General features: G+C 44.7%; 2 protein-coding genes across 3 annotated transcripts in view; both read left to right on the top strand.

Moving 5' to 3' along the window:
- The window catches only part of TNIP3 (TNFAIP3 interacting protein 3), a 27,912-nt gene extending 5,438 nt beyond the window's left edge, over positions 1 to 22,474 (top strand). The window contains 10 exon segments of the mRNA XM_063158025.1: positions 2,212 to 2,298; positions 3,741 to 3,830; positions 4,388 to 4,453; positions 5,335 to 5,466; positions 7,556 to 7,684; positions 9,882 to 9,998; positions 12,380 to 12,505; positions 13,914 to 14,075; positions 16,593 to 16,653; positions 21,519 to 22,474. Of these exon segments, the coding sequence (XP_063014095.1) occupies positions 2,212 to 2,298; positions 3,741 to 3,830; positions 4,388 to 4,453; positions 5,335 to 5,466; positions 7,556 to 7,684; positions 9,882 to 9,998; positions 12,380 to 12,505; positions 13,914 to 14,075; positions 16,593 to 16,653; positions 21,519 to 21,550 (1,002 nt within the window). The 3' untranslated portion in view covers positions 21,551 to 22,474.
- Positions 22,475 to 36,012: 13,538 nt separating this feature from the next.
- NDNF (neuron derived neurotrophic factor) lies at positions 36,013 to 58,022 on the top strand. 2 transcript variants are annotated; one of them, XM_063157045.1, is made up of 4 exons: positions 36,013 to 36,297; positions 53,837 to 54,031; positions 54,967 to 55,091; positions 55,964 to 58,022. In XM_063157045.1, exons 1-4 carry the CDS (start codon positions 36,281 to 36,283, stop codon positions 57,352 to 57,354), a joined length of 1,728 nt encoding a protein of 575 aa, XP_063013115.1. In that variant the 5' UTR covers positions 36,013 to 36,280; the 3' UTR covers positions 57,355 to 58,022. The 2 variants fall into 2 exon arrangements, with proteins under 2 accessions (XP_063013115.1, XP_063013116.1); XM_063157046.1 differs by lacking the exon at positions 36,013 to 36,297 and adding an exon at positions 37,726 to 37,915.
- Positions 58,023 to 70,730: the final 12,708 nt, after the last annotated feature.

Genomic DNA, 70,730 nt, shown 5'->3' with positions numbered 1-70,730 from the left:
TCTCCTTCTCTTTCTTTTTGGTGCTGTTAACTGTTTTCACAGAGACAGGCAATAATTTTACTTCAGCCTCCCAGTTTTTGCTGGAAGAATACCATCACCTCTGAAGAGCTTGAGTTTTTCTTCCCTACTTATTGCCATTTCTTCTATTCATACAGATCTCAGGCATACTCTTCTCTCTCCAATCTGTTTTTACATGGCAAACAGTTATACCTATGAATGCTGAGCTGGATGAGACAGGCACTGAAAAGTACTTGAGTCTTAGTTCTGCTCTGTCCAGTTTTATGTAAAATCATTAATTTTATTGTGATTATGATGTAAATCATCTGCATTATTGCAGTCATGAAGGAATCACTAACAAGAACGTAGTGTTCTAATGTCCAGATAGCTTTCCAGGAAACTACTCAGCTCTCCAGGAAACTGTTGTAACCTAAGTTACAGAATCAACCAAGGTCTCGGCCTCATCCTCTCTTCAAAGTAATTTGAGCATCAATATCTTTCAAGTGGGAGCTGTGATTGATGAGTGGGGCTGAGCCCTGGGTTTGCCCCTCTGTCCCCACTGTGGGGATGCTCGGCACCTCACTCACCACATCCCAGCGTGCTCGTGTGAGGAAACCAGAAACTGAGGCTGCCTCCCCTTGCAGGCCAGACCATAAAATGCAGCTGTTCAGCCTGAGCTTTCTCCAAAAGTGAACTTGCTGCTGGAGAGGGGATGAGACTGGTGAGAGTGGGAGCTTGGGGTAGGGACAGCATCATCATCCTCAAGAGCAGATGTGCAGTGTGGAACGTTTGGGATTTTAATTTTATTAAGCAGATGCCCAGTGTTGGTGCTGTTCTGCACCAGTTAATAGTCTTCAGTGCTGTACCTGATATGCTCAATGTCTAGTTTTGATATAGGTACAGATGAAATTCTTCCAATTTCTTCACTAAAATAACCTTTGGTTTTGAATTTTTCTCTTCATTCACCACAAGTTTTCTGTCTGCTCCATAAACCAGGAGAAAAATGGAAAGAACTTCAGGGTAACAGGACATATTTCATATGCAAATATTATAAAATAGTAGCTTTCTTCCAAATTGGAGTTTGTATCTTGCAAAAGAGGAGTTGCTTAGTCACACATTGTGAACCAGAGATCTGGAATATGGCCGCAAAATTTCAGCATGTCACAGGATTGCTTTACTTTCTCTAAATCTGTTTTTGGAAATTGAAAGAAGGATTTCTATTATTTTATGTCAAATTTCACAGGCAAACTTTCATTTCATTCCTTCAAAAGGAAATGAGCAACCTCTGCTGCTACTGCAGAAGCCTTAGACCCCGAGATCTTTCCACAATAGAAGCAGAATTTTTCTTTTATGCTTCCCTTTGAAATCCATTATTATTCATAAATCCAAGACTGAAGACGAGAACATTTTGCACTTTTCTGTTTCATTCTGACTTTGATAGCAAGTCTGTGGAAGCCTTTTCTTTGTTAATCTTTTCTGTGAGTTTAACTTGGTAGGGCTAACATCTTCCTCCAAGTGGGAACCTGAGGCACAGGTTTGGGGTGTTGGCTACCTTTGAGTACCCAAGTCTTGAGTGTCTTTAAGCTGGATCCGTGCTCAGGTAAAGCAAGTGGCTGAAGTGCAAATAAAACATCTGTCATTCTTCATCTGTGTGCAGCTTTTCTTTGGGGAAACAAATCAATTTTCCGGTGTTGGTTTTCCCCTAAACATCTTGGGGTTTTTGTGTGGGGGTGCTTTTCCCTGTAGCTGTTAACAGACTTTGCTATTGCTCCTTTGGAAGCATGACTCACTCGTTTTTCTTTTCTGATAGTTCACTCTTAGTGTCAATAATTGCTGTAATTACTGAAGTCCTTTTTTATAACTGGAAACAGGGATAGAAAAGCCTGTCCTCTTATTTACTGAAAAAGCAAATACCCTTCCTTCCCTTAGATGCAACTTCCTCTCTGGGGGGAACTGGCCAGGCAATTGTGATTTCCATGCACACAAAGCTGAGAGCTGCCTTGCCTGGCACATTAGTCATAGGCATTGTGCTTCATCCATTCTGGGAAGCCCCAGCCAGGAAGGAGGAAAAGGTTAAAATCAGAATTCCACCACTACTTTCTGGACCGTGGCTGCTCCCACAGGCAGCCCTCCTGGATCTTCTGGGTCTGAAAGAAATTCTCTTGCTCTTTTAGCCAGCATAAAATCTGTTTCATTGCTCTTCTTCCTCCCAAGAGCCGCAGTGAAGGAAGCACTCCAGGCCAGCTTGGATGCACCTGGGCAGGTGGGAGTCACATGGAAGCTCCAGCAGAACCATTGCAGGTAAGTTGCTGTGCTGGCTGTTCTCTGAAGTGTTTTCTGACTAACAGGAGCAGGTCACTTTGTAGGTTGACAATTATGGTCTAATCTTTGTGCTCTACTAGATTTTTCTGGGTTATTTAAACTGTGTAAGAGTGGATGGAAATGTTAGAATTATTTTTGCAAATAGCATTCTTAGAAGAAGCCCTTTCCTAATGGGTTTTTTTGCCCTCTAGAAGTTGCACAAAGAGTGCAAAGTGGTTCATTTGAGTGACCCCATAACTTCTGTGAGCAGTATTTGGGCTAGTTGGTGCCTAGTGTATGTTTAGTTGTTAGATTTGTGAGTTGTCCTATTCACTTTATTGCTATTCTTAAACATGCTCTTCAATATATGCCTAAGGCCCAGATGCTGAGAGCAATTCAGCATGGGAATAACTCCATTAGCTGCCAGGTATTTCTTCAGATACTCTAAATTAAACATGTCAGTGAGCTACAGGGAGAGGGATTAAGTGTTTTCTGGCTTGGAAGTCAAGGTCTCCACATCAAGAGTTCAGCAGGACTGGCCATGGGGCAAATATGTGGTTGGGATTTTTGCCTTTGAAAAGACACAGCAACTCTGTCCTTTGATCTTCATTGGTATTCAGCATTAAATTCTGTATCTACAGAAAATTTATTCCAGACCTCAGAAGTGCTCACACCATTATTCTTGTTTTTCATACAGTGGTTGAGAATTTAGGGAGGGAAACAAAAATCCCGGAGCATGTATCTGACCAAAGCAGGTTCTGTTTTTATGAGGTTGTCTCTTTTTTTCCAGTACAGCTCTCTCTCTCTCTCGCTAATAGATCACATGTTTGTTTTCATGATAATCCATAGAAACTTCTTGGAAATTATGATACAGAACACTGCCATTATAAAAATGAGGGTCTAACTTCTGCTGTCCTGCATGGGTGAAACTCCACACTTTAAAAAAATGGAACAATTGCAGACTGATCTACTAAATTTCTCCAAATGGCCTATTTGTTTTCTGTGTTGCTTGCAAGCACTTACCAGGGGCAATCCTACTAATTATTCTAGTTCTTGTAAACGAGGGGAATTACTTACATCCTCTCCAAGTCATGCTCAACTTTTGTGGCTTGTACTACTTGTTTGTATCACCATCTGCAAGATAATTAAAATCCTCTTCTGTATTCTGTGTCTCAGATGATACAAATAGATACAATTTCAGTTATTTCAGTGGTTATTTGCATAATGCTTTAATTAAAACATAGCCTGAGTGGGTTTAAAGCAGATGTATGCTCCAGGATCAGCTGCCAGCAGGTGTGAAGGAATTTAGATACAAATTTGGTCGAAGAAAATGTTTGTATCAGTTCCTTATGTGCACCTGTCAGGGTGGATGGGAACCTTACATGAGAATCTTGAAGAGAACAGGCCAGAAGCATTAATTTTTGAACACTGCTTTTCTCCAGTCAAGGCACACGTTACTGAGCAAAAAGAAGCCTTTATCATCCAATTCTCCAGAGCAACAGATCCTCACACTGGAAAGACAGAGACGAGAGGTAATCCTAAATATTCCCTAAAGCACATGGTGACTGATTGTACCATGCCTATGGATCTGGAAGGGCAGAGGTTTATTTAGTACAAAGGGCAAATTTTATTAATGACCCCTATTGCTAAAGGCCAAGGAACAACAAGCAGGGTTTGCACTCAGTAGGAGTCTTCCATTCATTTGTTTGAAGTCAAAGACCTTTTAATGGGAAATATGGTCATGGAACCTGTAGAAAACTATCAGGAAAGCCCTTGGCCATTTAGGATTTGAAGCTTGGGATTTGTGCAGTGTTGCAAATGATCCACCTGCAGCTTGTTGTGTATTTGCATGTTTCCTGAGTGCTGCTTCCTGAATGTTCGTGTGCTTTAACCGAAATACCAAAGCACTGGCAGATGGGCTGCAAGGCTTGCCAAACCTTCAACTTGCTTCTTCTGAAATAAATGAACTGTCCAGATGATGAGGAGGTTGGGAACACTGACTGACAGAGGATTAGAATGCCAGTCTGTTTTTGATTTACTGAAAATGTTGAAATAAGTGTTATTTACTGTGCCTTCCTGGTAATTACAGCTTTTGGAGGTGAACAAGCAATGGGATCATCAATTTAGAAGTATGAAACAGCTTTATGAAAAGCAGGTAACAATGCTGACAACTTCTGTTGCAATGTGTGCCGCCTGCTGACAGTTAAGTCTGTGTTTAAATACCAGCCAACCATAGCCATGGTAAATATCTTACTTTGTCTTGAGCTCACAAACTGAAGAAGCTTCATCGCATAAAAGCGAAGCCAAAGTGTGTCAGTCTTCAGTAGGACAAACAAACCAGAGAAGCAAAATGTCCCTAAAATTGTAGGGTCAGTGTGCACATGACAGCAGAGATCTTCACGCCCTCCACACTGTAGTGAAAATTGCACATAACTGAGAGCACGATTAACTGAAAATCAGCCTGGTGTGCTCAGCCCCTGATCCACATCATCACACTTGTGCTGGTTCTTGTCCCATCTCTTGTGAAATCTGGATAAATTCTCCATGAAAGTTGCCCTCTGTAAGCAGAGACTCTCAAAATGAATTGTAAAGAAATATTTTCATTTCTGTTTTTTTTCCATCCAAGCTCCAATTGACATAGCTGTTATTCCTTGCTTATGGCTGTGTGGTGTCATTGCTGCAGACATTATCATCAGCTGCCTAGTGAAGTTCAGTGCTTACAATTTTATCTGGTATTCCAGAACCCAAGTTGGTTCATTGACTGACACTTCTCATCTACTGTTTCCTGCTATGAACAGGAAGTTTATGGAGTGAATTCATGTGCTTATCAGGAAAGTTTTCTCTCTAATATTTTCCAGAAAGCTTTGCTGAGATCTGAATAATTCCTTTCCTTTTTCCCCCAAAGAGAAGAGCAATCCAAATGGCTCTTCCTCATTTAATCTGGAACTGTTTTATGCCTCTGGCTCAACACCCTGAACATGCTGTGCCTTCCAGAGTGCCCAGTGAGCCCAGCATGGTGTGTCACTTGCTTTTCAGCTGGCAGAGATGAAGGCAAGGCTGGACGTGTCGGAGAGGAGAGTAAGCGAGCTGGAGCAGGAGAGGCACTGGCAGCATCTGGAGGAGGAGAGGTGGCAAGTGCTGGGCAGGGAGAGGCTGCTGCAGGAAAAGGTAGGAGGGTGCCCTGTGGCACCCCTTGTGTGCTCTGTGCTGAGCTCTCTTGCCTTTGGTCTTTGTCCCCTTGTATGGGTTGTGCACAGCCCAGAGGTGAGACTGTGGCTCCTCAATATCCTACCCAAGGCTGCTGAGCTGCCTCATCACAGAACTCTTTGTAGAGGAAGAGTCATTTCCATATGAGTGGCAGACAGCACAACATTTGTGTGTGTGGGGGGAGTCAAGGGCAGGTTGATTTCTACTGCACAGATTTCCCTCCTCACAGTTCAGTTCAGGGTGAATTTCTGTGTGAAGGAAAATGCTGCAGGTATTTCAAATGGAAGAGGAACAGCAGTGCAGATGTTACATAAAGTGCTTGGCAAGAAATACTCAAGGTGTAAATGCAGCTCCAGCCCCCAGGTTTTGGTATCGAGTACGGGCTCTCATACATGTGCAGCTGTCTCAGCTCCCTGCAAATATCACTGACACTGGCAGTGCAGTTATCAGGGCTGGAAGTGTCTGGGCTGATCAGCTGCTCCAGAGCGGTGTTCACCTCACCCTCAGAGTGCTTGGGCTGCTCTCTCAGGACTCCTTGTGGGCTTTTGCTTCTCAATTTAGATCCCTGAGCTGCATTCCCACCTCAGTAATACCACCAGCCTGAATGATGAGCACCTACATAAAACTTTGTGCTCCATTTTATAGAAACCCCACAGAGAGGTGCTTCCTGTGCTCATTCTGCTTCATGGTGTCATGTACTCCATGACCTCTGGTGAGAGTTGCTGGATGGTGACTGTGGCTCAAGTTGGGCTTCTCTATTCACATGGTGACCTGAAACAAGTGGCAGTTGCATCACTTCCAGGCTCAGATGAGATGTGAGTTAGCTGCTGCAGGAAAAGAAATGCAACCCCCTTAGCTTACATCTGCAAAGGCAGAACATCCATCTTACTTGCTTATCAATTAGTCCCAGCTAAACACACACTTGATTCCAAATCCACAGAACAATTTACATGTTTTAAGACAAACTCTGTTATGTGCTTGCTGAATCACTGCCTGTATTTGCTCTGAGTGTTGATTCAGTGTGAGGCAGTCCATATTTTTGTTCATGTTACTGCCTGACTTTTAATGGAAAAGAGCTACCATTTTATAAAAATAAGGATCAGTAGTACACTCTCTGAGATTTTTTACTGCATACATGAATAATGAACTAAATGACAATATAGTCCATTTTTTTTTGTGGGGACAGGTTAACCAGCATTGAACTTTGGTCTTAAATCTGTAATTTCTTGAAAGTTTCACATTCAGCCAGTAAGTGCTTGTCAGCTTGAGCTAGCTGCTGGATGAGTTCCTATACTTATTGCAGAGACACCCTGCTAATCTTGCCTGGTTTTTGGAGAAAATGAAATGTCCTTGCTAACTTAGAGCACAGCAGAGTCAAACTTCCTCATATGTAAGCAAGTTACTCAGGGATGTTTTTCACTGGCTCAGTTAGCACACAGTGATGAACTTCTGATGAGCCCAAACTGTGACTGACTGCACAGAGATGAGCCTTTTACACAGGAAAAAAACCCCATTCCTGTGGTGTGCTGTGCCTGTGATTGTTGGATCTCACATTTTTATTCACATAAAGCAGCTGCAGAAAATATTTGAAATACTTTTTGTTTTTTCTGTTTTCATCTTCAGATTTGTATGGCACTGGGAATGGCTGGGCCCCCACCAGCATTTAGCCATGGTCTTATTCTCTCGGTAGAGAGAATAATTCTCTCATTTTCTCATAAGAGAAATGCAGGTCTGGGGTAACTGTGGGTGTGCTTTTGATCTGCTTGGCCTGCCAGCATTCCCATGCCTTCGTGCAACTGCCGAGAGCAGGGATTTATTCTGGTATGTTTTCTCTGCCTCATCATATGGTGAGTGGTCAAAACAATTTCTACAGACTTTATCATATCAGGGTGTACTAATGATCTGCCTTCCTGCTGCCTCCCTTCCCAACTGTGTTTGGGACAACAAAAATGCAGCACATCTGTCAGACAGAAGATTATTTGGAAAATTGCTCTTGAAAAATGCTTCCATCTGCATTTCTGCAGCATCTCTCTGTATTTTTGCATCCCAGAAAGATACAGAGGTCCTTAGTGAAGCTCTCAATGAAATGAAGGAAGAGAACAGGCTCCTGAAGCAAAAGAATGCATCAATGACCAGGAGGAAGGAATACTATGAGAGTGAAATAAGTCGTCTCAACAAGGTAGGAGCAGGAGTGAGCTCTTGATTCCTCTAATTGTGGCATCTCTCTTGTCCCTGACCTACCAGATAGCAGCTTTTCAGTTCTGGGTGAACAACCTGGTGGCAAACACATGATCACCATTTGGGAGCTGGGGAATGAGCAAGAACTCAGTTCAGCTCAGACTGTGCATGCAGGGTCTCCTTCCTTGGCTGCTAGCAGGGTTGCATTGAAAGGAGAAAAATTCACAGAGTATTTGGCTTCTCCTATGAAACCTCTCTGCATGTCATGTCTAAGCCCTTCCTACACCCTCCCTCCTCAGAGCAGAGGAAATGGTACAAAGATGCTCCTGTATGCACCTAGTGAAAGACTCTGGTTGAAAAGAAAGGTCACACAGCTAAAAAACTCATTTTACATGTGTTCTGTGTTTGAGAATGATGGCTTCTCTTCAGAAGACATAGTCCTGTCCTAGTGCTTAAATCCATATATACGCATATTCATACCTATAATATTATGTGTATATATGTCTCACTGAGGAAATTGTCTTTAAATAGCTACATGGATTTTTTTTAACTGAGGGAAAGTAATAAATGTAATTTTGTTTAATCAAAAGATCACATAAAGCAGTGGGTGTTTTCTAACAATTTTGTATTTAATGGTGAACCACAAACACTTCCTGAGGAAATGCATTGCAGTAACCATTGCTGTGTAACTTGAATAAGTGTTTTAATAAGCTAAAGGGCCATGATGTGCTAAAGTCAAGCCAAAACATAATGCTGCCGTAAGAAAAAATCTGACAAAACCCATGGTCCATAGCTCTTTTTGAAATGCATTGACAGGACTTGCTCAAAGCTCCAGTCTAACTTTAATTCAATGCCTTGTTTGTTAAACAACTTATTTAAATGTTTTATTTTGCTGTGTTATGATGTGGCTATAATAAGACAGATGGGGTGTATAGACCATTCTTTTAAATGAAGCATCAATTTCATATACACTTTCCCAACAGTAATTTACTGATTTTCAGTGCATTTGCATCCTTAAAATCTCATGTCATGAATGTACATGAGACAGGAAGGCACCCTCTGTACCCTTTTAACTTTATTCCCCTGCTATCTCAGGTTCAGCCACTTGAAATTCTTACAAATTCTCTGCAATCAAACAACTTTTTCTTCTTTTTGTGTGAATGGATAAAGTAGGGTCTCACAGTATTGTGTCCAAATGCAGTTTAGGAATAATCTTCACCTTACCATTAACTTTCTGAAGATTGATTTTCCAGATTTTTCCTTTTTTTCCCCTCCATAATTCTGAGTTGTAGAACCTCCTCAAAAAGGTGTTAAAAGGATATTCAAAGGGGCAGAAGAAGGGTTAATCAGTAATCAGTATTTTCACCCTCCCAGTTTTAGGTTCATCCTTTTGAATGTATTGGCGTGGAACACAAGCTTTGCCACTATTATAACCAGTTTCACTTCTGCACAATTCTTAGGGACAGCACCTCATCAGATAAAAAGCTTTCCTTTTCTGTGCTTCCATGGAAAGTGCTTGATTTTCCTTGGGCCTTGGATAATTATTTCCAACCCTTGGATTACTTTGGATACTGGTTCTCCTGCTTGGCCAATTCTTCCCCGTTTGCCTCCTCCCCCTCCAAATATCTTCCATCCTTCCTGCTTGAGTCTGAGAGCAAGGGAGGGCTGAGGGTAAACTTGTGAAAGGGATAAAGTCAGGGATTTGTATTTTATGTGAGAGAATAAAAAGAACTGCATAGTATTTGTGCTTGAGTAAAGAAAATAATATGTAATTATAATTTGTGGTTATAGACAGAGAGATGTAGGAGTGATTTAATTATTCCAGTTAAAGGGAGAGCTGTGCAGTACTGTAAAAATAAAGTCTGAGAAGAACCGTGGCAGAATTTCAGTGTAGAACAGGTAAGAGTGGTACCAGTGTTGTGTGTATTCGCAACTCCCTCTAGTGACAAGCTATGGAGACGACACATCTTCCTCTCAAGCTGGAGGTTTTACTTTGTTCCATGTGTAGGAATCCCTACTTTTAGTGAAAAAAGCCCTTTCAGTCAGACTTTACTGTAGTAAAGTGGGTTTTTATCCAGTGTGTATAATTGAAGCAACTACAAGTCAAAGGGAAACTCTTCCTAATAATTTTAAAGGATATTCTTTTCTTTTTCATGTAGTGAATCTCTGTTTAGTGATTTTGCTGTTCAATGTTGCAGGCCCTTCTGGATACGTTGAAAAAGCAGCACCCACCTGTTGTTGGGACTCCTCCAGGGAAGGGTGACAGGAACAGCATCGAGGAGATGAGAACCCAGCTTGAAGTTCTTAAACAGCAGGTAAGAACAGCTCAAGTGAGCCTGGATGGATTTCACGCAGCATAATTTTCCTGTCTCTCCCAGGGATTGTGCTTGGTAGACTTGCTGTGTGGAGCTTCTGAAAGGAAGAGCCAGTGTAGCCACAGCCCTTTGGAATGATGTTTCCTCAGATGCTGTCATCACAGCAGAGTCCACAAAGTGAAACTGAGTCCTGGCAGAGGACTGCAGCAAGGACTTGTGGAGGACTCAAAGCAGCAAAATGGCTCTCCTAACTCCTGGAGGTGTCCAGCTCTCTGTTAGAGTCTGAATGTCATCCACAGGGAATGCTAATTGTCATTAATTCCTGATTGTGTTTTCTGATCCTTTTATCTTAGAAGTTGCCACTGTAGAGAATTATCCAAAGATCCTAGTCTTGGAAGACTAGAGCATTGGCACTGCAGTTTTTCTAAGTGTGAAGCAAGCCATTTGCATTCATAACCTGCATCCCAAGGACTATAGATTTGTACCTATTTATTTTTTAATCTTTGTTCTGAGCAACTCAAATGCTTTGTGCACTGTTTTTCTTTCCATATGAAAGAATCTGTTTAAAAACAATATAGTTTTCAGATAACTTTAACACTTCAGGTCTGTTGTCCTGGATAGTGTCAGGGTTAACATTATTGACACACAAATGGATGTGATCAGAATGGGGATTTTATTCAATGGGAATAAAATACTTGTTTCTGTCACGTTTGACAGCAGAGCCAGATTTTGTTCTCTAATGTAATGCTTGCCACATGCTGGAGAACAAAATCCTGCACTTGATTGTACAGTAATGAGTTATTTCATTCTACACAATAAAATAGAGTAAACCAGGTTTTTTTTTCCAAAATTCTCATGGGGTATCCATTTTATGAATGTGTTTTTCTAGTTGTATAAATCAGTACAGTGAGTCCAGACTTCCTTCTACATGAAATGGAGCAGAAGGCTCCAACTGGATGGAGGAGGGACTCCTGGGACAAAGAGTGACGTGACAGAGTCCCACAGGAGCTTGGCTGTCGTCAGCCCATCCCTGGTCACAGCAGTGGGAATGAAGGCATTCACTCCTTGGGAGGTGTCCCCTCTTTCTCAAGGCAACAGGATAAATGGCAAAACTGTGCCGGAGAGGTTCCCTTGCAGCTCCAGCAGATTGTACAGCTGGGGAGTGGGAGGGAGGTGGGACAGTAGAGAAGGAATTGGGAGAAAAGAAGTGAAGAAACACTGAGAAGTGTGTAGATGGACAAGGAATGCAAGGATGCAAAGATTTCTGCAAGTGACAGTTTTGTCTCTGCTTCAGAGGGTCAGGAAAAGAATTTTTTCTTCATAGGTAGCCCTGTGCTACCTTTTTCTCCCCCTGAGGTATGAATATTTTTCTAGTCCTTCTGTGAAGTCATAGCACTGCTTCCAGCACAAAGAAAACTAGATCTGTCCAAGGGGCAGGGCATGAGCCACAGCAATCAAGTTTTTTGGGAAGAGACTGTCAGCAGGCTTTAGTGAGCAACAAAGGGGACATGAAAGGGCTTCTGAAAGTTCTGGTGGTGGTTCCCACCCAAACATGCCTTTGCTGTTGTTTGTCAGTAGAAGTGCCACCAACCTCCAGCTTCTCACCAGGTGGATGCCTGCCCATTAGCTGAAGAATTAAGTCAGTCATCTTAACACCAAATAATTTATGGATTTGTGTTGTGTTTCCAAATCTGTGTGCTCACTGCCTGTGCCTGGGGTGGTCAGATATTTTTTTAATGGGATGAAGCTCTGTGATTCCTGACCACATAAAAAAGAGCTAAACCACTGCATCCTTCAGCATTTGCAAGGCAGCTTATTTTCTAGGAACAGGGTCAAACATCTGTATTTCCACTGGGAACTGTGTACATTCCATTCCATTTGGAATTGTGTACATTATGCTCCCCTCTGCCTCTACACTGAGCTGGGGAAATTCTTCTCTAACTCCTTGCACCTGAGATATACAGGAGGGAGTTAAAAGTGCCCATAAGTGAAGAGGAAACTGGAAAAATGTTGGTGAAATGTTTGTCCTCCTACTGCTAATCCCTTAAAAAGATGGATACTAGTATTTGCTATCTCATTTATAATATTTGTGACTGATATTTGCCAGTCAGCTTTTTGAGTGCAAGGTTGTACAAAAACTGGAACTGGGGACTGTTTCAGTTTTCAATTTCTGTTTCAATTGATGAGTGCCACTAGAGCATGGCCATTGCTTGTCACTTTGTACCAGCCACAAAAAAAAGACCAGGGAAACTTTTGTTTGGAGGATTGTAGGGAGCAGGGATCCCCTTGGAATTCACCCTTCTGCTTGGGCAGGATTTAGAAAGCAACCAAACCACAAAGTGGCCCTGCTGAAGCTCACACACTGTTCATGATGATTGCAGGTCCAAATATACGAGGAGGACTTCAGGAAGGAGAGATCTGACCGAGAGAGGCTTAATGAGGAGAAAGAAGCACTGCAGAAAATTAATGAGAGATTGCAATCTCAACTGAGTAAACTCAGCTCTCAGGTATGAGTCAAAAGAAAGCTCCCATTGCCAGGACATGTGTATTTTATTTTTTTTTTTTTCTCACTTTCCACACAACTCAAGGTTTTCTGGCTTCCATTAATTGACATTGGATTTTATATGAGGTCACCACCTGGGATGAAATCATTCTGAAGTAATGCAGTAAGAAGATGAGAAACGATTAGAGAAGACTTCCAAAATAAGTAGATGAAGGGAGTACTTATTGCAAAAACTTTTCAAACATATCTGAAAATGGAGGAGGGGGAGGGTAGCCACAACCAAAAACAAGTCCAGAGGACTTTGATTTTTTTCACTGGCACTTGATATAAGAGCTCTAAGATCAAACCAACTTTTGAAATAAAGAGCTTCTGTAGTTAATCCTGACCTCTGCAATTGAATTACAGAGTGATGTTAATATCACTGAGGAAAAAAATGCTCTCCATACAAATTAGCTGAGCAGTCTCTGCAATAATTTTTTTTCTTGCAACATCCTTTTTATCTCTTCAAAGTAGTGTCAGTAGGAAGCCATAGTAAAATCATGGCATGCAAAACTCTGAGCTTTCACAATCCTCATTTAAGAATGACGAAATTCCGAGGTTTCCTGTCTTGACAAAATTGTGCAATGCTTTAAAAGAACGGCTGATTACCAAAATGCTCTGTGGTGATTTATTGTCCTCCCCAACATTGTTGTGACACAGAAACTTCAGGATTGCCTTATTCTCAGCCAAGCCGTGCATCAGAGGTGGTAGGGTCTTGCTCAAGTGTCAGAGGCCAGGTGCTGCCTAGTGCACCAGCAGTTCACACTGGAGATCTTCCAGTTTGCCTCTTCCTGCCTCGGGATTTGATTAAACAGAGCTTGTGGAGGATTTTAGAGATGAGAGCAAGCATATAAAATATTTATTAGTTTGTTTTCTTAAGTCAAATTATTTAGTTGTGACTCACAGAGTCACAGAATATTAATCATCTTTTACCCCTCCTTACTGTGTCCTTAGGCAAATTGCTGTTGGCTCTACTGGAATGCAGAGGGCCTTAGAAAAGGCAGACCCAAATCTGAGGCACACAACTTTGGTCCTAAACCAAAATTATTTACTTATCTTATCATTCCAGTGACTGTCCATGTAGTTCTGCTTCAAACTATTGAAAGCAACTATGTGTAATGAAAATACAGAATTGTTTTTGAATATAAAAGACACAGTAATGTGCGTGCCATATCTTGGGGTCAATATTTTCCTCACAAAAAAGGTGTCAAGACTGTGGTGTGGCACAAGTCAGCTGTCTTAAATAACTTTTTTTAATGATAAGTAGTATGAAGGGTCTAAACAAGCAGCATTGCAATCCACTAGTACCTGAATGATGTGTTGATTATATTCTACTGCTAATGCATTTATTCTTGTTCTTCTTTTCTTGACAGACAAAAGACTTCCCAGTACAGCCTGAGAGGCCCAGTTACCCAGCCCCACTGTTCCTCTCCCCGTGTGCCAGTTATGGGGGCTGTGGGATGGTTCTTCACTGTCCAGATCCTCGGGCACACCCAGTGCCTCGCAGGGCCCAGCAACAGCAGCAGCAGGGCTTGGTAAGGCTCCCACCATCCCCTGTGGGACAGGGACATTGATTTCCTCACAGGTGCCATCACCCTGCCATCCTCAGCAGCAGCTGAATCTGTGCTTTCCTAGTGTGGTGTTTCGTCCAGATCAAGATTGAATTCACTTTGAAAATACTCTTTATCTGTAACAGCACTAAGAAGAACAACAGAGTTCCTTTACATTTGTTTGTTAATTTAAAAAATAAGGTTGTTTGATTGGAGACTTGCTGATTTCTTAGATTAATTTATTCCCATGACAGACATTCAGAGCTCTTTCTAGCTGTATAATTACCCCACTTCAGAGGTAGGGATCTGCTCTGAGCCTTCAACATAAGGTAATAAAAACCAAATCAGGAGAAGTGGAAGTTTTGTCTGAGTGTGGCTAACACAATGGGAAATGTGCCTTTTTTCCTGGAACACAACAGGGTCCTGTCTTCCTCAGCATGAAGAAGAATAGCTTTGCACTGGAGCAGATTCTGTGAGTGGGAGTTATTTATTCCAAGGAAAATACTGCTTCAAAGAATATTTTTGATTTGCGTTGGGTTATCTAAGTGACCTGGCTTGTTCCAATCTACTGAGAATGCATTTAAACATGGTGAATGTCATTTTAAATACACAATATCTGATTCTGGCTATAAAGCTGTCACATATGGAAAGGTGCTCATTATTTGAAAAATTATAGCTGAATTTTTGCAAAATGCATGTAAGGCTTTCAGGCTGTAGAAATCCAATGGAAAAGCTGTGGTCAGACAAGTAATTTCTGTGCTTCAGGAGTGTGCTTATCTGCCTATTTATCAAAGTTGGAAGTATTGCAGAATGTTTTTCCCTGCAATTTGGCCACTGGCCCAGATTATTTTGGCTCTTCTCCCTGAACTTTCATCATCTGGGTTTCTAATTCTGTGAGGGATCACTAGGTTTACAACTTTGTCATTCCTGCCGGAGCGCCGGTGTCAGTCTGACTGGTTGCTTTGTAACTCCCAGTTTCATTCTGACCCTTTTTTTTCAGTTCTTTGTCTGTGTGAGTTGCTGCTCTGAGCTTTGGGTACCTCCCTGAGCAATTTGTTAGCAATGAAGAAAGGTGTTAGAATTTAATGGGTGTCGTGATATGTAATCCTGCATGTTTAGGCTGTGCTTTTGCTTTTTCCTTTTTTTTCTGTTCTTGCACTTTTTCTTTCCTTTTTAAACTCTAGTAGAAACATTTTGGTTAGTCTGATGTAAAATGCACATCTTGTTCTTGAAATTAATTCAGATTTGTAGGGTACAGGTACATAAAAAGAGAATTGATCAGAGAACATAAAATTCACCAGAAACTCAAAAAAGCAATGCAAATGAGTGTAATTTGAGCCATTGTTGAAAAACTACCTGTGCTTAAAGCTTTGTATCAAGGTCTACTTTGTGTGCACACAAGCACAGAATTAGTTAATAATTCCTGTGACTGGTACAATTTAAATTGAAATACAATAGCTCCTTTTTTTCCTGACAGTGTATGAGGGTGATTACTGCTGTATAAGCATGAGTGACAGCAAAACATAAAAGATAAATCTGTTTTCTCTATCTACAGCTTCATCCTGCCATCTTAATTGAGGCAAAACTTCTGTAGGAGTATATGAAATTTGTTCCCTGCAAATTGAAATCTGCTAGATTCCCCTTGGGGCTACTCAGTGATTTTGTCAGAGTAATTTCTGCAAAACAAGAATCATTTTTCCAGTGTAACTAATTTGAAGCAGCAATTACCTAGACTTTGACAAGCTTGCATGGACTACTTATTCCAGACAGACAGCCTAACACAGCTCCAGCTGAAATGGCTGGTCCCAAAGTTGTTTTCTCTAGTGGTAATTTGCTGCTCATTTGCCACAGTGGGTGGTGTAAACTATAATGCACTATTTCTTCCAAGATTTCCCTGGACAAAACTGTGTCTGCATGGACATAACCTTCCCAGTACTTCCTCTTGTGAGAAAGATGGGAATTTTCCCTATCCCACGGTGTTTACAGGAAGTTATTTGATAATAGCTAATGCTATAGAAACAGCAGTTCTAACCTGTGAGCAAGGGGAGGAGGGGAGAGAACTTTATTCCATGGTTCATTCCTGTCACACTGGAGCACTTTACAGCTGCTACAGATGCATTCAAACTGGAGCAGCTTCACCTGTTAGGTGGGTCAGGTTTCTCTGGGGTTCTTTGGTGGACGGAGATGCCTGCTGGTATCTTCTGCTGCACTGGATTCCTCAGCCCTTTTAAAGTCTGGTTTGGTCCTCTTAATATGTCCTTGTGATTTGTGGGATCTAAAAAGGTTTTACACCAATTTTTCTGATGCCATAGGGGAGGAAGCAAGCTGGAAGACTGGGATCGGTGGAAACAAACCTAAATATAAGATTTTGTTCTGAACTGCTTTTGTATGGCTAATGAGAGGCTTCACAGCACAATTATGTTTTTATCATGTCACTGCTCTTTTGTTTGAAGTGCCTGTGAAGTCCATATTGCTGCAATAATGTTTTATTGTTCTGTGCAGCCAGACTATCAGTGGTGTGTTCCTGACCAGCTTCCGCCAGATGTGCAGCGCAAGGCAAATGGTAAGACAACAGCTGTACAGAGCATGTATTAAATGGACTTTTTTTTCAAATGGAGGCCTTTGAGGGATGTAGAGTAAACTTTCCTGTCTATCTGTTGAGTGCTGATGTGACAGCTTTGCCTTGGAGAGTCAAGGTTGGTGTGTATGCACCACAGGTGAGGTTTCTGATGTAATACCCTCTATGTTATAGCTTTGTTGCAATTCATAAAATGTCTCTATTACACATTATAGGATCACACATTTGCCTCATTAAACACCTAGTAATAGTCCTAAAGAAAAGATACCCTCAGAATTCTCCTCAGAGCTTCTGTCGCTCCAGCAAAGACCGAATTTAGTGATGTGCCAAAACAAGGGGCCAGCATGGGGCAAGTTTAGGAGTCCTTGGTAACAAAGTGCAGGCTTTAGGATGTTGTTTCACCTTAAAGACAGAATGCCCATTGCTGTTCCTCGTCTGTTCTGGTAGTTCAGGTGGTCTGAAAATAGAGCCATGGAAGTGAGCAGAATTAAATACTTGCAAAGGGTCAGTACAAACTATTTTTTGGAAACAGGGAGGAGTAATATTTGTATCTGGCTTTGAAATAATTCCTGTGTGTTTTGAAGTACTTGTTTCAGACCACTCAAAACATGGACACCACAAAGAATCTCTTGTGGGTGGGAATCTGGTGCCGGTGGGTACCACATGGGGTGGCAGGGACTGCCGAGTCCAGAAGCTGTTGTATTACATCTGGAAAAAGAAGAAGAAGATGGCTACAGGGGAACTGTTCCATTATTTGCTGTCATCCATGCTTGCCCAGAAGAGAGGGAAGAGTGGGAATGTAGCTCACCAAAATGGCTGATGGGCATCCCATAATTACAGAGCAGCTCTTGGGAGAGTTCTGATGTGGTCACAGGGAAAGTAGTGCTGTGCCTGCACTACAGAACAGGAGATTAATTTTGCCATTCTTCCCACTCAGACTCCAAGTGATTTACTGCACCAGAGGATACAGGGAGGATGTTTCTAACAGGGAATGAAACCAGTCCTGCCACCAACTGCAGCTGTGGTCCAGGGCAGTGCCCTGGGGGGATCTGAAGGAGGAGAGCTCTTCTTCCACCCTGCTGGACTACATGACTTCCCTGAGAAAAACTTCTTGAAAATCTGTGCTCTGTCTTTCTGTTTCTGTTCCTTGCCCAGAACATCCAAACACCACCTTCTCAACTGGACAGAGATTAGGATACTTGAGACTTTTCCCTTCCCTTTTTGCTCCAGCCCCTTTAAAGAGGATTTCTTAATAGTGCAGTGTAGGATGTCTGCTTTAACACCTTCTGGGCTCTTATTCTCTTTATCCTGGCTGCTGAAACAGATGATTTTGATCATTTATCCATGGATCACACAGAGGTCAAACTTCCACTCTTGAGTCACTAGCTTGGCTTTATGTATTATATATAATTGTCTGTATTAAATCTGTAAGTATTTTGGGAAAGGTTTCCAAGATAGAAGCTCCAAGAATATGTGATGAGCAAGAGTTCTTGATGTGCCCATTTCTTTGCTCCATTTTGTACGAGTGCTAATTACCCTGGTGGGTCCAAATGGGCCAGCACGTGCAGCAGCATTCCTGGTTCTCAGTTCTCATCCTTCATTTTCGCAGTAGATTATAAATGGACAGATAAATCTCCTCTCTGCTGAGCTAGGTCTTCATTATAGGAAACAAATTGGCAGTGAAGCAACTTTTAGGCATGAAACAGTTTCCTTTAGGAATGCTATTTCAGTAGATGTTTCTAGGGAAAACCTTTAAATTTCCCTTAACAAATTTTCTTTTGACGCTGGGCATTTGTTCTTAAGTAATAATTATGAAACCCAGGTCACAGGTTGTAACTTCAGAGTTGAGCACAGTGAAATGAGTTGGGAAACCAATATTTTTGATAATATTTCATTTTATAAGCCTGGCCTAGAGATATCTGAAATCTGTGAGAGTCTCATAATGTAATTGGGACTTTAAAGGTGTATGTAACTAAACAGGGCTTACTAATTTTTTTTGTAGCTTTGTATAGAGGCACCTTCATTGTGTTTTCCTCCCTCTCCTGTGAAGGAGGAAGGTGTTTGCCCTTGGGTGCTTTGGCATTTGACTTGGGTTCTGCAGGGGTCCTTCTGTAACCATCTGGAATCTCATGTTTTCTGTTTCTCCTGTAACCATATCTGTGCTTCTGACTGACACCATTGTCCACAGCTGCTGCCATGGTAAGAGGAGGCTGTCTCAAAGGACTGCTACCCTTGTTAAGCCCAGTTTGTCTTTCTATTTTGTCTAAAAAACATTTTTTTGCCATCATCTATAGATATAGGATTACCTCTGAAGAATTTCTAAATTAAAAAAAAAACCCAACCCTTTGCTACAGAAATTTGATGAACACTATTTGATGCTGTTTTCTAAAGTTTGCTCTCCAGACTTATTTTCCCCAGAGATGTGTTTTGGTGGTTGGCAGAGGATCACTTATGCAACATTGTGTCCAGCACTGAGCTCTTGTGGTTGTGTGGTGGTTTAGATCTGGCACTTTGAGATTTGAGCCCTTTCTAATAAACTGGGAAAAAATTCATCAGAAACAGGAAAGGATGAGGGAAATAGGGTGGGCAAAATGAGAGGAAATAAAAACCCCAACCCTCATAAAGCTGCTTAGAACCTCAGATAACTCATAGCTAAGTTCAGCTTGTCCTCCAAAAAAGCAAAGATGTTCCCATAAAAGGTCCCAGTATATTTCCAAGAATAACTCTTCTTTCTCACCTCTGGACTGATCCCTCCCCAGGTACCTTGCTGTGCAGGAAATCTTAGTCCTGAAATGTGCTGAAGTTCTCCCAGCCTTGTCTTGTTGGACCAGCAGTGCTGCCTTAGGAGGAAATTTAGCTCCTAAGTCTCTCTGTGCTCTGTTACACTCCTGATGTCAGAATCTGACCTTTTTGTTCTTGGTTATGTCATTCTGTTTGGTTTTTGTAGTTGATTTGGGTAGTTATTTTTAATTTTTAAGGAGCAAGGCAAGAAGATTTCCAGCAAATATACTTAATGTCATTTTACTTGGCAAGCAGTATTGACTTCCTTCCTTATTCAACTGTGCAAAATTGAAAAGACAGTTGTAAAAAAGAGCTTGATCTTGGAGATTTTCCCTGGACCCAGATATTTAATGCAAAATTCTCTGGAAAAAAGGTTTATTGCTCAAAAGCCTACTCGGGGCAAGAACCCTTTTGCATGCTGCAACTGCTGGCATGTCTTGGATTTTTCATTTGTACGATTAATCTACTGCATTTTTTCCCTTGGCACAAATGTTCCCAGTAGATGCATTTAAGGGCCCCAGTTACCCCTTCAGAACATCAGCTACAACCAATGGGTTTCTCCAGCCTGAGCTGGATGTTTTTATCTTGGATCCAGTGATGCCAGGCACGAGGAGAAGCCCAAATGGAGCCTTTTGCTTCCCTCTCCAGGGGTTGCTTTGGAGGTTTGTGGCAGCAGCTGGTCACCTCCTCATCTTGGCAGGCTCAGGGAAAGCAGAGCTCAACCTGCACAGCCCTAAGGGTGCCCAGATGAGCCCATGGATGTGCCTGCTTACTTCCATTAGAATCTCATCTCCTCTTCCTTTCCACAGTCTGCTGCTTCCCAGATTTTTGCCCTGGAGGCACCTAATTTGCTGCTAATGTTGTTATAATTACAGCTAATTGGAAGAAGAGGAGGGAGAAGTGTGGGGTTTGCCACTGAAAATAATGACATCTGTAGGGAGAGGGGGGAAAATATGAAAAACAGAAAAAAAATGGATTTGTGGAGGTCTTCAGTAAAAACCAGACAGAAAAAAAAGTCAATTAATTGACATCTTAATTTTCCTGGAAAAAATCCCAAACCCCTAACATTTTTGTTATTAGCATCTCCTCAGTGCATATATTACATGAGAAATTATGAGTGCTTCCAAGTAGTCAAGACAGATTTAATTAGCAGCTTGCCATCCCCATTGGGAATGAAAATGTGATTATTTTCAGCATTTTTACTGATCCAACTTGATTTCTGCTACTGCAAAAAGGCCATTAGCACACTTCTGATTCCTAACTCCAGAGCATGTGAAGTTAAAGTGCTTTTAAAAGTCAACTTGAGCTGAAGATCACAGAGTGTGTTGTAGTTCTTGAGAGTACCAGGCAGAAAAGTCTCTTGGGAAGAGAAACAGGATATGTGATTTAAACAGCTGCAGGATTTGATCATTTTATTTCTATAAGCCAAGAGATCAGGATTCATTATTCCTGATGCTTTCTCTTTAAGTGAAATAGTGACTGCATTTGTGCTTGTGCTACTAGAGATGTATCAGAGCATTTTTCCAAAACGTTTTGAAGCTTCAGGAAGCATGTGTTGCACCAGCAATAGCATCGTTCCTTTCTCCGATTTTGTTTTATTTTCCTAGCTTGAGTGACTCACTGTCAAACGCATTTTTGGATCACAGACACCTGCTTAGCCTTGGGTACTAATTATTCCCTCTGTCAGATTTAGCTGCTCTCTTGGATGCACCTAATGCCAATGAACACCTCTGGGCACTGCTGAATGTCAGCTGATCTTTTAAAATGTCTGGAAAGATTTTACATGGGGGCTTTAAACCATGAGACCCTGCTGTTTGCTCTGTGTCAACCACCACCAGGATTAGAGGAAGGCTGAGGAGGAGACTCCTGGAGCACTCTTTGCTAGCCCCACTCTTTTGCTTCTTCACTCCTACTGCCACTTGTATTGGTTGGATTACAGCCTTGTAATGAAGTACAGTGTTGGATTTGGGGGTGTGTGTGTGTAAGTGTTACAAAATGGAGGAAAATGACTCCTGAGTGAGTTGTATTTCTCAATGTCACAGTAATTCCCATTGATTTTGCTTTTGCAGATTCCTCCCTGGAGAAGGGAGCCCATCGCTAACAGACCCTGGCCTGGAGAAGTGTAAACCAAAGGCTGCAAGGGACTCTTGCAACTTTATTATTCTGTGTTCTTCTGGGTTTTTTGCTCCTTAGCTCCTTATCTCTTCAGTGCATGTGATTTATGTCTGGTAAAATCCCTGTGAGGACAATGGAAAAGCAGCTCACACAGGCTGGTGATCCTCAGGATCCAGTTAAACTCTGCTGGGAAGCGTTGCTGCCCTTTGTTCTGAAGATGCTGTTTGTGCTGCCTTGTGAGAATCTCTTTAAAAGCCTGATGAGAAGAGATGCAGTTCTTGCTGGGGATTCAGACTGTCACATCTGGTTTGAATTGAATTCAAGAGCTTACAAGCCCAATAGTGGTGTGATTTTTTTGTGGTGGTTGTTGTTTGGGAATGATGAGGGTTTTTATTTGATTCCAGGGAATGGTTTGTTGATTGATCGCCTTGAATTCTGTCCTCTCCTTCTTGGTTGGTAAAAGGGAAATCTGCTTCACTGTTTAAACCCCTTTGTGTAATTATGATCAGGGTACCACCCATGCCAGGCCAGCTAAAGTGTGCCCATTTCCCCTTTTGAGTCCAGGTAGATCTCCTTTTGTTTTGGCTCTCAAATTACATGTAAAACATAATCACATGGTTTTTTTTCTGTGTGCACTTATTTGTATTGCAAGGATTTTAGTAGAAATATTGAATGGGTCCAACTTCTCAGTGAATATGGCTTTATATTTCCAAATTGTTCTTGTAATGAATCTGAACATTGTCATGTAACCTCTAACCAAGAATTAAACCTGGCTTTTTAAGTGAAACTGTGTTTAGACAATAATTTTTTTCAGAAAATTTTGGTGGATGAGTGTCCAGCAAACATTACTTGATAATCTACATGCAAGATTGTCTCTTCCCTTCAGGCTTTTAAGAAGGCTACTTTTGAGAACAGGTATCCAAACCTGCTGGGACCTCACCTGAAAGAAGAAACAGATTTTTGCAGGACAGGAGATGTCATGGTAGCTCAGGAGTATTTCATGTGGATTTAAATTCTGACACAGAGTTTTTTGAGCTATGCAAAGACAGAGCCATCAGCTACAGGACAGCCTGCATGTGTCATTTCTTCTTCTGGAACAGGTATTTCCATTCCTTTCAATATTCAAATGCCTGTGCATAGAAATAATAACCTTACAGCATTAAACATGTCCAGCATTTGATTTTGGGCTCAATGGGGAACGGTCCATGGGAAGGGATTCTTCTGCTTTTACATTGTAGAGCAATGCTGCTTCTGCCAACAGGGATGAAAGAGCTGGCATTCCTGACTTACAGGATAGACTCAGGAAGAGCAGGAGCAAAGCACTGAGAGAGGTTGTTTTTGGTGAGCTATTGAAAATTAGAGTTTGACTGCAACCTTAGCTCCACAATGGACTCCCGAGTCTCTGCTATAGAGAGGGGAGTTTTTATCGCTGCACGAATTTGGGGCTGGCTCGCAGACACTGCAGCAGCAGATAAAGTAACAGAGCACAATATACCCCGCTCCTCCTGATCAGCCATTTGGCTAATAAGGGTGAGATCATGGAAAATGCTAATGCACTGCCTTCGGAAAATCCAATTAGGATGTGAGCTCCCTCAATGGGAGCTCCCAGCAGGTGACCAGCGCTGCGGGCAGCGCAGCCCGCTCCGAGCGCCGGGGATGCGGAACAGACGCGCTCTGTGTGCCCGCAGCGGGGGCAGCGCCCGCTCCATTCAGCGCCGCTCCTCTCCCCAGCCCTCCGCCGAACCCAGCGCCGAACATTTGTGGGCTCCGCTCATCATCTGACAGCGTTAGCTGGCCCCAAAGGGCGGCTCAACGCGAGCTATTCACAGGGAGAAAATGCTCTTTGCAGGGCTATCTTTGTAGTCACAGGCTTTTAGCGTTTCTCAGGCTTGGGCACAGGACTGTAAACTTTGGCTCACGTAAATCCTAATATTCCTGGTGTTGTATCTTTTAAATATTCCTGTTTGTATATTTTTAAATGCACATAAAATGCCTGGAAGTTGCTTTTTCGCTGGATTTTCTTGGAATGATGTATGTTCCCCCAATGCAGGTGCTGTCATCTGTCTGAATTAGCATTGCCAGGCTCAAACACCCCCAGAGGAAATGATTTCTGCAGTGACCCAGACAACTCTGAGGGGGTGAGTTATTTCAGTTAAAATCAACCATACTGTTCTTAACAGGGATTTTTCCTTTCTTCAGCTGTGCCAAAACTGGATATCAACACTCCCAGTTCTCCCTTAAAAACCTGGGGTCTTTGGGGAGTTTTTGTCCCTTTTCTTTTTCCTGTGGAGAAACATGTTTTGTTTTTATACATAGTCTCATGAATTATAGCAAGAACATACCATCCATGAAAATATTTTCTTCTCAGATGAAATGAGTTGTTTCAAAAGCAGAGCTAGAAATGCGTGGTGAACACTTTGGGTGAAATAATGATCTTTTACCCTTTGGCTCTGAGTCCCCACACCCAAAGACTTGCACTTCATTATCTTCACATCATCCTCCTACCAGTCGTTGCTTGGCCATGACAGCAGTTCCTGGGTAATCAGGATTATGGGGTGCCCAGCATTTCTGGTCTTCATCCTCTCTCTCTCTTTCAGTAGTCCAGAATGGAATGAGAAAAAGCAGGTGGTCTGTGACCATACAATTTGGTCAAGCAGTCTCAGCTTCCCACTATCATGGATGGAGAATATACCCTGGAAATTCTACCTAGCCCATAGCACCCTGTGCTGAGCGGGTAATTCTAGTGAGAATCAAATTATCTCTCTTTCTAAAAAAAAGTAATCCTGAAGTCTACAAATGGTTTCTGTGCTTTAACTGTTGTGAGAATGATAGAAGAATTTCTCTGACTTGTGCAGATGCAAGTTTAAAGGTCTGCAAGACACCACAGGGTGGAAAGCATTTTTCTGATTAATAGAACACTTTCCCCCCAGGAGCCAGGATGCTGGATACTGCTGTGTTTTGACTTAGAGCAGCAACAGCCCTGCTTCCACCTGCCCTATAAAAGGGCAGCCCCAGGTGCTTCCTGTCCAGGGCTGCTTTGGTGAGAGCCCAAGGCCCAGGCTGGCCATGGGCTGGCAGCACCAAGAGCAGGGCTGGGGCAGCCAGCAAGGACACCTCGTGGGCTCCTCGTGATCTTTGATCAGTTAAGACCTCACAGCAGTGAGACTGGAGATGGCAGTTTTGGTCTAATGGGAGATAGCAGCCCAAGGAAGGGTCTGAGGCCCTTCCCAGGGCCAAGGGAAAGGATTTGGAGAAGGGAAGTCTTGTGGAGCAGAGCAGGATGTGTGCTGCTGGTGTTTGTAGCACATGACCTGGCTGAGAGAAAAGTGACAGCTCTGGCGCATGGCAAACCTCCTTCATTGGCCTTTTTGTCACCTGGGTGCTTCCTTTCATTTTGTTGCTTGGTTTAGCTGGGAGAAGAGAGGGACATGTTTTAATTTTCTTGGAGGGAGCTTTCCTGTTGTGCCTTGCTGTGTTCAGGCATCCTGTGTGTCAGCTGTTGGTCATGTTAATCCCACGTTAATCCATTTAAACAAGGACATTACCCTGCAGGGCTGGCACATGCAGAGACTCTTTGCAAGTCATTCACCAAACCAGCTCCAGCTTTGATTATATATAGCAGTCACTTAAAACTCTCAGTTAAGGTTAGGCACCAGTCAGGATATTTCCCTATGCTAAAAGTTAGGGAAAACTGTGCTTTTCTGAAGGTTAAAATGAGAGCTGCTCTTTTTGCAATTCCTATTCTTTTTTCCTCTTTCTCCTCAGTGCCAGATTTGCAGCCTGTCTTTTATAGTCATGCCCCAGCATGGAATCTGTAGAAATAATGTCAGGAGAAACAATCCTAATTATGGAATGGAGGGGATTAGCAATGATAGCAGAAAAACACAGTTATCAACACCAGGATATTTCAAAGAAAATTCTTTCTGTGTAAGTGACCTGTTCAGACACTAAAGCAGCTTTGGAGGGGCAGTCAATCTCCCCATATTTCCAGCTTTCTTTTAGGAAAGAATAGCTTAACAGGAGAAAAGCTGATCTCTCCTGAACTGGAATAACAGTTCTCTCTTATGTTTGCAGTAGCAAGAGAGGGATTAGTTAATTCCCCGTTAAAATTCCCCTGTGGTCAAGAATTAAGTGAGGGTGCGGATGCCAAAGAGGGGACTTGGAGCCTCCAGTGATGTACTTGCTCCAGAGGGGAAGGGAACTCACTAAAATCAGGTTTGAGGCATGAATATTGCATTACCGTTAACTAAAAGCAGGCTTGACTCTGGCTTAGTAATGCCAGCTGAATTGGTTGCTCACAGGGTTCCTAATCCTTAATAGTGATAATTAAAATTCAAAGAGTGTGTGTGATGTTGTTATCTCACTGCCCATGGCTTCTGAAGAGACATGTGACTTCCCTGAGGATTTGGGTGTGGTTGGGTCAGAGCACTGGAGCTGCTTTTCTATTCCTGGGTGATAAATTACTAACACAGGACTTGGAAACACAGCTCAGAAAGAGCTGCAAAACCAGAAAAGCTCCCCACCAAATCAAACCCACTGCATTACAAGATACCTGTTGGGCAACTGAAAAAAAAAAATTTAAATCCTCAGGAAAAAAAAAGGGCAATTAATCTCAATGTGCTGTTAATTTAATAGTATTCCCATGTGGAGTCTTAGTGCTACTGTCACAAGCTGGCCATAATTTCCTGCTGTTCCACAGATGCTTGTGACAGATTCTGCTTTTCATGCTCATTTCTTTGCAGCCCTTCACTTTGGAGTCACAGCAGACCATCTATTTCTAATTTGTTTTGGGGTTTTTTTAGTCAAATGAGATTTGCAGAAAGTCAAGTTCCCATTGGAAAGGAACTTAGGTGCTGCTGTGCTGCCAGGAACTGTTTTCCAAATAATTGAATTCTTATTAATAGGCATTTTCACTTTGATGAATGCAAACAGTCAGGCTATGGCATGCTGTGTGGCTTTCTGTGTCTGAAAGCAAAGATAAGAGATGTGGGAAATGCAAACAAAAAACCTGAGTAGTACCAGGAAGGGAGAGGATATTAATAAGGCATATCCCTTATGAGTTCCTTGTTTGGTTTGTTCATATTCACCTGCCCAAATTTGTTTAGTTTCTGTGTGGAAACACCACTACTGTTTATAAGCAGTGTTTCATTTTGGTTTGGAGCAACTTCAGCTTATGACAAGTGTGGAGCAACTTCAGCTTATGACAAGTGTCAGCCTTCCTTCTGAGAAGAAAACGATGCAGGCATTGCCCCTTGATTTGTGTGTGCTGGCAGGGTGTGACACTGGCAGGGTGTTTCAGAACTCCTGAGCAGATGCCATTCATCTCACTCAACTGCTCTCAAAAATACTACATTGCAGTTGCAGACATCTAAATCCCCATTAAATTCTTCAGGCTGCTTTAAGCTTTGACGTATTAGCCCCTGAAATTGTGCAGATATTCTGCCTCTGAAGTCCCCAGAGGGAGGGCTCTGCAGAGCCCAGAGCGAGTCTGGCTTTGCTGAACTGCATGGATTTTCCTTGCTCTGTAGGAAAAACCTGTGTGGAAAACTCAGGCTCTTCCAGGTGGTCCAGGGCCTGATGTTTGTGCACAGCCTGTGCTCCTGTGTGCACTTACATATTTGTATTTCTATTATATACATGGAAAACTAAGTGTTCATTTCTGAAGGTTTGAATGTAAGAGTTAAATACACGTGCTCTTCCCTCCAGGAGAGGAATGTCCTAGAGTTTTAGCAAGGTTGCTAAAACTTTTAACCTGGCCGCATAACAAGAGTCAGCGTCCCCAGGGTAAAGTGTTGTAGTGAGAGAAAATGAGGGTTTATCTTCAGCCTGGAGTTGAGACTTCACCAGGGTCTGATTTTTCAAGTCTTCCCAGGCTGAGCAGCTTTGCTTGTGGAATTTGTTGGAGTTGCTGCACTCAGGGCTGGCAGAGCCCTCTCCCTGCCACCCTGCTTGCTTTCTCAGTGCAGTCTTTATGTTTATCTTCTGCTGAGGGAGAAGTTGTGTTTCCACTGGGCTTTATTTACTCTTTTATAAGACTACTCCCAGTTGACTGCTAGAATTTAATTGGGTTCCAAAGCAGTCTCTCCTGCTCACAAAACTGTGCTGGTGCTCTGCTCCTGGTTTTGCTTTGGTGACGAGGGGCCTCTGGAGCTTAAACCACTGTCTCTTCCCTGCCTGCAGGCTGTGAAAAGGCTCCTGGTGCATCTCTGGAATGGGCATGGGCATGGACACCTTTCCTCTCCTCAGCGTCCTTCACCAGGATGGGGAAGGTCAGTGCTCACAGCTGAGAGTAAGGATTTTTCCAAAATGACATGATTTTAGACCAGTCTGAAAACCCATTCCCGACTATTAAAACACTTCTCTTTTGCAGAGAGAAAGTACAGCACAAAACCTGCCTTCCCAAAAGGTTCCCCAGGCCATTTCCTCACCTCACAGAGCTGGTTTCCTTCTGCAGGGCACAAACTCTTCATGCCAGGGAACAGAAAACTTGCAGGAGCTCTGGGGAAGGGACCCCGGTAGGGCAGGTCTGTGCTTTTGGCCTGTTTTCCCACAGAGCAATGTTTATGGAGCTGGGCTGGCTCTGTGCTCGCCACGGGTCTGCCAGGCCTTCCCAGTGACTTTGCATCACTGAAATATCAAATTTGATACAAAACCAGCAGGTTCCAAGGGTGTTGGCTTCCTAGAGGTGGGCAGGTGGAAGGCAGGGAACCTTTTAGCTCAAGGCAATCTCAGAGTGTCCTCTGGGCTTGGTGGACATCAGAGAATGCAGAGACAGGACCTCAGCCAGGTGGGACCTGTCCCCAAGAGTCCCAGCTTCAGTGAGCCAGGGCCACTTGTTTGATCTCCATCCCTGCCTCTGCAGGGTGCAGGCTGGGGAGGTGTTTCTGAGGGGGAGAACAAACCATAACACCTAAATGTGGGATGTGTGTTACACACTGACTGTCAGTGACACCACGTGCACCTTTGTGTGTGTATCAGTAAAAATCTGGGTGTGTTCAGAAGATGTAATTCAACCTGGCCATTTTCATCAGAGGCAACTTTGTCTGAGTAAGGGTGTCAGAATAGAGTCACTGCTGTACAGACTCATCTCTGCCTTGGGGACCTTCAAGTTCTTCAAACAACTGCATGTGTGGCTTTGCACTGGGCAGGATCTGCTTTGGCTCTAGAGGGAGCAAGCACCTAAATTGTGGGACATTTGTGATCCAGATCCAGGCCAATCCAGAGGAAACCTGCAAAGCTGTCAATAAAGCAGAACATTAGGAATTAGTGCATGATAAATGAGCTGATGGGCTGGCAGCTGATCACATCAATACATTGAAATGTCATTGCTGGTGCCAGGCTGAAGTGTTTTGATGCTGGTCTTCCCATGATTTGGAAACAGGATTTTTGTGGACATGACCATGATCATCATCTTCATGGCTAAACAGAGGAACCACTCTAGCTTCCCTGAAAAAGTAGGATGTATTAAGGAAGCACCTGGCGCTAAAGCCGTCTCTCTCTCTCTAGTGCTCCATCTTTGTTCTTTAAGAGGAGTAAACTGCCGTTGGAAAACAAATGTGCTGCATCTAACCCTGCTTTCAAACATCCTGATGGTGATGGGGAAAATCAGTGGCTTCTAAGAGGTGTGTTTCCTGCTTGGCTTTTGCCTGGTTTTAAAATGCTACTCCCTTTCCTTTTCTCCTTGCTGAACCAGCCCTGGCAAATCTTAGAAAGGAGCCCTGGAAGACCCATTTTCTCAGCAACACTGGGGATATTGCCAGGTAGGGGATGGCCTTATTTTCTGGGACTTGTCCTTGGGGTAGGTGTAACAGATTGTTGGGGTATTTACAGGCAATAAATGTGTGTGGAGAAGTGGGAGAAGAAACTGGGGCTGGAAAATATTTCATTGGCTTGTACAATGAAGGCTGCTACAACTGAGGCTTGTACAATTAAGGCTGGTACTGAGAAAAATAATTATCTTCAAGCAAACAATTCCATTTGGAATAGTAACACCCCAAAAGCATTTCCAGCCTTAGTTCAGGGGTGCTTTTCCCATGCTCTCTGATTCACTTGATTCCCTGTGTTCCTCCAGCTGGAGTTGTAAAAATGACAGCAAAGATTAATTAAATGTATCCCATCAATTCCTCCTTGGCCCTTTGGTAGTCTGCTCTTCTGTACAGATTTCTTGATGTCTTGAGGCAAGCTGTCCCATGGGCTTTCTTGGGGACCACACACAGACACTCAGCTTCTTCTGGCATTTTTTCCTGCTAATTGCCCACCTTCTAAAAAGCAGCTTCTCCACAGTGGCAAACAACTTCCTTTGAATAGCTCAGATGTGCTCGGCTACCAGGGAATGGCAAATCAATAGAAGCGTGTCTGTTCTGCCTTTTGCTCCTCACAACGTGTGAGTGCTGTGGAAAACAGACACACCAGTGGGGCTGGTGGCCTCCACATGCATGTCTGAAGTTGTATCCATATGGATCCTGCTCCCCTGCCCACTTTGGGGAGGCTCAGACCAGGAGCACTTCCGAAGGCAAGCCGGGTACGTGCTTTCCCACAGGACCTGTTCTTGAGGCAGACACAAATCCCTGCAGTTACATAAGATGTTGGGCCTGAAGCTTTGCATAATTGTGTTCTCTATCATTTCAATCTTGTGTGTTTTTAAATTTTGCTTTCCTGGCCAATGCAATTTATTACAATAAACTTGTAATCTGCTGCATTGGGCTTTATCATCTCCTCACTTGAGACGGGAAGCAATTATAGATCTCTGGAGGAGATGTCCTACTTAGGCACAGCAAAATGTCTTTCACAGGACACCATGTTTTATAAGAGAGGATTTAAAACTGTGATAACATCCTGGAGTGCAGACTTGGGAACTTTGTCCTTCCTGAGCTGTGCTGTCTCCCATCGATGAAGCTCTGTGCTGTCCCTGCTTGCCTTGTGTCACACCTGGCTCACTTTGCCATCTAAAAACAGTCACCCAGTGCCATCTGAGATGCCACTGGGTAGCCAAAACATCTGCAGACATGTTTTTAGCAATGGGAGGCTTTGCCCTTCAGTACAGGGAGCTGTGGCTGAACAGGACCCCCAGAGAAGTCTCAAAGGGTGTTGGGTGTTTTTTTCAGGAGACTGAAGCAGCTTTAGTTTCTGAAGCAAGACCAGTTCTGCGGCAAAGGGCTGATGCTGGATGATCGGTCCTCTGAGTTCCTTGGAACTGTTTGCACCTCTGGGTTTGACCCTGAGGACGAAATCAATCCCCTGAAGCAAGTAATGGCTGGAATTCCCATCATGGGCGCGTGTATTTGGCCCCGTGGAGGGCTGGATGGATGCTCCGACTTTTTGGGAAAGCCCAGCAGATGGAGCTCGTGTTTGAGGGATCAAGCTCCAGCGAGGAGCTTGGAAAATAGGACATAGACCTGTTTTTTATTGGATTGTTTCAGTAACAGGGGTGAGTTGAGCAAGCCTGGCTTCCTAAGCTCTTGCTTGTAACAGGAAATGTTCAGTGCTAACAATGTGGAAAAAGGAAATGTTTTTGCAGCTAGAAGTGCTTGGAGCTTTCACTGATGTTTTAATTTTCTTGTCACTGTCTTATTTTGCAGAACTGTTTTAGCACTCATTCCCTCAAATATATCTGTCCCTTAGTGTGCTTCTCATATTTAATTATAATAACTACACCCCTTAGTTACTAAATCCATGTGAAATCAAAGCAGTGGAAAACTTCCTTAGTGGTCTAAAAGGAAAAAAACCCAAACATTGAGGAGTGGAAAGGAAAAGTATTCAGCCTTAAACTTAGTTACCTAAAAGGCAGCTAATAAAACTTTGGAGTGTGGCAAAGAAAGCAGAATGAAGCATGTCTTAGTCTGCAAAGGTGTAACCCACAAATTCAGAGGTCCAGCTACACATCATTGCTCTGCTAATTTTGGTCTGCACGTCACTTCTCAGCCTTGTGCTTCAAAAGCTTTTAAGACCACGTTTTTAGAAGCCCATTTGTTATTTGTGCAATCCAAATGCTCCAGCAATAGATGAGGGAGCAGCGTAAACACTGTGGCCATGAGGTTGTGGTGCTTATCTGCGGCACGGGTGTGCAGGCACCCATCACAGCCTGGGGCGGCCACGAGTCACGTTCTGCATGGAAACCACAGGGAATGGATGCCACTGATGTCACCTCCTGGTGGGACAGACAAGCCCTTGCAGCACACCTCTGTTCCCTGCCACCCATCCTGGTGGGACATCCTGGGGGTAAGGTGAAGCTGAGTTAGACTTGCTTGCTATCAGGTTTATTTTAAGCTCTGCCACCAACCAGAAAATGTGTTTGTACTGAAGAGGCTTTAATTTCAGCCAGCACCAAGTAGGGCCTCCTGCCTCATGCCATGGCATTTCTCGCTTTGTGACACAAAAAACAGTCAGATGAGCTTCTATTCTGAATCATATGGGATGAGCTTGCCTTCAGTAATGCCTTTAGAAGAACCATTCTGTAGCTGGCCATCCCACCCTGTCACTGCCTGGAGCTCTCCTCTGCTGTGTGCAGGTGAGTGCCAGCACACAAAACATCCCTGCTAATTGCTGAGTGCTGCTGCATGCACGTGGGTCGGAAAAAAGCAGCATGTGTGCTTTGACAGAGCTGGATGTGTGCTCTGAGTGCTGGCTGTAGTTCTGCGGTAGCCAGATGTTGCACCAGGCTTAATTTAACCTCTCTTTGTGTTGTTACAGCCTATAGTGTAGACCTTGAAAATGGACAAAGTTGGAACCTGGGGCTTCCCAGAGGAGAAAGGTTTGTTCTCTCATTGCTCCCTGTCAGTAATGACAGAGAATCACATCTTAGCTCTGCTGTGTTTCAGGTTCTCCCAGTAATGGTATCACTGGTGAATGAATGATAATTTCCCTTTTCTCTTTCTTTCTTTCTTGGTGTTTTCTGTCTATTCAGTAAATTGCACATTCCAATTTCCTGGGAATCCTGGGTGCCACTGGTTAACCAGAAGGGGAGAAGCTGAGGATGTCAAAGGCTGGTCTTCACTTGGAGGGAGGAAGGAGAAGTAGAGGAGGTTGATGCTGTGGATTTCTCAGTGGCCTGGAAGGAATTAGGACATCACAGACTTCCCTGTCTGTCTTGAGTAAAGGTAAACCCTTCTCGATCAGTTGCCACCAGACAAACCCAAAATCAGCTCTCCAAACCCATTCCAGTCTTCTAGGTTTTGCTGCCTTTTGCATTTCACAGGCAACCACTTATGGAGTCTTCAAATTGGCCCTAAGAACTGCAATTACTGCTCTTGCACCAAGGATTTATGAGCAGCAGAATATCCTATTTGCCTACACATGTGCAGAGCTGAAGGTATGAGTGTGAACCATTAAATACAAAGCAAAATTTTAAAAATTAGCATTTAGTTTCAAGTGCCATATTTTGAACAGTTGATTCTTGTTGCTCCATTCTGTGAGTGTGTAAATTGGGGTGGGAAAATAGTGACTTAAGCCAACACTTTGCAGTGACATGTCTGAAACAATTCTTCTTTGAAGACAGGAATATAATAAGAGCTCGAGTCTGGGTTGCGTCTGTGGGAACACCTTCACACAAGAATTAAAGGCCGTGTGTTCTAGATCAAAGTAGCCTATACTTCATAATAGCTCTAATTACCATACCAGTCATCTTTATTAAATTCATTTGTTTTAATTAAAAGAATAGATATTTGGCATCAGAGTTTACGGGGTCTGTTGGGCACTTGAGATTAAATCAATGGTTTGTTAATAATTTTATCTGGAAAGCAGATTAGATTGTTTAAATTATGCAAAGTAGCACAGTTTTTCTTTCTCGGTAGAATGAAGTTATGATTAAGAAATAATGCTTGGAGCATGAAAGCTCTGCTTGTCATTATTTTTCACATTCATATTTGGGATTTTAGAGTGAAGTTGCTCATCTTCAAACTGATTTATAATAATATATTGTATTTGGCAAAATAAAACAAGTACTGCAGTAGTGCTTAAAACCAGTTGGATCAGCAGGTGTTTTCCAATGGTGATATGAAAAATCCAGTGCTGGATTCTTGATTCAATTGGACCATATTTTGGATTTGTGTTGTGTTTTTGTGCTGTTGGAGCAGTAAGTCTTGTTAATCAGTTCATAAAACAGTAGGATTTTAAAAAAATGCACTGAAGGTGTAAAACAGTCAACGCCAGGAGAGTTTACAGAGTAGCTTAATAAATAAAGCATAATTGGATAAAATGGGCAAGTAATGAGTTGAAGGCAGCCCAAATGTGTAATTTCTTTGGGTCAGTGGCAGTGCTTTAGCTTGCCCTGCAGCTGGGTGAAGCCTGGAGGTGTTGTGGTGCTCTGTAACAGGGCTGTGCTGTTGGGTGCCTCTCTCCATCCCGCAGCACAAACGCTGGGTTCAGTCGCGAGCGGTGCGCCAACCACTGCACGTGCTTTTGATTTCCCTCAAGACAGAGGGAGGAAAATGCCTCTTATTAGGAAAAGAAACCAGGGCTGGGGCTAGCAGGGAGCCAGCCATGCCTGCTGGGTTCTGTGCCTGGCTGTGCTCATGGAGCAGCAGCACACAGGGGAAGGTGTTGGCTCTGGTTCCTTCTCTGCCCAACACCACAAGGCTGTCACCTCTGTCACAGGTCATGGCTTCAGGCAGCACCCTCCTGCTCCCTTAAGGGCAGAAAAAAACCCCTCTTCCTCAGATGAAACCTGTAGGCAACACCAGTATTCCTACTGGAAGTAGGAGCATGATCTCCATGCTCACAGCATTTGGTTTTAGCCCTTCCTGGGTGCTGTTGCTGCTCAGGTTCCACCCGGCTGCTCCTGTGTGGCTCCTCTGGGGAAAGCAGTGGCAGCTCCCAAGCCAGAGGCTTCCAAGATGCCTCTGGAGGCCCCTGTTGTCCCGCCCATCCCTCTTCTGGGAGAGTGAGCTCTGTGTGATGCTGCATAACTAAAATGTATCACAGTCTGGGTTATCAGGCAGCATCGATCGGTAAGGCTGGGTTAGCACCGCAGTTTATGATGTTAAAAAATAACAGTACCCTCTTCCAAGTAATAAATGCTAATCAATGGGCTACTGATAACAGATCTTCAGATCTGCACCACAATGAGAACCATATAATTCGGCAAAAAAATTGTGTATACACAAAATTAAGCGCACACACAAGCACCCCCAGTGTCATCTGTCTTCCATACCAAATGCACGGCAGTGCCGGCTGCTAAAACTTGCAATGAATTATTTATATGATGAATTATCCTTCTTTCTCTCCTCCTAGAATATCCAATTGCCTGTTTCCATTTTTGTTTTGGAGACATTTATTATTCAGGATTTTTTTCACTAGATAGCTTATTAAACATTTCCTGCTCTTTTTCTCATCGTACATAACACGCATCTTGTTTCCTGTTAGTACCTATCCATCCACTCTAACGGGGCCTCCCAGCATGGGGAAACTGTGAGGAGTGCAGTTCTTACCCAGACAGTTTACAGCCCTCCTTGGCATCCAATTAGAGATGTTCAAAATTTGGGATATTAATTTGCTCACTGGAATCAAAGCTGTTTCAGCCCCCAGGAAGCAATGCATGGCTGTAGACAGAGGTTGGGACTGCGTGGGGATGAATAATTTGGTTAATCGTTTCCCTGGAAGCCTCTCAGAGGGTGGGAGGAGAACGTGAGTGCCCAGAGAGAAATCATTTGGAGATTTGCTGCTCTTTCTGCCTCTTCAGTTTCTCAGTTTTGACCCAAAGACATACGGAACAGCATTTCACACGTGAGGACTTCTTGCCTTGGGTGTTGTACGTGACCATGCCTGTTCCTGTAAGTGATTGTGAATCATCTCTGGTTCCAGGGGGGAGTATTTCAATGCCAGTTTTCTGGGAGCTGGGATAGCAGCTGGGACTATCCCAGCTACTATTTAATGCATTTCAAAGCAATCACCTTCACGAGAGAATTTTCTGTGTTTGGCTTTCATGGCTTGGTTTCCGTTTAGGAGGCTGCCCCAGCACCTTCCAGACTTCCCGTAGTTTCCAGCATCTAAATCCTAAATCTGCTTCCTGTATCTGCATTGAATGTTTTTGTACCTTATAAATTTTGGGAGAGCTGAATCTTGTTGTGCAAGTGCTTTGCCTGTGCCTCTGGCTGGGAGCCTTGCTCTGTGCTGGGCTTTAAATCACAACACAGATTTACAGCGGCGATAGAGGTGGAACTGCGGGCATCCAAACCAAGAGTTATCTGTGCAGAGGAGCTGGTGTGCACACACCCCTGCAAATAACATCCCAGGGATGTCACATTGCTTCCCCTGGAATCACAGACGGTGATACCCCCTAAGAACAATAGCACTAAAACTGTCCTTGGCTTCAAAATAATCGGTTTGCCTGCGTGTGAGGCGCACGGTCTCCAGAGCTCTTTGGCTGGGTAGCAATATTTTACCTCTAATGACCTCAAACCCGAGCCAGCCATCTTTGCAGGCTCTACAAAACCCTGTTGAGCCGTGAATTGCACCCGGAGGTAGCTGCTGCCTTCACCTGAGCACATCACTCTCTGCTGGCTCCCGCACGCTCCGGAGGCTTGGGGGGAGGCTCGTCAGAATGTACCAGGTTTTCCTCGCTAATTTCAGCTTTCTCATTTAGTCAGCTTCTCCCATTTTTGGATGATCGAATCTCTGCGCCTTCTGCATCAGAAGAGGAGCACATGTAGTTTGCTGAGATTTTCTCATTGAGGTGCTGCAGTTGGAAGCAGACGATCCTCTAGGAAGGGAAGAAGTTGGCATGCTGTGTATTACCAGGTATTTTTTGGTTCTCCTTAAACATGAATAAATTTATCCTAAACTTTGTCTTTCTCCCTTCCCTAAACTCCTACCCTTAAAGCCTATTGGAAAAAAGATGAATAGAGTTGTTAAATATGTAAAAATAGGGATGTGAAAACAGGATAACTGGGTAGAGGCTCCCACGGGGCTCTTTTTCTTAGTCCTGGGTTTTGTTCAGTGAACTTATATTTCTGAGCACACCCTTGGGCAGAATGCTGGCTGGCTGGACTCTGCTGTTCTGCGAGCTGACAGAGTGGGAGGTAAGTGGCACTAACTAATGGCAATTAGCAGAGGTCTGGACAGCTGCATGTCCCTGAAGGCATGAGCTCTTCTGGGGGTTGTGTCTTCATGGAGTGGAGCTGTTTGTCACCCTCCACGTTGCCCTACAGAATATGACAATTTGCATCCCTCTCCTGAGACATTGCTGTCAGATTTGCTCAGCTGTCTTGCAAAGGAAAAAAAAGAGAGGGTTTACTTAATTTTTACTCCCCAAATCTGTTGAAATAATAGGGCAAGAATGATTAGCTGCTGGGAATTACCCATCAGCTGCTATCAGTAATAAGTTGTTTAATGCTTATATAGCACTTGGCGTTTTTATGACTGATGTGCCAGAAAGGAAACAAAAAGAGATGGGTTTGTTTTTAAATGGCAAAGGATCGTTTTTGTCTTTTCATTGCAGTTCTCAGGTAATAGTAAGAAAATTGTCCCTCGGCCCTCAAACCTGAAAGCTGCCTCTGACCAAAACGTGATGAGGGACAAGGTGAGAGGTTGAACGTGTAGCTTCGAGACCCGTTTGCTCAGTTGCAGGAGGGTTTAGTAAATCCCGTATCTCACGCATCCTTGACGGTCTCTCCCGCCTCCATCGCTGCTGGGATGTTTCGCAGCGTTCCCGCAGCCCCGACCGATTCAAGCAGCGCCCGCGTGAAAGAGGAGCGGGAGCGCCGCGTCCTCCGGGCCCCCGCATTCCCCCGTCCCGGCTTCGCTTTCGGGCAGGATCCAGCCCTCCAAGATGGATGTTGAGTAGGCTCTGGCAGCGCGGCCGAGCGCGGCACAAAGCCGGGCGGCGCTGCCCCTGCGCGGGGCGGGCGGGCCGTGCCGGGCTCCCCGCGGTGCCGCGGGCTCCCCCCGGGCCCGCCCCTGCGGTGGCGGAGCGGTGGCGGGGCGGGGCGGCCGCGCCCCGGGGCACCCCTGCCCGCCCCGGCGGCAGCAGCAGCGAGACGCGCCGGGCGCCGCCGCTCCGCGCCCCCTCCGCCAAACTTTTGCCGGCGCTCGGCCGCCCCGCGGCTCCTCCCGGGAGGCGAAGCCGGAGCCGTGCCCTCGCCCCGGGCAGCGGCGGGTGCCCGCCGGGCTCCCGGCTTCTTTCCCCAGCTTTTTATTGTTTTTCCTCCTTTTTTTTTTTTTTTTTTTTTTTCCCTTTCCCCGCGGGGAGGGGTGGGGAAGGGAAGGGACTATAAAGCGCAAAGGGACGTGCGTGACACAGTCCCCGCTGCAGCCCGTCTGCACCGGAGCGGGGGGCTAGGTCAACAGCCGCCCCCCTAAAAATCAACCCTAGCCTCCCCCGCCGCGGGAGGGACGGGACGGGACCGGACGCCGCAAGGTAAGGCACCGGCAGCGGGGCGGGGAGCGGGGCCGCCGGCAAAGCCCGCTCCGCTTGCCCCGGGGCGGGCGGGGGGCGCGGTGCCCCGACCCGGCTGCGGGAGCCTCGGCCGGAGCGGGGCCGCGGCCACCCCGGCGCCGTCCCTGCAGCCGCGGCTGTGGCGCTGAGCCGGCACCGCTGCGCCGCGGCTTTTGCGGGATGCTGCCGGGAGAAAGCCCGGCGCCCTCCCGGATCCCTCCCTCGCCTTCGAGGTTTGTTTTTTCCTCCCCGGTTTTGCCCTCTTGCAGCCCACGGCGGTCCAGTGCCCCGCAGCCCGTGCGGCTGCCGCGGAGCCTGTGTGTGCCAGGCGGGCAGCGGCTCCGGCTCCGCCAGCATCATTCGTGCTTCTCGGGGTAGAAAAAGTGGCTACCGAAAAAAAGCAGACAGAAAACTCTACGGTAGGATCTAAGTGCTGAGGTTTGCTACGTGCAGCCTTGGTTCTGTTTTTATTTCAACAGCGCAGAGACAATGGCTACAAAGCGCTGTTTAATCACTTGCAGATATAACTTTTATGTATTTAAACCTTAGCGCTGGGTTTTGAAAAGCTGTGATTCTCTGAGCGTGTTTGTTCTAGATGAATTTAACACTTGAGCGGTAGCAATGCCCTGGTTCCCCGGACGGGTTAGCGTGATGCCAGGGATGACCGTGATCCTGTCTGTGCCATGCCGCCCGGGGCTGCTCTGGAAATCATCCCGGTCGACACCGACGTGGGCTAGGCAGCCTCTGGAAGGCTGGTTTCAGACAGCGGGTCCTGGAGCTTGCAGCTTCCCTGGGATTTCCTCTCCCCACCAAAGGAGCTGGTTAGCATCTAGTTACAATGTTAATTAGAACAATTAAACAGTATCGCTGTTCTTGTGGCTAGACTGAGCTGCAGGAGGCAAGCTCAGATGGGAGGCAAGGTCCCTGCCGTTAATTCCCGGATCTCCGTGTTCTAGCTGGCTGTTTGTGAGCAGCCTTAGATAGCAGGAGACATTCAGTGGCACAAGTGTGGCACCGTCTCCACTGGAGCATCCCTTAGTCAGGCTGCTCCGGCAGCCCACCCAGCGCTGGGGCTGGGCTCCCACCCATTTCATGCCTGGTTGAGACAGTGGAGTTGTGTCTGTAAAAGTGGAAGGGGCGAGAGCGATGTGAGGGTGAATTCCTCCCTGGATGGCTGGCAGCGAGTGATTTATGGCACCGGTGACCCTGGCCAGGCGCTGCAGGCTTGGCCATAGCCTGGTTTCCACAAAAACAGCCCTTGGGTGCTGGACACCATCAGCACCCTTGGCTGTGCCGTGAGGGAGGAGGGGGAAAAACTTTGTGTTTCTGCTCAGCCTACTTTGAAAATTGCTGAATCTGAACTATTTTAGGAATGGTACTTTGGATTGCTTCTTGTCAGGAATGCCTGGTCCTCCTGGCCGTGCTCTCCTGCCTCACAGCAAAACACGTACCTGCCGGAGAGCTGCCCAGGTCAGCTTTCTTGTGCCACTGCAACTCTCTGAAGTGCTCAGAGCAATGTCTAGAATTTAAAACTTGCTGATATTTGAAGCAGAAGAGGACTTGTTAAAATGTTGGGTGATTTTTACCTTCTAGCTTGACCATTAAGAAAGTGGTGAGATAGGCAGTAGTGCATCACGTGTGGGTGTATCCAGGGTTCTGTGGCTGTTTGACCCTGTTGTGAGCACAGTGATGTTTGTTCCTCATGAGCTTTCTGTGTCAGCACATAACGAGCCCTTCTTAATTTTCTGAGAGCTTTATAATACGTCTGCAAAATTCCTTGTCATGTTTCCATGATGAGGACTGTAGGTGCATCCTACTCTCCTTGTCTCTGTGTGGCCCTGGACAGAAATCCTGTTGATTTCTGTGCTGTGGAGGGTGGGCACTACAGCATATCATTGCAGCCCTGACAGTGAAGTGACAAAATATGCATGTGCCACTCCTGAGTGGGGACATGCTGGGCTCTGCCAGCAGCTCCCTGGTGCCACCACACCTGGCAGGCGGTGGCACACGTGTGTGACATGCTGCTGGCGTCATGGGCCTGCAGGTCACCTCATGTCCCAGCTGCCCTGGAGAAGGTCAGGATTTGGTGGTGAAATGAGACGGAATTTGAGCACCGTGTGGGATGCTGATCCCACCGAGATGACTCTGGGCCCCTTTCCTTAATTGTGAGAAGTTTGTCAGCGAGGCGAAGCAGAGCTGTGTAGGATCGCTGCGCACGCCTGTGTTGTTGTGGGTGAGCACTTCGGAAACGCGGAGGAAAAGCTCTGAGGTTTTCCCAATGTTTATAAATACAATCTGGTGCAAACTGTCAAGCAAGCTGTTCAAAATCACGTCACGCCTGCGCTGCCTTCCCCGCTCGGCTACAATGCCTTCGCTGCAGAGCCGGTGCTCGTGTGTCCTTCGGCACTCCCGGCACGTAGCTCCGGCCCATCTGCAGGGCTTTCCCAGCATCCCTGTCCTCCTCCTGTGAGCCAGGCTGGGATGCAGGCTCGGTGCCATGGCTCTGAGTGCAGCTCATTGGAACCTGAGCATCCTTCAGTGCTCCGAGAGCCCAGGCTGCCTCAAAGCAACCCTGCTCACAGAGCAGAACTGCGTGCAGGGGCAGCAAGGGCATCAAGTCCCCTTTGTCCCTCTTAAAAGGTTTGACTACCTTAGGTGTCCCCTAAAAATGAAGGGATAAACCCTTTCCTGAAAGCTCCATCCATGCAGTGGCCTTCGCTCCATGCCATGCCCTCAGCGGGGTTGGATGGAGGCTGTTTGCTGGATGTTTCACTCTGAAGTGTGCCAGGGTCTTCTGCCTTAATATATATAAAAAGATGAGATGTTTATTAAACTCAGATCCTGCTTTTTCTTCTACAATTTATGTCTCGAGAGGCTGGCGATAAACAGTTTATTAAAAAGAAATCCTGATTTATTTCTGCAAATGGTTACATTTCAAGCTGGTACCAAGTGGTTCTGTAGGAGACCACCTTTTATGCTTCCCATGGCAGTTGAAAGGATTGCTAGAAAAACAATCCAGAATCTAAGTAGGTTTGGATAAAGGCAAGCCAGGACTGTACGTCAGGGTATGTGGTGCTTTTAAGCAGCGAGGCGGTGGATTTTACCACGGAACATCTGGGCACTGGCTTCAGTTACAGCACAGATTTTAGTGGGATAACAAGTCCTGCTTGGCTTCGCGTTCATTTTGAAGTCACTAAACTTTATACGAATAATAAAAATGTAAGCCCATTACTTCACTGTTTGCAAGGGGCTGTTTCAGTCCCCCCTTCGGGGTCTCGCATCTTTCTGGGGCTGGTTTTGTTTTGCTGTGCTAAGTGGGTATTTATCTTCCCAGTGCCTGGCTGGCTTTGGCTGGAGGCAGCTTTGCTAATTTGTAGCGATGGCCACTGCGGGCAGGGCGGGCGGGTTTCCATTCGCCCCCGCCGAACGCGCACGTTTTCTGCATTAGGGGCAGCTCAGAGAGCTCCGCGTTTCTCCTTCGCGTTCCCGAAGGGGTGAGGTTGGTAACCCGGAGGGCGATAAAGCTGCTCGGGGCTGCCAGCTCGGCCACTCGTGAGAGGTAAAGCAAAGCGGGAGGGTTTACTTTCTTTTGGTTTGTTTTTTTTTCTGTTTGGTTATAAAATGCAGAGAAGAGTGGACTGGACTGAAGGAGGGAAGGATGTTTGCAAAAAACAAGTTTGCAAAAAACAATTTGCAAACTCTTACAGATTGGTGCACATGCTGCTGGGAATGCCCCAGCATCGGGGAGGATAACCCCAGCTAGTTTATAGGATCAAGGAATGCATGTTTGGAATGTAAGTTCCCTGTGAGAGAGTACAGACGGGCTATGAGACCGATGGTTACCTGATCATGGAGCACCTGGTATGACACTGAGCACTGGTGAGCTCTGCATTTTGGTGTCACTGTCTGTATGGGCAGTAAACTGGATGGAATCAGAATTACACCCAAGGAAGGAGAATATCCCAGGTAAGACCAGTGAGAAGGGACTTAAGTACTGCTTGAGAAGGCAGAGTGCAGAAACTGTTCTGCTTCACATCACAAGATGTACTTCTGTGGCAAAAATCCTCATTAGATCAAACTGGGATAGTTTCTGCCTGAGAAGACAACTCAAATAAGCTTGTGGATAGATGGAAGGAGCTTTGAAGGCTGAGGAGATGTTGTTTGAAAACTTTAACAAGATGTCATTAGAGAGGAAGTATTTGCCCTTAGATTGGGAAACAGGTCAGGATAATAAATCATAACTCCAGGAGAGTGTGCTTAAAGCTGGAAATACATTCAGATGTGAGAGAAAGAGAACAAATATTAGAAGTTTCTTCTCTCAGAATTCATTTTCTCATTTGCTGCATGCAAGGACATCCACTGCACAGGAAAAGGATAAATGTTAACACAGAGCTGCAACAGGAACCAGCTGAAAATCTCATGACTGCATGGATGGCTTTGATTGCTCCACAGGGAGCACGTCAGTCATGTGGGACACGTCAGAAACAGGCAGTGTGTCATGTCACTTCATGTGTGAGGTAGCTGATAGTCCAGCTTCCCCAAGAACCTTATAGGGGGCATTTTACGGGATGGGTTTTGAATGTCACTGGAGTAATCAGCAGCAGGAGCAGCCTGAGAAGCCAGCCCCACTGCAGGGCAGCTTCACTGAGCACAAACATGCCTGAGTTATCAGAGGAGAGCAGCAGATCCTACACAGAGCATCTCGCCCTGGGCTCTGCCCTCACACCCAGGCAGGTACTGTCAGCTTTTCTCACCGATTTCTCAGGGCTGTTCAGGTTTGGCCTGAAGTGGGACTGCTCTGGCTTCAGAGTAGTTAAACTCAGGGGTTAGAGGGATGTTTGTTGCTTGTGTGACAGCCGAGATAGGAAGCAGTGGGTACTTGCTGCTAGCACCTGGAAAACTGAGCAGCAAGAGGCAATAATTTATCTCTCCTGCCTCATTCCCTGCTCCACAGGTCCGGATATGAGTGCCCCTCCAGTGTGACCCTCGCACGCTCCCAAGGTGACACAGCAGTGAGGCCGACACCTCCCCTGTGATTTACAGGGGAAAAGCATTGTTTGCCTAATTGAGTCTATTTCCCCCCCCCCCGTATTACTTGAGGAAACACAACTTTGTTGAAACTTTATTAGGGGGTGACAAAAATGATGCTTTTCATCTTTCTCACCTTTAACTTGCTCAGTACCAAGACAGAGCAGCCCCAGACAAGCTGAGGCACGGTGGGATCGTGGGTTCCTCACACACATTTGCAGGGATGGTTGGACAGGGAAGATGTTTGTACAAAGCAGCCAGAATATTGTGAAGAAGTGAGTGCTCCCTCTCTTTGTCTCTCTCTACTTTGTTTAGGTGCAGCAGATTTACTGCTAATTTGTTTTTAGTCAAACAGTCTAAATGTGTCCCAGCATTCTGAAATCCAGAAACCTGATGGAAATTTAGCAGTTTACAGATTGGGATTGTGATGGTGTAGGAAAGCCAAGTGTCTTGGAGCTGCCAGCTGGTCTCTGGATGCGAAGGAAAACATCAATGTGCAGCATTAACAGTTTCTAGTCCCTGTTCCTTCCCTTCCTTTGGCTACTAAATCTGTGTTTAATTCCCTGGGGGTTTTCTCTCCTGGGTAAGAATTACTTACTTGAGTATGATTTGTACGACTAATAGGATCTTACCCTTATTTGGGGAAGACCCTAGGGGCTCTTTGAAACTGATTTTTCAGTAATGAGAAATAATGAATAAAAGTCTAATGGTCCTAGGGGGTATTAAAGTTACAATTTTGCAGGGAAGATTTAGTATCAGTCGATTAAAACTTTTATAATCCTGTTAGAGTACAATAGAAAAAAAATAAGAGAGAAAATAAGTAGGTTTTAAGACCCTCTCACATCATGTGAACAAGTCTAAATTTAATGTTTGAATTAAGCAGGTATTTTAAAGCAAGACTCTAAGACATCTCTTGCAAGTGTGTGATAGCAGGGTGGCAGACTCAGGGAAAGAAATCTGCTATGTTAATTTATGGAGCACATTCTAATTCCCTCTCATCTAACAAAAAGCAGTTGCAAGGTGTTTATGAGAAAATCCAGGCAATTAGGACTTCAACTAGAAAATGCAAAATTCATAGACCTCAACACAGTGCGTTTCTAGCAGCCCAAACCATGCTCTGGCTCAGCCTGTTGCTCACAGGGTGCATGAGCATCCCTCTGGGCACTGTGGGGTCCCTGAGGGTCTGGGCACACCCCAGCTCGTGGCCCTTGGTGAAAGGTGTGGGGACAAAGTGGGGCCCGAGGGCAGAGCTCCCCTCGTGGCCAAGCCTCTGCTGAGATGCTTTGAGGGGACAAAGCACCAAGGAGCAGATAGTGTTTTATGAATGTACAGCTTTTTGGGTTTAGCAATGATCAGCAGTGATGCTGGAATGATGTTTTATCCTTTAGCAGGAGCTTTTATCCAAGAATGCTGTAGCCATTTCCAGTCGCTGGTGGACGGACACCTCTGGAAAGCAGCACTGGATCCCACACCAGAGCTCTCACCACGTCTTCCCCCTTTCTGAATGCAGGAACTCCTCCCTTCTTGTCCCTCCTTTCCTGCTCTGTCAGCCTGGGATGTATGGTTGCCATAAGAGGGCTGGAGGAGGTTTTGGGGCTGTTTGGATGTTCGCTCACCCATGACAGCCCGGCCTCCCCACCCGCACGGGCTCCCTCAGCTTTTGTTGGCGGCCAGCACATAAAGGGATAACCTTTCCCCTGCCAGCCTGCACAAATAAACACTGGCCCAGCAGCAAAGTGGAGCTGAAACCAACCCTTGCAATAATCTGATTTTTCAGACCCCTTACCACAGCTGTGCAGGTGACCCTGGCAGGTTTGAACCTCTGGCGCCACATATCCCTTTGGAGTACCCATCCCTTCTGCACTTGGGAAGGACTTTGCAGCTTGGAAATGCACAAGTCCACTGCTTAAAAAACATCAAAGTGCTAGAAGGAAGACTGAAGACTGGCGGTCCCCAAATGTGCTCCTGTCCTGCTTTGGTGTGATGGGCTAGGGGCTGGTGAGCTGTGCCTGAACTCGTGGGCTCTTCCAGCCTCTCCAGAGAGGTGAGCCTGTGTCAGCTCTGACCAAGACAATCTCCATGGCTCTGCCTCACTGTCTCCCCATCAGTGCCCTTTGGAGTCAAATCTTTGCTCTGCCATGGCTTCTTAGCACTGGAGGGGTTGAGTGATGCGGGGTGAGCAGCTGGGGGAAGTTTGGATTTTCTCTGGAAGCAGTGGGAAATGTCAGGCACCATGGTGGGGACAGCAGGTAGCTAGTTGAGAAATTAGGAAGCAGCTCATGCCCTTCAGTAACAACTTTCACTAATGTATTGAGCTAATTTATCTGTTGGAATCTGTGTATTTTTTAAAGCAGGATGCTGGGGGAATAAATAAAAGATTTAGGAAGTGTGAACATTCCTGCTTGTTCTCATAGTCCTGTCTAAAAGTGAGCATGCAAAGGAGGGATTTGCTGAGTGGCACCCAGGAGCAGTGCTGAGGCTGGATGTGCTTCATCCAGGATGAGCCATCCTGGCTCTCAGACACTGCAGCCCCTCAGGAACCAGTGCTAAGAAATGGTGTGTGCTGCTTCCTGGGAATGGTGGGGATCCATGTGGGAGGCAATATCCATGCTGGATCTTAGAGTCTTTGTTGCTGTGACTGAGATCTGCCAGGTCTAACACTAAGAATTGCTGGTAGAAATATGTAAATACCAACAGCTTCAGCACTGCATTTGATACTTTCCACTTTCAAACACTTGACAAATATTTACATATTTTCAGCAGCTCTTTTTCAGCTAGGGAAAATGAGACACAGCATCTGTGAAGTTACTCTGATATGCAACAAATCATTATGAGAGCACCTTGAGGGTTCATTAAGGACTTGCAGGGCCTAAGTTTTCCTTTGCATGCTTTCAAAGCAGAAGGTAGAAAATACTAAAAGCGAATCCAGTTTTGGATAGTAAGTGCAATCAGAAAGATTTGTGTTCAGATGATAATTCAGGGATTTGAAATTTTGAGGGATCAGCTATAAATATAACATATATTACTGTGGTTACCAGTAATAGGTAGTGGTCTCTACTCCCAAATAGGAGAAGTGGATAAGGCCTCAAGCTGTGCCAGAGGAGGTTTGGATTGGATATTAGAAAAAACAGGGCCAAACTCTGAATCGAGTAGGAAAACTCATCATTCCTTTCGGGTCAGCACCACTGCAGGACACTGTTCTGGTGGCAGCACAGGGATGCAGTCTCTTCCCCAGGCATTGCAGACAAGCACCATGCATTGTTATTGCTGCTGTTTTGCTCTGCTCTTCCAGCTTTCTGGAAAGCTGCTGCCTTTCTCTGTGACATGGCAAAGGAGAATTCCTGAGGCACTGTTGTGGGAATACTGTGTGTGTAGAGGTAGGAAAGTGAGTGGGAATAGCAATGCCTGTGGGCTGGCTGTGGTTTGTAATCCTGTGTACGTGTGTGGTGGTGTTCCTGACACAGAGGGAAACTGCATGTCTGGTGGAAGCTGTGGGAATCAGCCCCTCTGCACTTGACAGCTTTTCCAAGCAATATTCCCTTTATAAATCACCAACCAAAAACTAGAAAGGGAGAAGTGCATAAGGAATTCCAGTGTGCTCGTGGCACAGCTTTCCACAGAATGTGAGTGCTCAGGTTCTGGCTGGAGCTGCTGGAGCTCAGCTTCCTCTGCTCTTGCTCTGGGAGTCACGCTGGTGACGTGCCTGTCCCTGCCTGTCCCACAGCTCCCTGCCCTGTGCCAGCCCCTCGTGTTCTCCCCTTTAGCAAACACCTTGTTCAGGAGCAGCTGCTGTGCCAGCAGTATTCCCCAGGAATAGCTCAAGCAACCTTAGCTCCTTTGGTAGTTAATGAAGTTAATGGCTCTGGGTTTGTGTTGTAGCACCTTCCCAAGCCTTCCTGCGCCAGCAGTTTGAGGATGCAGATCCTGGTTCTGTTCCTGCTCTGTATCATGCCCTGACATTTCATGCCGTCCCTGGAGGATTTTGTCGAGGGCGCTCACTCATAATGTCATCCTGAAGTATTCCAGAGGAACAGTGGGAAACTCTGCAGCAAATACCAACAGGCTGGTGTTGGTTGTAATTTGTAATAGTTTGTGTGTTCCTCCCCGCTAATCCCCTTGCTGAAATTCATTACAGAGAGAGAGCAACCTACACCCGGAGAGCTGCGCTGAAGGCGGAATGCCTTGGCCAAGGAAAGTAGCTATTGTTTTATGATTAAAGGAAAGGATTATATTGGGATTTCCTTGAACAAGGAAAGTCTCTGCCCTACTTTTATTGCTCATAACAAGGGGATAATAATTACTTTCCATTATAAAACACCCCCAGCGCTTGCGCTGAAAGATTTGTGGTAGAGCTGCGTGGCATTCGGGGCTGGTTATATGAAATGGCCTGGTTGTGCAAACTGACATTTCTCTGCCTTATTTCTCCTACTGGGGCTCAACCCCTGCTGTGACTATGGAAAAAATTCCTCTACTCCGAGTTGGGTCAGACTCTCCGAGTGTGACATATTTTCCTCTGCAGGAGCTGGTACCAGTCACCTATCCCATGACGCCTGCCCTCTCCAGGAGTGACATCCAGCCACCTGGAGCTTTTGTACGGGCTTGGGAGGAGGAGCAGGGACCCAGCCGGTGCTGGAGTGGCCAGGGGAGGTAACATCTGTCCTGGGGGGAGGGCTGGCAGCTGGCTGCCTCCCCGTGCTCCAGCACATCCCTGCTTCCCGTGCCGCTGCCACCCCCTCGCAGGGAGAGGCGCGGAACAAGCTGAGCATTGTAGCAGGGGCCGCCGGGGACGCGCTGTTTGTTTGGGTTTGACACTCGGCGCTGAGTCCCGTGGGCAGAGGTGGCTGTGAAAGAGAGGAGCGCTGGTATGTGGTCTCTGATTGAAACAAGGAGAACTATCAGGCATTTCCTTGAGCGTCCCAAATGGCATCTCCTGGCTCAGCTGGTTTTTGAAGTGTCCAGCTGCCACCAGCTCCAGGATGACGATTTTGATGTGATCAGGGTTGAATCTGTTTCCACTGAAAGTGGAAAAATAAATAAGTTTCTAGGTCTCAGCTTAGAAACAAAATAGTCCATGTAAAATTTGATTTTTTTGATACCTTATCTCCCCGAGTATGTTTGCTTTTCATGCAACATGTCTAATTTGAGACAGCTCTGCGTTTTCTAATGATGCCCCTTAGGAGTTAGCCTCTCCCCCAAGCTGTAGCTCACTGCCACTGTTGTTCATTAAGATTTGGTAGAAATGTACCCTTATTTCTTCAAACCTTCCTATTTTTAAATGGTTGTATTTTTTTCCCTGTAATGCCACAGCGATTTTCTTGGCTAAAACAATAATTTTCCCAGCAAAGGAAAATTGTGGGTTGAGTTGGAATTGCAAGAGGTGCTTGGTTAATCCACAGGTTATTGACACGGTGGAACTTCCGTGCTTCAAAGGCACCATTATAGTCCGTCGTGTCCCTGTGTACTTGGGGAGCTTAATCCATGGATTACAGGTCCCTGAGAGCTCCTGCCCTCCCAGTTACAGCTGGTCCTGCCAATGGGAGCTGCCACGTCAAGCTGACTGTGGCACTACACAAAAAATTGGTCTTTAAAATCCTCAGAGACAGTGATACAGCCTTGCATCCCTATTTGGGCTGCATTTCTTGTCCTGAGCCCCTGGAGAGGTCTCACAGCCCTGCCTGGCCCCTGCTTTTCTCCAGGCTCCAGGCAGGACCAGACAGCAAGTTTTCAAAAGCGATGATTTAAAAAAAAAAAAAAAAGGAACCACAAAAAAGCCCAAATGAAAAACATACCAAGTGTTTTCCACATCCTTTAGGGAATAGTCAGCATTAAACAACAGGCCTTCACTTTTCCCCTCTGGTCTCCCCCTAAACAAACAAACTGAGCAGCTCCCAGTAAATGCTTGAATTCCAAAGGTATGATTTTTCCTTGTTTGCACATTAAGAGTAACTAATTGCATTGCAATCCAAATTTATAAGCACTTTTAAACTCCTCTGTTGTTCAGGTGATAACTGTGTGTGTTGAGGTGCATGTATTTGTGGCATATATCTCTGGAAATGGAGTGTATAATGGAAAAGCTCACGGGCTCTTTACTTGCAGCATTCCTATAATAAGTCAAAGAAGTCACACAGTGCCCTTTTATTTCCAAAGCTGGTCTTAAATCACGTCAATAAATCTGCAGACTTATTATGAGATGCAGCATGGGTAATGTAAACAGAAAAAAACCCCACCCCCAGCACACCAGAGTTTAAAAATAGGATGTAAGGAGGAAAAAAAATTAACCACCCATACAATAAAAAGAGAAGAAATGCAACACAAAAGCACTGTGTCAGGCAGTGCCTTGAAATTATCCTCACTAAATTACAGTTGTGCTCTTCCCACTCTCTGTAATTTACGTGAGGGTTTGGTTATCCCAGACAGATTTGCTCCAGGTAAACCCAGATCTTTTTTGTTTTGGTATTCTAAGTCCTTCACAGGTCTGGGTGACAGTTGAGGAGTAAAGCAAATTATTTCCATAGATCAAGGAAGATGACTGTGAACAGGTACCGGTGTTGCATGTGGTGAATCCAGTACTTTGCTCCCTTTTTCCATGGCATGGGTGTGTTTGGTAAGTACCTGTGTGAAATAAATGCACACTGAAGCCCAAACAGATCCAACTGCTTGGATCACCAAGAGCCAAACAAAATGGATTCTTGTCTTGCTGGGTGGGGTTTCTGTGGTGGGATGCAGGCAGGGAGCCTCTGATCCCTTACAGAGTATACCCTGCACAGCTGCATTTCAGTGCTGGAAGAAAAGGTCAGCCAGAAAATACCATAGGCTTGAGCAGGGAAATCAAAAATGGGGGGGATTTCATTTGGCTTGGGTTGAGGATGTGCCCTGCTGAGCCTGTGGGAAAACCCCATGAGGTGCTGCCACAGCTCCAGTTAATTTGTCCCTCAACTTAGGACCTGAGCCAGCTGTAAATCCCATTATCCTCTCCACTTCTGGTTGTAATTGCAGTTTACCTGGAGATTTGCAGATGGAGTTTGTTACCTGGAGGTCTCAAAGGCAGGAGAGAAGTCTGTGTAGGGCTTTTGTACGTGGGGTTTTGGAAAAGTTGGGTAAGGAGATTATTTAAAAGATAGGAATTAATTGTAATTGTCATAAAACCCACAACCTGACTTAACGATTATTTTCGTGTTTGTGCTTATAACTCAGATTGATAAAATGCCATTTATAAAATGGTTTTCTTCTTTGTGAAAGAAGGAAAAAGCCCCAAGCCTCTGGCAAGGTGATGCATTTTGAAGTGTTTAAAATCATGTATCTCCCTTTCCAATGTACAGCATGTATTTTTCATCTGTTGATCTTTGTAGGTAAATACAGCTGGGCTCTTTAAGCAAATATCCCCTGAGGTCTGGCTCTTGCTCCTGCAGTGTTTGTGTAGCCTGGGAGCTGCTCACCTGGGGACGGCCCTGCCACATTCCAGGTTCAAACCCAAGGAAACCCTGGCCACCTGCCCTGGCGTCCCTCAGCCTGCTCGGGTTCCGTGTCCTGGTGCCTGGCAGGCACAACCGAGTGGCCCTGTCCCCTGGGAGCAGCCCTGGCTGGAGGAGATGGCACCCTCGGGATGCTCCATGCTCACTCTGACTCCCCAGCCAGCAGCACTTTTCCCTCTGGGTTTGAGGCTCGGTCGAGGCAGAGTTTGGGGAAGAAGCGAAAGGTAAAGACGGGCCATTAGAGGGCACTTTTGCAATCCTGGAGAAGGAAAACGGTGCTTATTATTTCACTTAGGACTGCTTGTTTTGGCACTCTCTTAAATTCAGTGATAAACAGCAGGAAAATCCCTCCAGTCAGCAGGAATATATCAATAAAATATTGACTCAGAGTTTAAAAGAAAAGAAAACAAGACAAACTTGTAGAAAACGGAATAAAAGACATTTAAAGAGGTGGCACAGCCTGGAGAACAAAAAAAACCACAACGTATTTCACGTGTTTTGTGTGGCTTAGCAGTGCAGTGCTTAGGCCTCAGCTTGTACCTAGATTCTAAAAACGAATCCAAGACAAGAAAATTGTTGTGGGATTTTCTGAGGACTGGGTGGCAGAGCATGAATTCATAGGCTCACATCTAGCAAGTGCATTTTCTGAGGGACTCTGTCAAAGTCACTGGTGAGCTTGCCCAGAAACAAGCATAGGATGAATAAATGGGCTTTTTGCTTTGCTCTTGATGTTTTGCATGAGTAAACTACAGAGGATTTAGTTTGAAACCCTGCCAAATTATAATGAGTACTCTGCAAAAACTAAAATCTGTTTATTAACTGGTGTGAAAGGGTGGTGTAACACTGACAGCACAGCTTCCAAAAACTATGAGCCAGGTTTGGATGCCTCTTTGCTGTTGTCCTGTTTTTGGAAGTGTCGTGCATGAAAAGTGGGCCCATTTTAAGCCTCTGAGGTTAGCTACCTGAAAATGAAAGCACTCAAAATTCTATTAATTTGTCAAAGAACAGAGATTATCAAAGTTTCCTTTTTCAGTAACAGTTGACAACTTTGCAAGGTATTTCATGTGTGGGATGGGCAGGGATATAGAACTCAATTTAATGTGTCTTTTTGGAGTTATTTTTAAGCCAAAATGCTTTTATAATTAGATAAAGAAATTGCAGACAAATCTGTACCTTGTCACTGCTCTGTAGCTGTTAAGGGGGGCAGAAACACTGTTTATGGGAGTTTTTGAAGTGCATTAGCTAGTGAAATTATTTAAGAAGTGAAGCTTAGCCTATAATCAAAATGGTTTATTTTAGTAGAGGTTCCATTGCACTGGAACTGACTATGGGAATACACAGGATTGCAGTTTCAGGGGGTTCATGTGGAGGACGCTGTCTGCAGAAAGCGTCAGAGTTCCTTACCTAACCAAATAATCTGCTGTAACTGTTGTGATTAAGTTGGAAGGAATTTCATCCCTGTTGGCCAACAATAATACTCGAAAAATCAATAAACAGCGTGTTAGAGCACACGAAACTCATCGTGCTTTGTGTGAGAGGAGCTTTCTGCTGGCTTTGGTGACTCAAGCCAGCAACTATTTTGACTTATGATCTTTGCTCCAAAAGGTGAAATGTCTTTAACTTTGCTGGTGAGTATCAACACTCCAGTCTGAATTTGAGGAACTATATCCACTGTGATCAAAAGCTAACTCAGGACCTGTTTGGGATAAATTTTGACAAAGGCTGGGAAAGCTAAATCAGGATTTACCTGTAGGTAGCAATGGCATGTGTTGGGTAAAGCCCTGGACTCTTCTCCCTTCTGTAGGGCAGAGCACTGCAGTAACCTGTCATTAAACCATCCCAAATGATAACAGAGCACACCATTTGAGAGCTAAAGTTGCATCCTGTGAGGGTGCAGGTCACTCCTGGCTCATGGATCTTGCTGAGTTTGCCATGTGTTTTCCCTGTCCCATCACTGATTTCAATGGGAAAATAGAAAGATAAAGGAACTGAGCTGGACAGCAGGAGTTGGAGAAAACAGTAGAAAGGGGGAAGGGAACAAGCTGATATCAGGGGCGAGCCGAGAGGAGGGGTGAGTGGGGGGGAACCTGCGTGTTGGTGGAAGGAATGACTAAATAACAATGGCAGAGGCAGCAAAATGAGGGTGAAAATGGCCCTCCACGGCTTTGCTGGTGTCAGCAACCCTGCTGTGCAGCTTGTGGGTGGCTGTTTTGCTGTCCTGAGGGCAGGACAGGCGGAAGGGAAGCTGGAGGCAGCAGGGAGAGGGATTTAGGAAGAGCAGTTGTAGTGTGGCTTGGACTATAGGGTGCCGCTTCTCAAGGAGCTTTATGTTTTCTACTTTTACATAAAATATTAGGGGTAGTGGGAAATATCTCAGTGACAAATTTGGTCTTTGAGGTAAAAAGAAGAGTTTGCTATAAAATAGTAATTGTTTCACAGTGCAGTACCCAGAGCGCTGCATGACTGCACACTCAGCCTAGACACAAGATAAGCTGTTCCTGGCAGCTCAGCTTTGAGCATGTTTCTCCCCAAAATCAGTGCTAACACAGCTAAGGTAATGGCCTAAACATTTTTTTTTCTTTCTTCTCCTGATTAAAATTGGTTATCATTTAATAATTTAAACTTGATACATTTGTACCAGAAATGGGCTGTTTCCCCTTCCTCCCCCCCATCCCACAGCCCTTATAGATGAGATCATCTACTGTACTGAAAGGAGATTTTCAGCCTGTCCCACTGTATATGTTAGGATAGTAATTTCTGACCTAGTTATAGACATAATAATGAAAGGCTAAGATTATGAATTATTATGCCTAATTTGTAAAGGATTCTCTGCTTTTGTGTTTTGCAATTCCCATCAGGCTTGAGGATTAAGCCCTGCTGAATTGCATGCTAATACCAATGTGCTTTGAATATGTGTGGGTTTGTATCACATGTTTTCCTAATTCGCTATTTTTGTCAAGAACAGTTTCACTGGAAATATTTACTTTCCAGAGGATTGTTGGGAGCCCAACCAAAGTCTCCTAGGGGAAGCGAGGGCGATGTACCCTCCATCTGCTCTGTGCTTGCTGTAGCTCCCAAGGCCAGCCTGCTCCGTTTCTGCCATGGCAAAACATCAAAGTGTTACTCAGCAAAGCACGTGGAAGGCTTTTCTTTTTGGTAGCAATTCCAGCTTGAAACCAGTGCCTGGGCTTGCTTCGGTCACTGCCCAGGATGGGCAAATCTTGGTGCCACCCAAGTGCGGTGACAGTCTGAGCTCAGTGCTTACAACGAGTTTTCCTGGTGTTTGTGTGGCAGTGAAGGTGCCTGCAAAGCACAAAGTGCAGTGAGGTTGTTGTGGGTGTGCCCACATCCCAGCACAGACATGGTGCCCCTCCTGAGGTGAGACCCCCCCTGTTTGCTGCAGGATGCTCCTGCTGCGCTGCCCGCTGCCGCTCCTGCTGCTGCTGCTGCCGCTGGGCTCCAGGCCCCAGAAGCTGCCCACCAGGGATGAGGAGCTCTTCCAGATGCAGATCCGGGACAAGGCATTCTTCCACGACTCCTCAGTCATCCCTGATGGGGCTGAAATCAGCAGCTACCTCTTCCGAGACACCCCCAAAAGGTATTTCTGCCAGGCCCAAATGAGGAAGCTGAACTTTGAAGGGAGTAGCTCTGGTTGCTGGGTGCTTTGAGATCAAAATTGAGTCTCAACCAGAAAAATATAAATGGCAGTGTTCTGTCTGGTGAAGTAAACATGTGAGCCTGCAGCCCAATCTGGCCTCCCCAGCTGAGGGTCTGTCCAATTTATTTGATTCCATGGATAAGCCCAGAGCTCCTCCAGACTGCAGAATTTCCCTGAAGTGGGACCACTAACCATGTCTGGAGGCAAGGGGAGCGGGAAGGAAATGAGAAACTACAGGCTTGACCCACCCCACTTGTCCCTCTTCATTGTTCCCTACGGTGCTTTAAAGAAGCAGCATTAAGCAGCCTGGTCTGAAATCCCCACTTCCCAAACTTCACCCTGTGGGTCAGAAAATACTGGGGAAGAACCGAGGCTCCAGAGAATTTAGGGAATTTATGTGCCTCACACCACATACCTCCTCCAGCCTTCTTTGGGGAGGAACATTTTACAATAGGCGCTGTGTGGTGCCTGGAGGGATGTGGGAGGGCAGCTGGGTGTGTGTGCACCTCTATATGCTTGCCTGGATACAATGTGTGTCCTGCTTGGAAGAGCATCTCCCTAAGTTCCAGGAGAGATCCTGTTCCCCTTATTAATATCTCTGTGATTATTTGTATTTAGGTAGTATGGGAGTAGAAAGTAAAGCTGCTGGAGGGGATGGCAGGAGGCCAGAAAGCCCTCTGCTCTGCCTTGACACAGAAGCGTGAGCCCTGCTCCTTAGCTCTGGGCCACCAGCCTTTCCATGCTCCCTCTGCCTGCTGGTAACCCTTTTGGCTCTGTGGCCCCACCTAGACCATCCCTGGTCGTGTCCAGTCAATCCCTGCCAGCTGGCTGCCACCAGGAGTTCCTGACATGTGGGTCTGTCACCCTCCCTCTAGGTATTTCTTCGTGGTTGAAGAGGACAACACTCCCCTAGCAGTGACAGTGACACCGTGTGATGCCCCTCTGGAGTGGAAACTGAGTGTGCAGGAGCTCCCAGAGGAAGCCAGTGGGGAAGGATCAGGTAACAAACCATCAGCAACTTCCCCTGTCCCCTTCCCTGCTTTTCTCCTGGATTTAGGGTTCCTCAAACACCAAGTCTCACAGCAGGCCTATCTTTATGATCTCCCTGCTTTTCAGTCTTCCAGTACAAGAGACTGACAACAGGCAGCAACATGGAAAGGACAAGGACTACAAAGAAGTAAAAGCTGAGGTTACAGTCACAGGGGTCTGAATGCTGCCAGAGCAAACTGTGTTTGCCCAGAGTGACTCATTTTGATGGGGGCTTTCCTGTGAGGTGTTTACACAAGCTAAAATTGGAGAGGCAGGGCTGGCATTGCAGCAGGACTGAGCCCACCCCTTGGAAGGACTCATCTCCAGACACTGAGCTGTGTAGCTGCTGCTCAGGAGAGAAAAGGGCTGCCAGAGCCTCTGACACATGTGCTGACCTGTCCCACACACCACAGGGTATGGCAGGCACACCTCTGGTCCCCACTGTGTTTAGCAACAAAATTTTAGTGTGACTCAGACAGCCAAAACCAAGGGTCCACATCCAGGAACAGACAGGTGAGTGAGTTTCCCCTGGGGAAATATGCATGGCAGCTCCAGGTGGGATGCCTGACACTCCAGTGGAAGGTGTTAGCGACTGTTCATGAGAGTCCATTAACGCTGGTCAGGTGGAGTTTCTTTTGTGTTTGGGTTTAACCTGAGTGCCAAACCAACTTTCCTCTCTGTTTTGACATAAGTGTTGATCAATTACATCTTCCTCAGAAGACAAAACCTTCCTTTTCCATCTCACTTTTGTATCTTATGTAGTAAAATGTGCCTTTTAGAGTTCTGTTTTTTCACATTTGCAGAGAGTGTCTGTACAAATGTTTTCTTTTGTATGTGTTGCAGGTGATCCAGAGCCCCTTGAGCAACAGAAGCAGCAGATTACCAACGAGGAAGGCACGGAGCTCTTCTCCTACAAAGGCAATGATGTGGAGTACTTTGTGTCCTCCAGTTCCCCCTCTGGGCTGTACCAGCTGGATCTGCTGTCCACAGAGAAAGACACCCATTTTAAGGTGTATGCAACCACGACTCCAGAGTCAGACCAGCCTTATCCTGAGTTACCTTATGATCCCAGAATCGATGTCACCTCCCTGGGACGTACAACGGTGACACTGGCATGGAAGCCGAGCCCCACGGCCTCCTTACTGAGACAGCCCATCCAGTACTGCATCGTCATCAACAAAGAGCACAACTTCAAAAGCCTCTGTGCTGTGGAAGCCAAGCTCAGCTCTGACGATGCCTTCATGACGGCTCCAAAGCCAGGTCTGGATTTCAGTCCCTTTGACTTTGCCCATTTTGGCTTCCCTGCAGACAACAACTCTGGCAAAGAACGCGGTTTCCTAAAATCGTCCAAGTTTGGGCGGCAAATATCCCCAAAGCCGCGAGTTGACCTGCACAGAGTTTGTATTGGGAACAAGAACATCTTCACCGTGTCTGACCTGAAGCCAGACACACAGTACTACTTTGACATGTTTGCAGTGAACACCAACACCAACATGAGCACCGCCTACGTCGGCACCTTTGCCAGGACCAAGGAGGAGGCAAAGCAGAAAACAGTCGAGCTGAAGGACGGCAAAGTTACAGATGTGTTTATCAAAAGAAAGGGAGCCAAATTTCTACGTTTTGCCCCTGTTTCATCTCACCAAAAAGTCACCTTTTCCGTTCATTCCTGCCTGGATGCTGTTCAGATCCAAGTTAGGAGGGATGGAAAACTCCTCTTGTCTCAAAGCGTGGAGGGCGTGCGGCAGTTCCAGCTCCGGGGGAAAGCAAAAGCCAAGTACCTGATCAGGCTGAAGGGCAGCAAGAAAGGTGCTTCCATGCTGAAGATCCTGGCTACAAGCAGGCCTAACAAGCAGGCCTTCCCTTCCCTTCCCGAAGACACGCGTATCAAAGCCTTTGACAAGCTCCGCACGTGCTCCTCGGTCACTGTGGCATGGCTGGGCACGCAGGAGAGGAACAAATTCTGCATCTACAAGAGGGAGGTGGATGACAATTACAACGAAGAGCAGAAGAAGAGAGAGCAGAACCAGTGCTTGGGCCCAGACGCGAGAAAGAAGTCGGAGAAGGTTCTGTGTAAATACTTCCACAGCCAGAACATCCAGAAGGCAGTGACCACAGAGACAATCAGAGGCCTGCAGCCTGGCAAGTCCTACCTGCTGGATGTTTATGTCATAGGGCACGGTGGGCACTCGGTGAAATACCAGAGCAAACTGGTGAAAACCAGGAAGTTCTGTTAGTGCCCCTGGACAGAGGAACACGGGGAACTCCGGACTGAGCATTATCCTGCTTCCGAGTGTACGGATTGACTACTCACACAGCTGAGAAGTTGTGACCTGTATTTGTACTGTGTAGAAAAGATATCAGCTTGTATATTTATGTTTACATAAGTCATTGTCTGGAGGAACTGAGGCTGTCTGGTAGCACCTGGCAGCAGTGTTACCGTGTGTCCAGTGACCCACATGTGATGCTCAGTAGATGTCCAAGGTAGGAGAAAACCTCGGAGGAACTGGCACGCCTTTGCTTCCATATTGCATGAACTGCTTCTAAATTATTTTATACTTTAAGAGGCTGAGATACATAATTTGTTCACCTTGTTACTCACACACACAACTCACAGACATATGCCCTTTCTCTCAGTGTAGATGGTAGGGTTTCTGTAAATTATTTTATAGAGTCTTGTTTTAAATGTTTATGTTTCTATGATTGTAAACTATTAAAATCTCCCCCAATAAAATACAGATTTAAACTAAGTATTAACTGGGCTGCATACGAAGCAGTTTCATTGCTAATGTAAATTCTTACCTAGCTGATTTTCATGTTTAAATACTGTATGTATTTCATGTACAAAGTTGCCATAACGTTATATTCCTGTACATAAAATTAAAAAATATTAGATTATATATTACTGACTTTTTGTTGACTGCTCCAAAGAAAGTGGCTTTTTTTTTTTTTTTTTTTGACATTCTATGTGCACAGACAGGTGTGGGGACAGATGAGACATGCTGAAACTTGGACTGAATTTAGTTTTCCTGTTTCATCATGGCTTGCAGTCTGAGTTAGAGGCCATGCAGACCTTTTGTACAGTCATTTGGTTTTTTTTGCTAGATTGTCATTGGAATCACTTGCTTTCTGGTTGCTGCTGGGTTTGACCACAGTAAGCTGAAAAGATGGTATTTTTTCCATTGACAAGAATGGTAGTGCTACTAAAACCCCAGATACTTTCATTTAATTTGCAGTTATTTCCATGGTGTAGATTTCTTTAAGGTATTATATTTCTAGATATCATATTTTCTAAATTGTCTTTATTTTTCTATGTCATCTCCATTGACTCAGAAGCCTGCAGAGAGCTGGTTAATAGAAAACACTCCTCAGAGAAGCAGCTGGGCCAGCCCTATTTCCAGCAGTGAAGGTAGGAGGGAAAGAGACCAAAATCCATATGAAGGCTGAAACAGGTTCCTCTTAGGCTGTTGACAGGGAAAACCAGACCTGTCCATCCCTGCAGAGGTGAGCTCCAGTTTTCCTTGGCCCTGCAGTGTTGAGCTCCTGGCATTTCCCTTTCTGCTGGCCCCAGCACTGGTGGCTGACAGGAGGGTTTTGTGGCTGCACAAGATCCTGTGCCGCTCCACATGCCGAGCTTGTGGTGATTTCTCCCCACCCAAAAAAGCAATGGGTGCCATATGAGGGCTGATCAGAAGACACCTGCTGTGTTTAACATGGTATGTAATAAATGGAATAATGGGAAATCAGATTTCTCTGGAGATGATCTCTCTGATTGCTTAAAGGAACTGAGAAAGACACACTTGCTGGATTACCATGCCAGGGTATACAGGAGCAGTAGGTCACTCCAGCTGAGAATCCTCAAGGACAGGACAGTGGTAGCAAGGTTAGTGTTGGAGAATTTTGCTCAGAAATGACTTAAAAGGCAGCTGTGAGGAGCAAATTCTAACAGCCTGTTTCTGTAAACAGCTAAGTTCTCAAGTCTGTCTTCAATAACATGGAGGCCTTGAGAGCTTTCATAACAGGGTGAGAAAATAAATCTTGGATTCAATAACAAACCACAGGTATTGAAAACAAAAGGAGGGGTTAGTGTTTGTTCTGTAGCCTATCGTGATCTCGAGTTTGGCAATATGCATGAGCCTAATTAACATGGTTATAAGAACCTGCGTTTTGGATCAATAAAAGGGAGTTTGATGCTGAATCAGAGGATGGGTCGTCTCCCTTCACTTTCAACAGGTTAGATCACCAGTTGCCAGGGGGATACTTCCCCTCTATTTCACAGTCTGGAAAGATACTGGATCCTTAAGCTAAAGACAAATTTTTTTTAGCATTTCTCTCTTTACTGCTGCCACATGTGTGGGGATCAGTACCCCTTCCACTGCCTTAGTATGGTGTTTACTTCAAAACACATGTTTTACCACAATTCCAGCTCTGCTTGTTCCCTTTGGCCAGATTTCTCTGTTTGGATACTCACCCAGTTCACTTGGCTTTTCTGCCTGCTAACTCCTTATGTTTGCAGCATGTCACAAAATTTAAAAACTCTCCAACATGTGTGCAGTTTCTATTTCTGAATGTGCTGTTTTCGAAGAAAAATGTCACAACAGTTGTCTTTATTTCCCACTGGAATTCTTCTTTTCCTGAACAGCTAGCTCTGTTTATTCTTCTGGATGAAACGAGACCATACTAGTACTACATTTATTAATCATCATGTTATTATTCAGATCTTAATAGTGTGAGATAAGCTGTTCTTTGAAGGATAGAGTTAAAATAAGGGCACTGTTTTATACAGGGCAAATATAAGTCAGCCTTTACCTGAGAGGTGACTGAAGCAGGTGTTAAAGTAGAATAGGTCTCATCGGCTGGGAAAGCTCCAGAATGAGTTTTTGTGAAAGCAGAGAGCCCATGTGAAAATTCATAGCATGGGCAACTTCAAAACATATATGAAAAGAATTTATAAAGAATGTAATAGATGGATACCTGGTGTAAAAGGTCAAAAAAAAAAAAAAAAAGCCAGTATATCAAATATATATAGAAATATACATACAAATATACATAGGGGCTTTTTAAAGCACAAAGCTGGCAAGTTAATTAAAATAGAAACCCAAGCTGGGAAATAGAAGGTTAAATGGAGTTCAGTACTCATAGTGAATGGTATGTGTCCCTTTGGGACAGAATGCCATGCTGGAATTTGCAGCTGAGGAACACACAGGGCTACAGGAAAGCAGCAGAGGTGGCTCACAGGGATGGCAGCACCTCCTTAAGGCCCATCCATTGCAGGACTGTAACAGAGAAATTCTCTACATACGATGTTTGTTTCAAAGCTGCTGAAGAGTCACTGAGCATGGCAAACCACAGCAAGATAATCTCCAACACCTTCATCAGTCAAAGGGGGCTTACTTAATTTTACTGCTTTACTCACTGGCAAAGGTGGCAGCTGCCTTACCGTGGAAGCTCCAGGGAGCCCAAAATGGTCCATGAGTTACAGAACAAAAGGTTATGATGGTGGCAAAGCTGCAGAATAAATCCATCAGTGATACACACAGACATTTCAAGAACTCCACTTGTAGCAACAGCAGTTTGGTCTCAGAGCCATATTTCTTTGGGGTTTAAGTAGCTGTTTTAAGACTGGTAACATAACAGGGGGAAAGCAAATCCTTATTTTGAACAGCAAACATTTACCTTGGCACTTTGCAAAAAAATGCAATAGTTGTGGTTTCTCCAAGTCTTTTGACTAGTTAGGGTTAGGGTTATCATGTTTGGATACACTCAGTTAAATGGGATGTGAAAATGCATTTTATTTAATTCAACACATAAGCCATACTGGGGAACTCTGTACCAGGGACCCTGAACTCTTCTTCCTCTCTTTGCCTAGAAACCTATTCAGAAACCTTTGTGCTGGCAGAGGTCAGCCCTCAGTTTTGTGGCGGTACAAGAATGTGGTCTGACTGAGATTGTCCCAGTGCACAGCACAGCTGCTAACTCATGGTCTCAGTTCTGCAGCTATTCAGTGAAATTCCCATCTTCCTTCATGTCCTCTTCCATTTGATAATATTTGCTATTACTTAACAGGTGTCCTGACATTCCAGTGATGTTAGGAGGCTAGAGGAATATTATTTTTTTAATTCTTGACTATTACACATCTTTTTGTTTTGCGTCTCTTACTTCTTGCTCCTGGTTTTCTTTCAAACACTTCTGTGTAGAAGGTGCAGGAGAATAAGATGCACAGTTTTGCCCAATAAACAAACTCAGAGCAAGTTCTCTTCCTCTTCTGTGTGGCAGGTAAAACTGATTGTGTTAAAAACCATGGAGCTGTGGCACATCAGCAAAGGCAACTGAGGCCATAGAAATCTGAGGAAAACCTTGCAAACATGCCTTTTTTTGCTGGTTTTCCCTCTTACATGGACATTTTTAATGGCAGTATGGGTGCAAAATAAAACTGCTCCAAAGAAGGTGGTTTTTGCATCTGCTTTTACCCCACTTCCACTGATTTGAGCAGTGACTCGAAGTGCAAGCCAATTCCCCAGGGAATCATCACCCAGAGCCCTGGAGGATACAGCTGGGCTTCGTTAGCAGCCCCACCCCTCGGGCCAGGTGATCCTGCTTCCTTTAAGGAGCCTTTGCAGCAGCTCTGAAGATTCCTTTCCTTCCCCTGCTGCAGGAGGAAAGCAGTGTGCTCTTAGAGGTAAGTGGGTAAGTCTGTCTTTGCTTTTCTTTAAAAGTCTGTTTTTAAGTAAAAGGAGAGACCTGCAGAGGCTTTGTATTTATGTTTTAACTCTGCCAAAGAGAGTTTCTTGGTTTTGTGTTGTGGTACTGGTGTTTCAGCCAGTTGTTTGTGAGGGGTTAATAAGTGTGGCACTATTAAAATACATTTTCCCCTCTTTTTCTCTCCTTTTGTCTGAAAAGTGTGAAAAAAACCACTTTCCTTGTATGAGGTCTCCTGAGCCCGCTAACCTTGTGCATAAGAAGTTTAACTTAAGCTATGATTGTCTTACTTCAGAGAACAAAGTAAAGAATTATTTTTTCTGTTCACTGAGCAAACAGGGAATAAATTATATCCCAAATGTGTGTGGATAATATAATGGCAAAGCTGCTGAAAGGCTGATAGGGAAGAAATTATTAATTGCTGTTTTTTGAGGGTTTTACTGGTGTATTGACACACACTATGGCTGTGTCTTAATTCTGGGTTTGGATATTCATGTAGGGTAACACCTGCTGGAGGTAAACAGTCACATACTTTGTTGTTTCCTTGATTTAGAGAAATGTGTTTGTAGCAACAGGCAGCTAAAATGACTGTAAATTTCTGCTCCAAAGCCTTAACTTAAATAAATGCTGACAGGATTATTAAGTATTAATCTTATAATGCATACCTTGCAAAGAGACCTGAATTCTTGTTTTCATTGTGTTAAAATCCTTTCTCTAAGCCTAGCAAGTGTGGTGGTGAAGAGTTTGTCTGACTGTATGAAATCTGGTTGTAAGGTGGGAGTAACACCACAAAGGGGACACAGTGTTGTACCTTGCTTTGCTTCTAGAATGGAAGGCAAGAAACTATCCTGCTAATTCTCAAAGTATGGATTTTTTGGCTGGGGGAGAAAGATCAGAGAGACTGAAATATAAAATTATATGATTCTGGTACTCAGGGGTTTAATGTAATTCCTAATTAGTACTGATTTTACTTGTGCTGTTCCACACTTAGAATTGCACATTATTTCAGGTGAAAGAGGGATAGAGAACTAAAACTGAGATATTTTTGTGAAGTAAATTATTTTATCCCCCCCCCCCCCCCCATTCTGCCTGTTGATTTCTTTAACTGTTAAGCAGGAATGAGTGTGTTGTAAATAATGACTTCCCCACTCCCTGCCTTTTTAAGCCACTGTTTTTCAAATGTTGGATTTTCCTGTTGAGCTCTACCAGCTGTTTCTGGCTGTGTAATTTAATCCTATATGTAGAGGAGAAGCTGAGCTTTTCACATCATTTCCATATAAAATCCTTTCCCCAGTAGCTCTGTGTTGGTGAGGAGAGCCTTTCTTTGGTTGTCTTGAGATGCTCCATGGATTTCAGAGTCCCTTCAGAGTTTCAGTGAATCTATGAAAGGCTAGGGCAGCCACTGACATAGTTCAGGGATGGTTTAGTCTTCTAAATAAGTATTTAGACTGGTTTATAAACTTGTGGTATTGATCCTGTCAGGGAGACAAATTCTTCCTTCATTTCATGTGTTTGATGGTTCCAAAGCCTGCTTTGGAAGAAGGCTTTTATCACTCCTCTGGAGTCCACATCACTGGCTATAATAATCATAATCCTCAGCCTGCCCAGACAGCCACTGCTGACACCAGGCTGTGGGGAACACCCTCCCTCCCCTTTTTTAGGCCATTTCCTTAGAAGAGAACTGTTTATAAATCAAAATGTAAGTGACCCAGTAACACTGATAGTTTTGTGAATGCAACTTGTTATTACTTCCCAGCCCAATTTGTCTAACAAAAAAGGGACTTATCTATCTCAAAATAGGCACAAGTGAATAATGAATGTACAGCTGGCATCTGATCTTGCAGTCATTGTGTATTTTGGCAAGTCAACTGATTGACAATTTGATTTCTGCCTGCTGAAAACTGTAGAGTTGAGGTACCCTTTGATGAACTGAGACAGATGCTTATTGTTCACTTCAGAAAGAGATTCTCTTCTCCTCTGAAGACTTCCCTTACTGAGTCTATCTACAGCAAAGAAAACTGAAAAGGAGCAGGTGGAAGTGTTGGTACTGGAATATTTGCTGTTTATGGACATAAAATGGCATGGCTGTTAAAAAGGCTGTTACATCTCACAGGCAGACAGCATGAGGGAGGGATGGTGGTGGGAGGGTGGCTCAGGCAGTTAACTACGATTCTTATTGTGCTCCTTAGTGGAATCAGGACTTACCTCCTGTGTCCTGGGAAATGAGTTAATTCTCTGAGGACACAAAGCATGGGATGAGAATCCCTGCTGAGCACAGGCAGGGCTCACACAAGGCTGTGGCCACTCCTGATGTTTTCCTCCCACGCACCCGTGCCAGCTGCAGTCCCGCCCCACCATTATTACTGTGCTCCTTCTCCTCCATTTGCCATGGCACAACTGGGGAGCTGAATGTGAAATAAACACAAATACATCTGCTTCGAGTTGCTTGGCATGGTGTTGTAATTAAAAGGTGGAGCCAATTCTCTCCATTTGTTCAACAGGGAGGCATTGTTCCTCCTCCTGGCTTTTGTTTTCCCAAGTATTGTCTCTTCATGGCCACTGTCTCACAGACCACAAGTTTTGTTTTTGTCTAGTTTGGGGGTTTTTTTTTTTTTTTGGTCAGTGTTTGACTCATTAAAGACTATTGGGCAGGTACACTGAGCTGATGCAGAGATTGTGCTGTTCTGGAGGGCTGGTCTGGCCCGTGCTGAGAGCAGAGCAGCTGCAGACCTCCTGCAGATGTGGGCTGGACAGACAGTTGCTCATGAGTGATTCCATTATGTTTCCTCAGATCCCTCTTTGAGCCACATTGGGCAACTGCTCCCAAGCTCTAATGGCTTCCTTATGTTGTCTCCTGCTCTGGTTCAAGCTGTGCAGCTGGCTGCCAGGGGGACAGCACGGTGACAAAGGCTGCTGCAGCACGCTTGGCAGGCAGATGCTGCCTGACAGGGCATGGACAATGCAGGGGCTCTGCTCCCTCTGTAATTGGTGGCTGCTGAGTCCTGGGTAATTGGGCTCATGCCCTCTCCAGAGCGGGTGGAACAGGCTAAAGGACATGGAGAAAAGGCTGCTTTGGTGGGAGCAGTGGGTTAAAGCGAGACACAACTGTTTCTGGATCCTGGGTAGGCATAGGTTCCCTGTTGGTGCTGACAAAGGCCCTTTTCTCATTGTGTTTTGGAGCTGTTTGATCACTGTCCTCTGGCCATGCCCGAGAGGCACCACAGCTGATTGTACAATAACTCAGTCTAGCATTCAGGACAGCCTTTGTAGGAGGCTCTGCCCAGAGCTTTTCATCAGCAGCTCCTAGCTCACATGGAGCACAGGAGAAGTGGAGGAAGACTGGAAAGTTATCAAATTTTTTTTTCCCAGAACCTTGTGCTGCCTTTATTTCCAAGTGTGCAGGAATTGCTTCTGAGATCCTGGCTGTTCCTGAGCCCAGACTGTGCTCTGGTGCTTGTGATGTTGGCACCAACTCACCCTTCTCTAACAGGTAAAACTTGACAAGGCCACTACTTCTGTGCTGCACTTAGCAGCCAAGCCTTTGCCAGCACAATTAAATGAAACACCAAAATACCTCTGCCCTTAAAGAACACAAATCTTTGACAAGAGCATTGAGGTAGGTCTGTCCAGAGCTCTTCCCTCAAAGAGCTTTTAAACCTCAGGTTTTCTTTAAACAAAGCCTACATCAGACAGACCTCTTGCAACAGAGATGAGAGAGAAAAGACAGACTAGACATGGGGAAGAGTTTATAAACAAATCCCCTGCTGCTCACTTTGTCCCTGCTTCCAGTCTTGCTTTCAGTCAGCTCTGTGGCTTTCTAGGCTGAAGCAGACTGCAAGCCCACTGTGGTCCCTAGGGAACTGCTCCCATTGTCACTGGGGCTGGTTTCTGGCTTGTCCTGCTGCTCTCAGCTATCTCCTGAGCCTGAGCTGTGTGCCTGTGTCTCCTTGATGTTTGCTTCCCCCGTCTTGAGCACACCAAGGAGCTCACACATGGAGATACCTCATCTTTTCCCCTGCAGAGGGGCCCACTTGGTTGTGTTGTCCCCTTTAAAAGAACATGATATACCAAGAGAAACAATTAAATTGGATACTTTGTCCTAGGCCCTAACCCAGATATTTTTCTGGAAAAAGGAGGGTTTGTTGTGATAAATGTGAAATGTGCAATATAAATATTTAGCTACTGTTAACTCATCTGTTAATGGTTCCTGCTGTCTTTTCAAAGTTGTTTGTGTACTTCTTTGTATGATGGAAACATCATACAATACTGTTCTTTCCCATCTCAAAATAAAACCCCATCCTTTTGAGTTCTCATATAATGGAGAAAAAGAGCAGTTGCCCACACCTCCAGTTTGTGCAAGGTTAATAACTGAGTGATTTATTTGACTGTCCTGTATTTCAACAGGAATTTGTGTTTTCAGGTCCTTAGTTGGTTATTTTTGGTGGCCTGGGCTGCTTGTTTCTGCCAGTTCAGGAGATGTGCTTACAATGAAGAGTTTGCTTTAGTATTTGGTGTATTTTCTGAATGGGATGAATAATTCTGCTCCCAGTTTCTACTGTTGTAGACCTGTGTGAATGGAAGTGTAGGGGCTTTGATTAAGAGCGAAGTTCTGATAAGTGGTGATCCCATGAGGAGTTTCTGGGAACAGTAACAAGCCTTTACCTGCTGAAGTAATGGAGCTGTGCATAAATGAATATGGTTCCTTTTTCCCTGCTCCAGACTAAATCTTCCCAACAAGTTCTGAGAAGTGGCCATGGGGAAACACCCCTCTGAAAATGAGCCACCAGTGTAGTGAGAAGTTACACAAATCCATAACATCTTCCCAACCCCATGGCACCAGCAAGACACTTCACAGGACAGGGAAAAACAATGATACTGAGGAGGAGGAACGGACATGAAAGAAACAAACAATAATAACAAGAATAGAGACACATTGTCATTAAATGAAAACATCTTAAACAATGACCTTTCTGACAAACCACAGAAATAGCAAACATGCAGCCTTTTTAATAACTGTTCCATACTGGAGTTTTGCACACATACCCCCTGGAAGCTTAATGCAATCCAAATGTCTGTCCCTTGGACAAGGCCTGGGGGAAAATGCTCTTTGGTGCCTGAAGGAACAAGTGAAAGCTTGCACGTTTGTCACACCTGCAAAAAACCCATGCTCCTGACTATGCCTCTCTCCATTTCAATGTGAATTTTTACCATTTGATGTTTTCTTCATCTTTTTCGTGGTTTCTATGGGAGGGAAGTGAGGGGAGAGAGGGAAGGAGATTTTTAGTAAATGTTTTGTCATAAAAGGTATGCTTAGTGTCTATGCTGAAAATAACTTGTGTGGAATTTTAGTTAGCACTGATGCTGGGCTGCTGCAGCCCTCAGCAGTGTCATAGTGCATTTGAAATGGATAAATGTCTCCATTTATATGATAATGGGGGTTTTGGATGAGTTGTCCTGTTAGGAAAATAATACAAGCTGAAGGGATGGACAAAGTAACATATGGGATAATACTAAAATCAGTAGCCATTGCTTCCTAGACATCTCAAAACAGATTTCCTGCGAAAAAATTCTGATTTACTTTATTCAGATTTTTTTTTTGGTGTATTGAAGCCTTTTAAATTTTCACTTCTTTCTAACAGCTTTCAATAGTGGGACCTATCAGATCCAATAACCATCTGGCTCTTAAATCAGGGATCATTATGTGACTTTAATCTCTCATAACAGTATCTATTAAATTTTGAAAGAGCCAGCTCAAGAGCATTAGAGATTAATTGTGTTCAGCTAAACAGAGTTAAAATGTATGTGATGGAGGAATGTTCACCCATTTCTATATAATATTTTTAGATTGTTGTATCTTTTTCCTGTGTCTTTTATCACAGTTCAGCGTTAGGTTATTATAAATATTCTCCAACCTTCAGAATTTCATTAGGAGTAATGGTAATGCTCATAGCCTCCAAGTCTGTAGAGAGGTGAAACAAAGTAAAATTTAACTACTGCCAATGTTATTTTATGGTGTTTTACCACAATTAAAATGTGTGGTATATAACCCAATAACTCTTACTGCAGTTTGTAAACTAAATGCAAGTAATGCAGTGTCAAGAAATATTGCACAAATAATGGAATTCAGCAAGTCCAAAGTGCCAAAAAATTGTTTCTTTCTATATAAGATGTGAAGGGAAATACAGACTCTGCTTCTGTTTTCTGCTGGGGGCTCTGTGTGCATAGATTTGTGTGTATAGAGGACCAGGTTGGTGGTGGGTTCAAAAATTCATTGGTTAGGCAGGCAGGATCCCACCAAAAACTGCACATTGAGTACTCTGCATGCATTGTGCTCCCCTGCCAGGGCTCCCTTGGTGCTGTAAGGATAACCTGGCTCAGGAATGTATCAGGCACACGATGCATCCTGTGGCTCCATGCAGGTGAGTGCCTTTCACCCCAGGGACAGACCAGGGCTGGGCTGCAGGCTGGGCACAGCCACGGTGTGCAGGGACTGACTGGGGCTGCTCTGGGAGTGCAGACACGGCTTGTTCCAGACTTGCTGTGATGACTTATTGCAGCTTGGGCAGACTTTCATATGATTTCCAAAAGGGCATGTTAATGCCTTGTACCGCTTGAAAGACACACTTTTAAATAAGATGCAGCTGCCCTGTACTTTCAGCCCATTCCCTTGCTGCCTTATGAGAAAAGATGACTAACTCATTTATGGCAGTCCTGAGCAGTAAGAACTTTGAATTTATGGTGCACCCAGTGTCCAGATGCCTCAGGGTGCCTGGCAGGCTATAACTTAAAACGTAACTTTAAAAAAATCCCGTGTGATTGGACACAATGGAACCGAGGGAGGAACAGAAACCCCATTGTGTGACAGAAGAACGGCATCCCACAAACAATCCCCGACCCCAAGTGGCTGCAGCCCGGCCCAGGGGGTGCCATTGTGCTCTCCGGAATGCCAGAGAGGAGCACTGGGACAGGCAGGCTTGGCATGGAGAAAGCAGAACCAGCTGCAGCCTCAGTCCCAGGAGCTGTGGGTTCTGTTAACCAAGGGTGAATATTTCAGAAAGGAAGTGGCAGGCAGCTCACAGATGTCTTTTATAGCTGTTGCTGTTCTTCAAAAAGCCTTCTTTTCAGAGTACACTGACACTTATTAATCTAATGATTCCTCTGTGCATACAGACACGAACATTCTTCCTTTGGACCTACTCTAGTTTCAGATACTTTCAGAACTCCCTGTGACTTTAATCTGTTCTCAAAATCAACTTCTGCCCCAAAGTGCAGGTGTATCAAGGGTTTGAATCAGCTGCTGCTCTTAGGTAGCTGCTGACAGGGGGACATGTGAGATCCTCTACCCACTTACTTCAGTCTCTAGACATCTCTATGAATAGACCTGTAAAGTTTAAATAGAAGGCTCTGTCTGAAAGAGGGAACTTATTTGAATCGTGCTATTGTTGCTTGTAAGCAAAGACACATTTCTAATTTTTGTCTTATTTTGAAAATGTAATAATGAAGGGAATAAAGAAAAATCATATTCCTGCCTTTAATCCTCCTATTGCTTTCAAAACTGAGCAATTTCACTATGAAGTACTTGTAAGAACACAACCTTTGAAATAGCTATTGGTTTTCTTCATTTTTTCTTTGTTTGTTTTTCTAAGTACTGCATAAATAAATTTACAGTTGATCCTTGCAGACCTTGGCAATAATATCCAAAAATTATTTGAGCCAGAGTCATCACACTTGATGATTCTTATATTTTTTTTTTTAGAGTCTAGTCTGACATATTGATGTTTGGTATAGAGCTGCTGAGTACACCTGGTGTCAGATGGAATATAATGAGGATGAGAGTTTTTAAATGGAAGCATTCAACAGAAAAGTCTTTTTCAAACACTCATCCTGTGCAGTTTAATGAGAACTTAATTCCTGACAAATGCTGGTGGTTTTAATTTTTTTTGTTGCTGTTGTTGGATTTTGTTAGGCTCAGTTCATTCTAAACGTGCATGTGGTGCCCCTGATTATGCAAGCCCTTAAGCTTTATAAAGCAGCTCATGCCCAAAAATATTATTGAAGCTGATTGTGCTGAGGCCTCTAGGTGCAAAACTCCCAGATTTGTTTAAAATTTTCCTGTTCAGAATATCTATTTGTATTAATATTTCTCTTTCTCAGAACAGAACATGTATGGAGTGGAGCCAAGACCCAGAGAGCAATTTAAGTGTCTGTCCTCTGTGTCTGTGTTAAAGCAGTAAGACTTTCCCATTCTTCCTGAGGAATTTCTTACAGCACTGGGAGGGAAGTATTTTCTGGGGGAAAATGTTGTTAACTGAGAAAGTGACTTCAGGGGAGGGCAGGCAGGAGAGTGAGAACCAAGGGAAGCACTGAGGTGTGTTCAGCATAGCTGTTGTCCATTCTTAAATCAGTCGTTCTCACCTTGGTGTGTGCTACTCCCTCTTAGGACATGGATGTCAAATGACATGGTGTGTTGATTTCAGCTGTTCTAAAAATAACTAAAACCAGCAAAGAAATATAAATCCAGCAGCGTTACAAACAATACCCCAGTTCCCAGATCCCTGGTGTCAGTGGGAATTCCCCTTGCATTTCAAATCTACTGTGTCCAGCCCTAGTGGTTTGGGCTTTTGTAGGCCTTAAAGCAAACTGTTCTCTTCTGGGACCAGGTTTCCTGAGCAGGGGAATTAAGTTGTTCCAGCTCACAGTGCAGGAAGAAATGAGCACATCTGTAGTGTGGAGAGCTGGGGGATTTAAGCCCTCCACTGGTGGGTCAGGCACAGCTGAGTAGTGCAAGATGAGAAGCTAGGGGACACTCACCCTGTTGAAAAGAGAGTGACTCAAAACTGTTCTTCTGAGAATAGGAAGGAGATAGTGAGGCCAAAGTGCATAAAAATTATGTGAAAGATGATCTGAGACAAGT

Source organism: Melospiza melodia, chromosome 5 (genome assembly GCF_035770615.1).
Source record: "Melospiza melodia melodia isolate bMelMel2 chromosome 5, bMelMel2.pri, whole genome shotgun sequence".
NCBI classification, from domain to species: Eukaryota; Metazoa; Chordata; class Aves; order Passeriformes; family Passerellidae; genus Melospiza; species Melospiza melodia.
Note: the sequence above shows the minus strand (reverse complement) of the source record. Positions and strands in the feature narration are given on the sequence as shown.

Excerpts from the sequence above, each read along its gene's own strand:
- NDNF (XM_063157045.1), top strand. Across the intron at positions 54,032-54,966 it reads TTCCGAGACACCCCCAAAAG|GTATTTCTTCGTGGTTGAAG; the intron begins GTATTTCTGCCA and ends CCCTCCCTCTAG. Across the intron at positions 55,092-55,963 it reads AGCCAGTGGGGAAGGATCAG|GTGATCCAGAGCCCCTTGAG; the intron begins GTAACAAACCAT and ends TATGTGTTGCAG.